Consider the following 60948-nt stretch of genomic DNA (forward strand, 5'->3'; position numbering starts at 1 on the left):
CAAGTGGTCCGAATTTATTTCCCAAGGTTACAATATCTAAGAGGCCGAGGTTTAAGATGACGTATAAAAAAATTAGCAGGGATTTTGAGAGGGAGTTTTTTATTACCTAGAGGGTGATGTTTGTCCTGAAAAGGCTGTGAAGGCATCTTGGAAAGTACTTGAATCACCAAAAGATCAAAGAATATGGACCAGATTAATGGGTTAGTGTAGATAGATACAGTAAGTAACATAGACACGATAGGTCAAAGGGCCTGTTTCTGTACTGATATCTTTATGTTATTCTGCTTTTCCCCATTATGGCTGCTTAGCTTTAAGTTTGCATGTTAAAGATATGTGCTCATTAGTATTGGTTTATTGTTGTCACATGTAGCAGGATACAGCGAAAGCTTGTCTTTCATATTGTTCATACAAATCAAATCATTATACAGTGCATTGATCTAGAATAAAGTGCAAAAGCTACCAAAGAGTGTAGAGCAGATGAAGCATTCAAGAGTCTGATAGAAGTTGCTCTGCTACGTGCTTTCAAGCTTTTGCGTCTTCTGCCTGATGGGAGAAGGGCGAAGGGAAAAGGTCCGCGGTAGGTGGGATCTTTGATGATGCTGGCTGCTTTACTGAGGCAGCGGGAAATAAAGACAGAGTCCATGAAGGGGAGGCTGCTTCCTCTGATGGGCTGAATTGTGTCCACAACTCTCTGTAATTTCTTGCAGTTATGGGGAGAGCAGTTGCCGTACCAAGCTGTGATGCGCCCAGACAGAATGCTTTCTACGGTGCATCGATGAACATTGATAAGAATCGACGGGGACTTGTCAAATTTCTTTACCTTCCTTCCTTCCTTCAAAAAAATATTTTGCTCTTTTGAAATGTCATGCGGTGGTGGATAGCTTCCATTACATTCACAGGAGCGTTACATACTAGCCCCACCCACCTCAGATATCATCCCTTGGCGTCATTCTGCAATTGTACCTGCACTTTCATCAGGTGGAATTCCTTGTCGCTATTCAGTACCATCTAAAGAGGTGCTGTAATTTTGAGGGAAAAACACCAGTGATCTTAAAATCTTCCATTGAATGTCTTCATTTATTAAACCACAAACCAGTTATGCAGAGAGCATTCAAAAAAGCCATCTAAATAGCAATATTGAAACAGAACCTTTAACAAGGCAAATCATTTCCCTGACAATCTCATCTGGCTTCTGTTTCCTGGTTTCACATTTGCAGCACTCTATACTTTCAGATGGTTTCAGCTAGAAATGATCCTGAAACTTGTTTTTACCACTTCACTATAGGAAGGATGTGACCGAACTGGAGAGGGTGCAGAGAAGGTTCATTAGGAGGTTGCCTGGGATGGACTGTTTCAGTTATGAGGACAGAGTAGATTTATTTTCCTTGGAATGATGGAGGCTGAGGGGAGACCTGATCGAGGTATGAGGGGCATCTGGTGGGAAATGTTTTCCAATAATAGCTAAAGGGCATTGATTGAGAGTAAGGGGGTTTACAGGGATCTGAAGAAGAACTTTTTCAGCTACAAGTTGGTTCTACGGTGGTGTAACCAAGAACAGACTGGGTGACTGCTTTGCTGATTATCTGTGCTCTGTCTGCAGTGGCCATCTAGAGGCCCCATAGCATCCCTATTCCAGCCTGTCTGTCCTTGCTGTCCTCCAATGCCAGACTGAGGCCAAAAACACACGGATTCTGATCAGATATTCTAAATCCAAACTGTATCAACACTAATTTCAGGTAGCCTGTGCAGTCTGTGTCTATTTCTCTCTCCTAATCTACCCTAGTCCTCCCACGCACACCCTGCTTTCCCAACCCACCGCTCCATTCCCTGATCTCACAGTTTCTTTCCCCTTCTCACATCTATTCCATCTGCCTATCAGTCACAACTCCTCCCACTGGCTTCCCTATCCCCTCCCCTGACTGTCAGCTTTTCTGCACCATCACGTCCCACCAGCAACAGTCCATTGAATATATCAGGGTACAAGTAAACCAGGAGAGATGGTCCCCTCTCTCCCACCCACTGTGATTGCTGGGCAGCTGCATAAACTTACTCCATACTAAATTCTGAAATATGTCTAACTATAACTGTTTGCATTCATCACCATTATAGCATCATGAAAGTCTGAGCCATCTTTTTTTAAAGAAGAATAATCAGAACATCATGTTTGTTTAAAATTCAGAAGGATTACTGGATATGGATCATCAATGTGACACAGTAAACTATTGCTCAAGACTTCCCGACAACAATGATACTCTTGCCAAAAGTCGTCATGCATATCCTTGCCAGATTTTGATCCAACAACACCTTTGCAAGATGATTATTTGATTTGCTATGTACCCTTGAAACGTTTATTGCAACATGCTGGCAGTTACATTGTGTAATTTGATACACTATTGAGGATGAACTATATTTTACTTTGTAGACTAGTGTAAGTTTATTTTTGAAGAATATTTGCCCTCCAAATATGCCTCCCACTTTATTCTTAGATTCCCTGTTGCTGAGTTGGGGACGGGTAATATGTTCCCTTATCACAACAGTCTTGTAGTCAGCAGGAGGTATACCGAGCAATAAGCAAAGTTGGATACTTTTTAAAAAATGTTATTTAGAGATACAGCACAGTAAGAGGTTCTTCTGGCTCAACGAGCCCCCGCCACCCAATTACACCCATGAGACCAATTAACCTACTAACCATTACGTCTCTGGACTGTGGGAGGAAACCGTAGCACCCAGAGGAAAGGGATGTGGTCGTGGGGAGAACGTACAAACTCCTTACAGACAGTGCCGGGAAATGAGCCCGGGTCACCGGTGTAACTTTAGATTAGCTTTATTTGTCACATGAACATCGAAACATCAAACTGTACGCTGAAATGCATCATTTATGTCATCGTTTGAGGCAGCCCAAGAGGGTTGCTATGCTTCAGGCACCAACAACTTACTGACCCTAACCTGGCCATCTTTTTGGAATGGTAGAAAACCAGAGCACCCAGAGGAAACCCACATGGTCACATGAACAAAGGACAAACTCATTCCGAAAAGCGGCAGGATTAAAACCTGGGCTGTTGCCGTGTCTGTTCAGATTATTCGGTTTTAGACTAAACCTTATATATGGGAGATTTCCATTATAAGCAAGTGTCCCATAAGGGAAGAAAGGATTGATGGGCTTGTGCTGAGAGCCTCTTGGACTCCGTTAACTGTATAGCTTCCTTCTATGTTTCAAGAAAATATAAGTAATATGTTTAGGATCATGTGTGGGCTCGGAGGCCTGATCTGCTCCTTGAACTTTGTCATGATGCACTGTCATCTGCTTCACATGGGGAATTCTTAAAAGCCCAAGGCCATGTACAGGGGGATTGAGGCCAAAGATAATGGGTCTCCTCCGAACTTTCTTGCAGACCTTTGCACACAGGGAATGTGTTTTTAGTCATTTGACCCACACAAGAGAATTGCAAGAGTCAGTCAGTTGAGACACTGAAAAATGCTTTTAAAAAACGGTTGGCAAGAAGACTGTCAACAATCTCAGGAAAATAACAGGAAGCAGTGACTTTATCATATGTTATGGCAGCAGTAGGAAACAGCAGGAACAAAGATTATTTATTTTCTTTTTTTTTGGTGGATCTCTTGAGATTATATTCAATCGCTTTTCATAACAGTCAATAGAATAGTATTACTGCATCTTAGAAAGTAATGTACCAGCCTTTTACATCTGAGTTCAACTTTTATATTTAGTTGGTTTGCGTCTTGTCAAGGAATCTTTGCAAAATAGCTTAAAGCATTTATTTTTCAGGATTTGAGCTCTGCAGGCAAGGTGGCAATTGTTATACAAGGAAGAACATAAGCTACATTGCCCTTATGTTTGCTCTGCCATTCGGCAAGGTTAGAACTACCTCAGTACCATCTTCCAGCAGTATTTCTGTATCGCCAGTTGGCAGTGAATCCTATGATCTGTTTCCAATAAATGCAGCTACCAAGTTTCCACAGGCTGTCCCTGAACGATGAAATTTCCCACCTTGGTTCTAAACGGCCTATTTCTTATTCCGAAACTGTGCCTTCTGATCATAGACTCCTCAGTCAAGGAGAATAGCTTTCCTCATCTAGTCTGCCAAGCCCTGTAACGATATTGCAAATTTTAGTAAGATCACTTCTCAATCTTCTTAACTGCAAAGAATAATCTCTCCTCAAAGAATAACCTGCAATCCCTACAACCAGTCTAATGAGCCTCCCTCAGTGGCAATTAGTCCTTTCTGAGGCAATGAAACCAAAACTATCCACAATAATCCAGGTGCAGTCTTACTTGGAGCCAAAACAATTGTAATAAGACGTCCTGTAGTCAAACCCTCTTGTAATAAGCAGAATCATACCAGTTGCTTTCCTAATTGCTGACAGTAGTTACATGTGTACAGTGCCTTGTATAAGTATTGCGCCTCCAACCCTTTGTTCACGTTACTACCAGGGATTTTGATTAATTTAACTGAGTTTTTATTTGTAATTCACAGTAGAGCCCAAAAAAGGGAAAATTCTAAAGCATGGAAAATTAAAAACTCAAAAACTGAAATGTCAGCAGTTCAAAAGTATTGCTTGAGTAAATAGTTGAACCACCTCTCGCAACTATTACAGCCAGTAGTCTTTTTGGATCAGTATCTATTAGCTTTGCACAATGTGATGGAGCAAGATTTGCCCATTCCTTCTTGCAAAATTGTTCAAGCTGTGCCAGGTTAGTTGGGGAGTGGTGGTGGACAGCAATCTTGAAGTCTTGCCAGAGATGCTCAATCTTGTGAAGGTCAGAACTCTGACTGGGCCACTCAAGGACATAAATTGTCTTATTTTGAACCCACTCCATGGTTACTCTGGCAGTGTGCTTTGGTCATTGTCCTGCTGAAAGACAACTTTCCTCCCCAGCTTAAGCTTTCTGGCAGAGGTTTTAATCCAAGATCTCTCTGTATTTAGCTGCATTCATCTTCCCATCAATCCTGATCAGATTTCCAGTCCCTGATACTGAAGAGCATCCCCATAGCATGATGCTACCTCCACCATACTTTACAGTAGGGATAGTGTTATCTGGCTGATGCGCAGTATTAGATTTACACCACATGTACCACTAAGAAAAAGTATATCTTTGCTTGTAAAGACTTTGCAAAGCATCACTTAGAAAATACTGTAAAACTGTGGAAGAAGGTCTTGTAGTCAGATGAGACCAAAATGAAACATTTTGGCCTCAACCCTTAGTGGTACATGTGGCATAAATCAAATACTGTGCGTCAGTCAGATAACATCATCCCTACTGTATAGTGGAGGTAGCATCATGAGGGATCACCAGGATCACCAGGTGCTGCAGGGATTCACACAGGTGTAGTTTTATTTTCCCTTTTAAAGCGTGCATAAAAGGCATTGAGCTCATCTGGGAGTGAAGCATCACAGCCTTTCATGATGTTAGATTTCGCCTTGTAGGAATTAATGATCTGCAAACCCTGCCAGAGTTGACATGCATCCGATTCCATCTACAACCTCAAGTGGAATTCTTTTTTTGCCCTTTAAATCACCTTCTGTAGGTTGTGTCTGGACTTCTTGTATAGTTCTGGATCACCGGTCTTGAATGCCACTTACCTAGCCCTCAGCAGACAATGGATCTCCTGGTTCATTCATGGCATTTGGTTTGGGTATGTCCAGTATGCTCTGGAAGGCACGCGCACATCCACACAGGTCTAGGTGAAGTCAGTGACCACTGTGGTATATTCATTCAGACTCAAAGATGAATCCTTGAGTATTGTCCAATCCACCGACTCAAAGCAGTCCCTTAATAGAAACCCTACAGCACAATACAGGCCCTTCGGCCCACAAAGCTGTGCCGAACATGTCACTCTTCTGCCTCCCTTGACCATACCTTCTTGGTCCTCACCACTGGTGCTGTGGTCTTTAGTCTCCACCTGTACGCTGGGAGTAGAAGTACAGCCAGTTGATCGGACTTTCCGAAGTGTGGGTGTGGGATGGCACGTTGTGTTCTTGATGGTGGTATAACAGTGGTCAAGTACGTTTGGCTCCTCTGGTTCCACAGGTGATATGTTGGTGGTTGTTGTTCAGAGGCTTCTTCAAGCTGGCCTGGTTGAAACCTCCCACAATGATTGGGAAGACATCTGGGTGAGCAATTTCATGCCTACTGATTATGTTGCTCAGCTCCTCCAGACATTGGCTACCAGGATGATGGTGGAAAACTCCCTCAGCAGGTAAAACGGATGACATTTGACCACTAGATGTTCCAGGTCAGGTGAGCAGGACTGAGATAGAACCCAACCATTAACTACAGCCACTACCTACTCTTGCTCACACTGCACCAGAATATGTGGACCCTGGATTGGCCTCTACAACCACCTCAGGACCCACCAATAGACAATCATACTGGATGAGTGATCACGCTACTACCAGTTCAGATGAGGAACTGGGGTGCATCTTGTAAGTGGTATTCATTGTAAACATTGTGCAATAGTGAAGAGAACGAACTTTTAAGCTGGGCTACCAACAGGAAGACAAATTTGTCCAGGCTGATGCTGCCCTTCCTGAGTGTCAACAGAGCTGAATTCAGAAGTAGAATCAGGTGTATTATCACTGATGTATGTCATGAAGTTTGGTGCTTTGCAAGAGCAGTTCAGTGCAACATGTGAAGAATTACTATCCAACTAAGCAGAGGGTATTTTGTGGGTGGCATGATAGCGTAACGCTTCATAGTGCCAGTGACCTGGGTTCAGTTCTGCGCTATGTGCAAGGAATTTGTATGTTTTCCTTATGACTGCGTGAGTTTCTTCCAGGTACTCTGGTTTTCTGCCACATTCCAAAGGAGTACAGGTTAGTAGGTTCATTGATCACATGGGTGTAATCGGGCACCATGGGCTCATTGGGCTGAGGAGTGGGTGGGGGCAGTGGGCCTGTTACCATGCTGTATCTCTAAATAATGCATTACATTCCTGACTTATGTCCTTTAGAAAGATTTGTGGGCGGCAGTAAAGAGACAATTTTCCACAGGGCATGAAGCTTCTGCTCTTGTAACCACAGTGCTTGTGTCAAATGTCTAGTCAGTGGCAACCGCCAGGATGCTTTTGTTGGGAACCAGCAATGCTAATATAATCGAATATTGTAGGTGGTTTGAAATGGTCACTCACTGGCAGTTTTGTTGCCTAATAGTTACTTGCCACTTAGTATTCTATGCCCAATTTTTTTGATGCACATGAACTAGTTCACAGGTTGAGGAGTTGCAAATGGAATTGTACATTATGCAATAATCAGCAAACAGCACAATCTCTAACCTAATCATAGAAGATGGAGTGTTGACGAAGCAGCCAAAGACAGACAGACAGACATACTTTATTGATCCCGAGGGAAATTGGGTTTCGTTACAGTCGCACCAACCAAGAATAGTGTAGAGATATAGCAATATAAAACCATAAATATAATAATAATAATAATAATAATAATAAGTAAATTATGACAAGTGGAAATAAGTCCAGGACCAGCCTATTGGCTCAGGGTGTTTGACCCTCCGAAGGAGGAGTTGTAAAGTTTGATGGCCACAGGCAGGAATGACTTCCTATGATGCTCAGTCATACTAATAGTAGTAGTAGTAATAATAATAATAAAGACTAATAGGCCTGGAACCCTGTCCTGAGGAATTTCTATAATGGCATCCCAGTGGTTGGGATAATTGAACTCCAACAACCACAACTATCTTCCTTCTTGTGAGGTTCTGTACATCTACAACTATTAGAATATTTTCCCTTGATGCTCATTGATCTCAGCATAAATGGACCTCCTTGGTCAAAAACTGCCTTGACAAACCTTGACAACTACCTAGTCACTTGCCCCTCACCAGTGGAATCTACTTCTTTGGTCTTTGGTTGCCACTTAATAGAAGTATTGAAAACGATCTTCATCACTTGACTGATGATTGAGGATTGGTTAATTGAGTAGGAAAGACCTAGATTAAGAATTGTCTTCCTTTTGTGAAGAAAAAAAGTGAAAAGTCAATGTCAGAGTAGAATTTACTGTCAAAGTACGTATAAATGACCATGTACTACTTTGAGATTCATTTTTGCAGGTATTTACAGGAAAATAAATACAATAGAATTGACAAAAAACTATACACAGACAAAGACTGATAAACAACAAATGTGCAAAAGAAGACAAGTTGTGCATATAAAAGAATTAATCTTGAGGACACGAGTTGGAATAGGACACACCTATGTAATCTTTTACATTGTTGATGTCAGTACCAATTTTGTAATATACAGCTCATCCTGGAGTGCTTGTCTTCGGTGCTACAGTTGAGGTGTTTGATTTATTTCAGAATCAGGTTTATTATCACTGTCTTATATGATGGAAAATGCATTGCTTTACAACAGCAGTACAGTGCAAAGACATATACAGTAATACACAATTAGTAAATAGTATAAAAAGGAGTGATAAGGTATTGTTCGTGTGTTCATGAGCCTTTCATAAATCTGACTGTGGAGGGGAAGGAGCTGTTTGTCAATCTTCCCTGTGAGTATGAGTCTTCCCTGATGGTATTAATAAGAAGAAGGCATGATTTAGATGGTGAATGTCATTAATGCTGGATACCACCTCTCGAAGCTGTTTCTTAATATGGGGTGCATTGAACTAACTGAAGGCTGGCTTCTGTAGCAGTGATGTCTGGGAGAAGCTGTTTGGGCTGAATATGTTTGCAAAGGTCTCAACCTGGTCTTTTGCACTCTTGTTGCGATCTACCATTATTAAAGACATAGATTCTTGAAGCCTCCTCCTCCCATTTTCTGTATAATTGCCCACTGTTATTCACAGCTAGATTATAGCCTGCAAAACGTTGATTTGATTGGTTGGTAACAAGATTCTTCAGTTCAGTCTATTATATTTCTGCAGTTTAGCACACCTTGTGTTGAAACATGTCCACACTTCATTTTTAGGTATGCCTTAGATAGATAGATAGATACTTTATTCATCCCCATGGGGAAATTCAACTTTTTTTCCAATGTCCCATACACTTGTAGCAAAACTAATTACATACAATACTTAACTCAGTAAAAAATATGATATGCATCTAAATCACTATCTTGTGCTGCTTTCAGCAGGCTTATCTCTCATGTTGGTTCATGTACTATTTGCTGCTGACCCCATGTGGGAACTATGTCCTGCAGACCTCAGCCAGCTCGGTCAATGATCTCACTCTTGGTCATAGATACTGTAATTTCTCACCCACAGTGCATTCTGTGTGCTTACGGTTTTCAATACTTCTTCTTTCATGAAACCCATAAGTGAACTGAAGGAGATGCTTTCCTCTTGGCTGATTGAGTGCAGTTGCAATATCAAACCAGTTGTCCTCAGTGACTCGTTAACTGGTTCCTACATCATTTGCATGACTACCTTGATTACTTCTGCACTTACAGCATCATTGAACTTGCCTTTGTTTATATCACAATAGTGGTTTCATTCTACTCAGCAAAATTCTCCACCTTGTGTTCTGTGTCCCTCCCTCCCTTAACAACATTTTAAAAAATTGATCTGCTTAGTCCTAAAAATCTTTGAGCCTTTCAGCTTTAACGGTTGAATGCTAAGGCTAACTACTATTTCCCAAGTGCATGGAATACCCAAGGCAGAATAAAATTGTAATACACTGTAGTTGCCTAGTTTGCATTTAAGGAAGTACTTTCTGACCAGGCAGAAGGCAGTCCCAAGAACATGACTGCAGACATATCTGTATACTACACCAAGTCAGTTTAGGTCAATGGTACAACCAAGTCCCTTCAATATTAACTTCCTGTTCTTCTTTACTCAGACAAAAATATGGATTGTTAACAATTAAAAATCATCACCAATTACAGTTTTACTAAAATTCAATATTTTATTAACATTCAATTTTACCCATTTCTTCATTTCCTACTTGGAGAAATAGGTGTAGATCAATTTTGTTGATGTTTATGCTGCTCAAAACTTGATAAAAAGGCAAGCAATCCATTTCTGTGGAAACATTTTTTAAAATGCATACTACCTACAGCATGAACATCCAACTCACTGACCTCCGTTGATACCCCTGCCCCCCACCATTACCCCCATCCCTATCTATTATTTTAGTCTGGTTCTCTTTCTCTCTCTTTTTCCCCCCTCACTATAATCTCTCCCCCCAGCCCTACTTTTCTTTCTCTTTTATTTCCCATAATTCTCCACCTTCCCTCCAGCCTATCACTTCCCAGCTCTCTACTTTATCCCTCCCCCACTTCTTATCCCCCCTCGACCATCCCATGTTACTTCACTCCTGATGAAGGGTTTCGGCCCGAAACGTCGTTATTACCTCCTCCCATAGATGCTGTCTGGCTTGCTGAGTTCTGCCAGCATTTTGTGTTTATTACTTTTTACGTTAAATGTCAATGATTCGGATGACAGAATTGATTATTTTGTGGCCAAGTTTGGGGATTATATGAAGTTAGGTGGAGGGGCAGAGAGTGTTGAGGAAGCAGGGAGTCTGCAGAATGACTTGGATTTGGGGATTAAGTAAAGAGGCAGATGGAATATAGTGCAGGGAAATGTATGGTCACGCACTTTGGTAGAAGGAATAAAGGTGTGGACTACTTTCTAAATGGGGAGAAAATTCAAGAATCAGAGGTGTCCTTGTGCAGGACTCCCCGAAGGTTAATTTGCAGGTTGAGTTGGTGGCAAGGAAGGCAAATGTAATGTTGGCATTTGTTTCGCGAGGACTATAATATAAAAGCAAGGATGTAACACTGAGCTTTATAAGGCATTGGTCAGACTACACCTGGATTACTGTAAGCAGAAAATGTGCTGGCATTGGAGAGGGTCCAGAGGAGGTTCACAAGAATTATTCTGAAATGAAAGGGCTAATGTTTGAGGAGTGTTTTATGGCTCTGGGCCTGTACTTGCTGGAGTTTATAAGAATGGGGGGGTGGGAATCTTATTGAAACCTATCAAATATTGAAAGGGCAATGCAAAATGGATGTGGAGAGGACGTTTCCTATAGTGGGTAAGTCTACGATCTTAGGGCACAGCCTCAGAATAGAGAGACTCTCATTTGGAACAGAGATGAGGAAGAATTTCTTTAGCCAGAGGGTAGTAAATCTGTGGAATTCATAGCTAGTATTTTGCACATGGTTAATCTTTTAATCAAAGCTGGACATCACCAGACAGATGCAGAATCAGAATTAGGCTTATAATCACTGACTTATAAGATGTGACTTTTGTGTTTTTTTTGTAGTACCAAGATAATGTAACCACAAAAAAATGCATCATTAATTACAAAAGTAAATAAAAAGTGTAGAGAAAAAAAAGTGTTCACGGGTCCATGGACTGTACATAAATCTCATGGTGAAGGGGAAGAACCTGCTCCAAAACACAGAGTGTGGGTCTTCAGGCTCTGGGACTTCTTCCCTGATGGTAGCAATGAGAAGTATGTCCTGAGTGGAGAGCCCTTAATGGTGGATGCCATCTTCTTAAAGCACTGCCTCCTGAAGATGGCCTTGATAGTGGGGAGGGTTGTTCCGATGGAGATGGCCGAGTCTACAACCCTCTCAAGCCTTTTTCAATTTTGTGCATTTTTACCTCCATTGCAGACTGTTTTGCAGCAGTCAGAATGCTCTTCCTTCAACATCTATAGAAATTTGTAAGTCTTTGTTGTCATACCGAATGTCCTCAAACTCCAAATGAAGTATAGCCAAATCAAATCCTTAGTTTTGTTGACATTGTGCTGTTGCGATACCATTCAATAAGCCAATCTATTTCATTCCTGTAAGCCTCTTTGTTGTCATCTGAATTTATGCCTCGCCACACAGTCACATGTATAGAGTGGGTAGAACAGTGGGCTAAGCATATATTTGTGAGGTGCACCTGTGTTGACCATCAGTGAGGAGGGTACATCATTACCTGTCTTCACTGACTGTGGCCTGATGATTAGGAAGTAAAGGATCCAGTTGCAAAGGGAGGTACACTTAATCACGGATAACTTCTGTGGTGTTACTGAAATGCTCCTTTAAATAAAAAAAAACAGGTACTGTAGAAATTTTATTCCATCCCAACTCTTGGCTTCTGAGGCCTCGTCTGACATCCTACAATTGTAGCTGAAATTAGTTTAATAATTCCAAAGAAGGGCATGTATATGGACGCCAAACATTAGTCGATCTTATTTTGAGCTTTTAAATTTGGAAGGATGGAGATTATTTTAGATGGCAATACTGTATATCTATCACATACCTCACTATGACTGGCTAACTATTCGTATTAAAATTACTGAGTTTGTTTAGGATCTGCAAAACTAGACATAAAACAGAACTGTGGCAAGCCTTCTGGTAAAAGTTAATTCTTAATCTACAAAAAGGAGTTGAGTCAAACATTGGCAGAATTTTTATTTTATACTGTATATAAATTATATAGGGGTTAAATTAAATATACATTACCTTTTAAGGCAAAAACATCAACCATGCAAGGCCCTAACATTAAAATCTCTCACATATTTAGATTGTGGACCTATGCCAGACTGCAAAGAAGCATTGCCAACAAACTCCATTTGTGGAGAGTGTTAGTCTAAGACTAATAAATTCCACTGAGCAAATACCCAAATGAAGATAAACAAGGAACACTTAATTTGAAAGAATCTTCTCACAGCCTACTTAACAAAGAAAGTTTATAGTGACTTCAACTTGCTATTAAATTCAAAGATGTCCATTGCCTGCAGAGTCACACAAAGATGGTGAAACTCTCCTCTTTAACTGTTGGATTATATTTTGGATTTGTAATAAAATTCAGCGTGACTGGACATGACTCATACTTCCCAAAGGCACATTAGGAAAAGAAAATGTTTATTAGATTAAAATTCTGCCATTGGTGTATTTGACTGAATTTGGATGAAAAAAATGTAAGGTATAAAATGCTTTCGCCTAACGTGCAAATATGTTCCTAAATCACATTGCAAATTAATGTAGTCTTGATTCAGATGTACTTATCACATGTACATCAAAAATTAAAGTGAAATGCATTATTTGCATTAACAACCACACAATGCCCTCAATGTTCTGTATGACAACAGTAAAACAAGCCATTTTCCCATCCTTTCCACTCACGCACAGACCACCTCGAAGTCCTCAGCCCTGGATTCAGACTTAGATCTCACCCCAGGAAGCTATGATTATGGGTTTGACTTCCAGACTCATATGGACCACCAGCCCCTTGTGCCTCAACCTTCAGTCTATGAAAATAAAGTAATAGAATTTAGAAATACATTTAGAATGGTAGTTCCAATGCTCACGTTTTGTCAAATAAGCCTTTGACAATTGTTAGTGACTAGAAATCTAGTAATATTAATTCACAACGTGAACTTGCTAATGTCTCATTATCATTTCCTAAACTGTGGCAAGCCATTATGCCTCAATAGTTTCACCATCCAATTCCTTTCAATATTCTCCAGCTTAGTCCTATCAAATCATAAACCCCACCCCCAACCACAAGACACTGATCTCTCTAGACCACACCTCTTGAGGCATCAATTGAGCCACTTGGGCCTCTGACAGGTAGCCCAGTGCATCTCTCCCACTTACCCCAATCCAGCCTTATTCCTGAATAACATTTTCCTTCATGTTCCCTAAAGTGTAGCAGGAAAATATGTAATGCTGCTTTAGTGCTTCCGACCCAACCAAAGTCTGCTGCAGTGGATCCACAGATTGAGTGAGATATTTGTCCTTCACAAAATATTCTTGGCCACTGCCATCATCAACTTGATTCCATGAATGTAGTTATTGCTGTTGAATTGTTCTGTTGCTTAAAGAAAAAAGGGTTAATCCTGGAAGCCATATTTGGAAAGCCACAGTCTAATTAGGGACTTTGTGCAGGGCAAGTCAATGACCAACTTGATTGGGTTTTTCAAAAAAAGGTGTAGGTAAATTTAAGGTAGAGCTGTGGAACGGTTTGACAACAGGTTGTTTTTATCAAGAACAGTGGGAGCTGAGGGGAGAACTGATATAAGTTTAAGATTATGCAAAGCATAGGTACACAGCCAGTATCCTATTCCCAGGGTTGAGAAGTCTAATTTTAGAGGACTTACATTTTAGGAGAGGGGGGATCTTCAAAGGAGATGTGCAACTTTCAGTAATTTTTCCCCCTCCCATTACCCTCTTCAAATCCTCCCTCCAACCTCTTCACTTCTTATCTGCCTATCACCTCTCCCTGGTGTCCCCTCCTTTTCTCCCACAGTTCACTCTCCTCTATCAGATTCCTTCTTCTCCAGTCCTTTACCACCTATCACCTCCCAGCTTCTTACTTCATCTCCGTCCATCCACCCCCCGGCTACACACCCATCACCTTCTATCCCCTCCTCCCACCTTATTCTGGCTTCTTCTCCTTTCCTTTCCAGCCCTGATGAAGGTCTCAGCCCAAAACTTTGATTGTTTATTCATTTACTAGATTAACTGGTTCAGCACAACACGCGTGGGCTGTACTGTTCTATGTTCTATTTAAGCAGTTTTATAATGATGTATTGAATTAGCTGAACAATACAAAAAGAAATCTTAAAACACCAAAAAAACTGACACCATAGGACAATTAAAGCTCAGCTTTTAATCAGTAAAAGGGGAAGGAAACATTTTTCAGTAGTACAGCAATAAAATTTACAGCAAATGAATGCTGCCTGTTTATACACTTTTCATATACACAGTCAAACCATACATTTCACAAATGAAATTAATCCATTGAGCATTTCTATTTGATGCACTGTCGTAGATTGTTTTATAGTTTAATGGTGGATTCTTAACCAGTTTTAGAATTAATTGTGTCGCATTATTTCTCTTTACCCAAGATTCAATGGAGGGGATTTAAAACATGCCTCTGCTTTTGAAATACACTTTAGAAGTTAATATTTGAGCTACACAGAACTGCCTTAGTACTGAACCATTTAGATTGGAAATGGTTTACTCCATTACAAAATGAGTCATAACTCCATTTGGACATCTTTGAAGCTCCCTGATATAAGGTTACTCTTTTCCCATGCCCTGTGATAAACTGAAATCTTTCTACCCAAAACCAGTTTTAAACATAGTATCCCCCACCCCCCCAATCTCTCTCACAAGGCTTTTGGAAAACTTCTAAAAATGTCACATAATACTGCTTCCCGATTGTGGACTTCTCAACTGAGCTGGTGAAATATTGTGATAATGCAGTCCAACTCAACTTTCCCCATATGTAGCATAATGTAGGCTCACTGATAGTAAAACGTCATATTAAATATCACTGATAGTAAAACGTCATTACTATGACCTTCTAAGGGTTTGCATGGGGATGAGAAATAAAACTTGTTAATAGACTACTTTTCAAATTGGATTTCTAGTTCTCTCCCCACTGACTTGAATAACAGAACTAAAAATGGCTCAGTAGATCTTTACTAAATTTGCAAGATGTTGGCTCGACATTTTACTTGCATATTCTGTTTATTTCAAGCAGCCTCAAGCATTTGGGCAGCATCAAAAAAATCTTAAAAATGCTTTGCCACTGTTTTTCTGTATATACTTTTGTCAACAATAAACAGCTTTACTGAAATAATGGTTTCAGACCTTAAATTCTTAGTTAAATGCAATTGCAAAATTTGAATCTGGCTCTGACCACGGCTGATACAAGCAGTTTCCATTGTTAATCTCTACCACACAAACAATATGCCTCAAAGTTCAAAAATCACTGACAACTCCCTGCAGCAAAATGCAATTTGTTTTCAAATATTTCCAAATTTTAGTAAACTTGGATTGTTTTCTCCTCAGTGGTAGCATACCACATGGATAGTTTTAACTTCTGAATCCCAAGAGGTGTTTAAAAAAAAGTGCTTTTAATATAAAAACAATTTTAAGGGCTTTACATGTACTTGACAATCAGCCTCATTAACATTTCATTGTACTGCTAAATTCAGCATTGCACAATATCCATTCAATCATAGCAGACTATTGTAATTATACACTGAACATGTCGTGGCCACCAATCTGTTTCTCCTTTAGGAGAAAGCCGAGCTAATCAGCAGAGACCAATATCATTTCCCTTTGGTCTATCTTTAGGAACAGTCAGAGCTCCAATCTGTATAAGTAAATAAGAGGCCTGGATTGATGATCCAAAGCATGCAAATTCAATTCCCATTATGCCAGCTTGAGAAACTAAAAAAAAGAAAAATCTTGAAATAATAAACAATTTTCATTTAAAATCCATCTTTGGTCTGTTATACAAACCAAATTATATATTGATATCCTTTGAAAAGAACCATCCGCAGACTGATCATTTTCTGACTTGTATGACGTGAAATTTGTTGTTTTGTGGCAGCAGCACAGTGCAAAGACATAAAAGTGGCTAACAGGCTACTCAGCTCAAAGTTCGGCAACAGCTTAAGAGAAAGTTCCCTACCGCCACCTTGGCAGTTACAACTACTTCCCACATCACCACATGCCCTGTATGAATAAAACATAATTCAAACACTGGTCATATATCAACAGCTTGTTTCTGCACAACCAAGATCTATTTTCTAAAGAAGGTGCACTGCAGCCAAAACATCTCAAAGTGCAACATCTCAGAATTTAAACCAAGAATTTACTTTTAACCCCAGATTGTGCTTGAAGCTGTTAATCCATTGATAAAGGGCCAAGAAAAGGCAACATTTCCCCCACAATGTACCAGAGCCTTCTAACATACCATGTAAAAGGGTTTTTTTTTAACCATCTGCAAAGGAATGATAGGACCCAAGTTGAAACATCAGACTGGTACGATACAAAGCCTTTCGTTAAGTTTAAATCAAGCAGTCAGAGAATGAGGTGACAATGCAGTAAAAGCATTATATGCAAAAGTAACTTAAGGTACTAGTTCTCAAAAGACAAATATAAACAATTACTTGTAAACCATTGTAATTAGTTGTTCATCATAATGAAATAATAACTGAGACAGGATCCTACATTGGCTAATGCGCACAGAATTTACATTGGAGAGGCAGCACACTCTGTGCCAAATTCCATGTCCAGAGTGATGGATTCTACAAAACCAAAGAGGAAAAGACAAGTAAATTTGATAGAATTTTTTCAGATCAGAGTATCACTCTTGGTATTTTTTTTAAAAATACACTTACCAAGGCCACCTGCTGCTCCTTGTTCATTTCCCTCATTGTTGCTCCCACAATGCATTAACGAGTCCAGCGTGCGAGGAGACATTGGAAACAAGTCACTGGTGTTACCAGAATTTGTTCTGTGCAGATTACATGCATGAAAACAGATTTTCAAATTACCCAATTTTCAGTGCATATGAAATTTACATAATAATTACCAATTGAATTCTTGATGCAACTCAGAAGACATTTCAATATATTCTAATACTGTTGGTATATAGTTATTCATACAACACAATTTAATTACAACTTTGGTACCAAAATATACTCAGCAAATTACTAGGACAAAATAATGCACCTAGCATTACTTACGGCGTCACACAAATGAATTTTCTCTTCAGGTATGCAAATGTTTCTACAACACAAAATAAGTCAAATATTAAGTAACATTAAACGAAGCAGATTTGGTCAATTATTATTAAAATTATATAGATCTAGCAGACAAGCTAAAAGGGAAATTAAAATAGAATACTCAGAACTAAAAGAATGCATGGTCTTCTGCTGTGATATTCAGCTTAGAAAGATCAGCAATTTTGCTAATTTGAGAAATTCTTTGGTTACCCAGTTGTTCTGTTGATTAGGAAAATATCAAATGGCAGTCCAGCCATTTCTTAGAACAAAGGAAGACCTGCAGCTCTGCCTGGCAGAGAACTCAGCGTGGGAAACAAAAGTGCTGCTAAATTAACTGATGGAGAACTCTCTGCGACTGACTGATCCAGGACATTCGGTTGGAGAATTTAGCTGTGCCGAAATAAATGATACACATGCAATTTCAAGTATCTGATGTTTCAGCTTAAAAAAAAATGTATGGTTATAATTTCTCTGGCTTGTCTCTTTAGAGTTTGAATAATGATGCCCTGAGTTTGGACTATTGAGCAAGCTCACAATAACAGCGCCTTCTCAAAATTCCAAACATAGCATTTCAAAATGAGTGATTAAAAATTCACCTGGATCATTGGGATCAATAGCTTCTGGAGGTTCACTGCAGCAATATTTTCCAAATGCCTCTTCTTTTGGAATGTCAGGATATAAATACACCAGCGGTGACACGAGAATGTTGGTGGCATCCATGATCTTGTAGCTTATGATAATGTCAGCAAAGGACATGTTGGTCAGCTGTTGCTTGGTATATGGCTCCACAGACTGGATTTGGGTTTTTCCTGACAGAAAGGTCAAAGGAGCAAAAAGTGACAGATAAGATATGAAAAGGCTTATTGTGCTGGAATATTTTCTTCAACATTTACATCATGGAGTTCTCAAATCTTGTGGTTTGGCAACATTTTGGCCCAATCCACATGCTGCACATCAGATCTTGGAAATAAAATAGTTGTACTTTATACACCAGGTGCAAGTGCCAATCAATTATTAAAGCTTCAAGAATGATTCCACTTTGTGTGTCATAATGTGCACCATTGCCAAGTTCAGAGTAGTATTTCTGGTGGAACCAGTTTGAATATTCGGTCATATTATGCCAATTATAACCGTGCCTTCAGATGTATTGGGAGTTGTAGCGCAAAATACAGTGGGGGGGGGGGGGAACCCACAATGCTTACTTGTTGAAACTGAGCAAAATGCTTTCACATAGCAAAAATTAATTTGCTATCTTGTGAGATGTGATCCATTTCCAACAGAGAAAACAGCTTTCATTTTATCTGACTGAACTCAAGGCCAACATCCTAGATTGGACACAATCCGCCAGAAGTACTGAAACAATGCTGCTTAAAAAGTAACGTAAACCACAGCACTTTTGGTCAGACTAGTAACTACATGAACTATGTTTTAACCTAGCATACCAACATTGACCGCATCCAAACACCATGTGGCGAATAGTTTGGCATAATTAAATCCAAATTAACTTTAGTGTGACTCTGCTCTGACTAAAATTAAACAGATTGGGTTCAATTCAATTTAAAAAAGGCTAGCAACACCCGCTGTGTAAGTCACTTATGGCTCCTACTCTAATTTCTCTAATAGATTCTTCACTTCAATTTTATTCAGAACATCAGGACTTTGCAACACTCCCAATTAAAATGAATAAAAGCTAACTGACATGTATTCTAAGATCTTTCCAAATATTTTTTTTCCTCTACTTAGTTTAAGAAAATTACACAACTAAATAGATTGCATATTACATGATTGGGAAACTTCATGGTGTATCTTAAGTGAATAATTTTTAAAACAGTGTGCAGACAAGGGCAAGTCCAGTATTTACTACCAATCCTTTCCTGGTCATAAAACAGTAATTGGAAGATCGGCTGGTTTCTTGAATAACAGCATGGATTGTAGACCGATTATAATAGGCATAACTTCAAATGGAACTCAGCTTAGTCAGATTAATGCGAAGCTAGAGTCACACATGGACTATACTGGGCAAAGCAAGCTTCCTCTGTTCTTGGAGGATACTCAGTTGAGTTCAACACTGTTTCACAGTAATGTCTGATATCAGCCCTTTATCAGAGCAGTTGTAACAAAGGATTCTGGATCTGAAATATTAACTACTTCTCTCTTGATAAATGTTGCCTGACCAGCTGAGTGTTTCATAATTTTTTGTTTTAAATTTTGTATTTCCCACAAATGTGGTTTTTAGTTTTCAAGTAGCAAGCTAGTGTTGAAAGCTTACATAATTTTCTTTGTACTGACAAGATGAATTTCTCCGGCTACTGAAATTATTTTGTAGTCAAAAGCAGCTACATACCATTGATATCCTTTTCCACCCAAGTAAATGTGATACCCCCTTCCTTGTTGCTCTCACTAAAACGAAGGAGGAATGTGCCTGGGGGTTTCACGTTCAGCAAGGCTCTCTCTCGCTCTTTACTTATGAAACCCATGATATATCTGAATGGATAAAAATACACACATCATACAAAATTTGTTAAAAGTTGGTTAAAATTTGGGCACAATGTTACATTCAGAACATTTCCAAGATCAATATAAAAGTACTATTAAATCTGCATTATCTGCATGAATCATCCTCAACATGGGTGCCCTCCACCCCACAGAGCTGTGTGCTGAGCCCACTGCTGTACACTGTACTCACACACAAGTGCACGGCCAAACACCTGAGTAATCACATTGTCAATTTCGCCAACGACATGACAGTGGTGGGGTTCATCATCACTGCTTAGTACAGAAAATGCACTGCAGCAGACAGGAAGGCTCTACAACAGGTAATCAAAACTGCCCAATGCGTCACCAGCACCCACCTACCAACCAAGACATATACACAGAAAGGTGGCACAAAAGGAAAAGTAAACATCATGAAGGATCCCACCTACCTTGCTCATGGATTGTTTGTCCCACTTCCACCCATGAGTAGGTTACATAGCATCCATGCCAGAACCACTACACTTAGAAACAGTTTATTTCCCCAAGCAGGAAGGCTCATCAACATGTTCACCCACTAACTCCCACTACTTTATTATTTCCTGTCAGTCACCTTATGCTCAGCCTAGTGTCCCTTTATGGACATACAATGTACACAAGCTATTTTATTTATATTTAATGTTTTCTTTTGTTATTGTGCTCTTTATATTTTATGTCTTTTCTGTGCTGCATTGGATCAGGATTAACAATTATTTCATTCTCCTTTACACTTGTGCAAGAAATGACATTAAACAATCCTGAATTTAAACAAAAATTGGTGTCTGTTGAATTATGGACTGATTGTGTTGCACAAAAAGCATGTAAAGAGTTAAATATACTATAGATGCATGTCAGAACACTTACCCATCATTCCAGAGAGAAAGAATGAATTTCTTCACCAAGTCTATAATGTTGTCCAGCCACACCCAGAATGAAAATGCTTTGCCAGGCATATTTTCCTTGATAAATTAGAATTCAGGGAAAAGGTTATGCAAGTCATTGAAAACAATTAGTTTCCTTATCAAAACTTTTTTAAAATTTGTATTACAAAAAAATTTTAGCCTGAAAATGCTCATTTACACTGTTAAAGTACCATATTAATCTGCCCGACAAAACATTACGCTGAACAACATTCACCAATAACACAAAAATTGTTGGTGACTTCAGAGAGCAAGTTGCAGCAAGGATTCTGCACAGTTACATTACAAGGCAGCAAGATGTTGCTTAATCCAAAACAAACCAAGTTATTTTCACTGAACAAATGAGGAGGTTTAAAGATTACATAGCATTTGGACTTTAAAAGAAAAACCCTGGAAAAAGAAAGGTTTACTCACTTTACAGAATTTTGCCCAGGTGATTTGGCACCCAGAATAGGTGACACCAGGACCTTGAAAACAAAACATATCATAATAAGAGATCAAGTGTATACAAGTAGAAATAAAAGACTTCAGATTTTCCAGTACGGCATGTATTCACCATTGTAGTATTTCTATTTCTCATATTGGTCAGAACAGTGTTTTAGGATAACTGGAAATGGCTATAAATGACAGATAATTGACAGTAACCAATTGCCAGAGAGAGTAAAGTCAATATTAATAATGAACTTCAAGTCTCATTGAAAGTTCTAGTTTTGAAAATAAAATTCAATTTTCTTTAGTAATAAATTTATTACTGTCCCTGAACATTTCCAACTGAATTATACTTTATATTATGGAGTTTCATTTTGTAGCCAAAAAGACAGTTTCCAACATTATGATCCTACATCACAATAAAGATAGAGAGGTATGTTATCTGAACAACAGAAAATCTTTTAGGCATTTAAGTTGTGTCTGAGGGACTTTATTATAACAGATAGGATTTGATTTCATATTTCATCAGAAGGATATTTCCAGCAAGAACAGAACTCCAGTAAGTTATAAATTATAGTGCTTGGTTGTACTGACTCATGGTATAACTTCCGTGACAAATTTTCTATGACTCACCAAGTAGCTTCTCAGCCAATGTTCCCAGCTGTTCCATATTGAGTCCTCTTTTTGTGGTGGAAGAGAATTGCCAGCTCAAAATCTCTGCTACTTGGTCCCATGTAGCAACTGGAGGTTTTGTGAAAAAGTTCACATTCTGCTTCAAAACAATAAATAATAAATAACTCCACAATACAAAACAGCAAATTGACTATCATTAATTAGCAATAATATTGGCTTAAATGTAAATTACTATTTCTTCAACACTAAAATTTATCACATCCAACTGCATTACCTTACTAAGGCTGGACTGAGTAATAATACTTATTTAATTCAACAATATGAAAATATACAGAGTAATGCAAAATTTAATTCAAACATTATCCTTTGAATTTGGAAAATTACATTACCATCATTGCATTTAGTCCATAATTTATTCTACCACAAACAAAATTACAGAAAAGAAAAATCAACATAAAATCTTCCATCCTTCTACTTCAGAAAGCTTGCTGAGAGATAACATCACAAGGATAATCAGATTTTACATGAATGCAGCCAAATTACATCTTCCTGAATTTTTTCTCATTAATTTAATTCTACATTTGGTATTCAAGTCTTTAGAATGTCACAAATTCTTTTTTTTTTTGCAGATTAACCTCGGTAACTGAACATATCCAAATAGCTCTGACTTTATCTTATCATATTAGAAAATGCATGAACATTGGACATTGTCCTAAATGGGCCATATTAGAAATTTCTACTTTATTACTCAATTAAACATTGCTCCAAATGTTCCTTTCCAGAAAAGATTGGATAACATTAAATTGAAGAACCAGGCAATTTCTTACCTTTGGATTATTGGTTAACATATTGTACCAAAGGATTGAGGCCCAAGCATTTGGCATCTGGCAGATGTTAGAGATTACAACAACTGGCAGTGAAGAGGTCTGTTGAAAACAAAATTAAAAGTTACAAAATATTGCACACTATAGGAAAAATGGCATTCTCATTTGTTCATTCAACATGACGCAATACCTCTAAAAACATTTTCAAAAATGCATGCAATAGTTTTCTTCTGCATTGCCTCTGTACCATTGACAATGCGCAGGAAATAATGTTGATACATCAATGCATGGTATCTAAAACAAGTAATCTATAAGTACAGATGAAAGTAATCTGAGTGTGAAGACTGCTTAATCCATCAGCACACAAAAGAGAATGCAAAGCATTTTTCACAAAATGATGGCATCAGTTACACAGTTGCTCGCACTGTTGCTCAACCTGGTACACTATTTTGCCATGAAAGTACATTATGATTTAGGTTTGCCAAATACACTTAAATGGCTGCAAGCAAAATGAAAGGTAAAAAGAAATGCCATGGAAGAAAAGTAGATGGCACAACACACCTCCAAATCAATTTTAAGTCCTTGATGGTAAACTTCTGTCTCAAAAGTTATCAGATGTAGCTCTTCAGTAACGATGAGGGAAGCCTAAAACAATATAGAACAGTATTATCTCAAATGAAGGTCGTTATGGGTGGATAAACTGCATAAACATGCATCTTCACCAAAGCACAGAAAGATAAATAAAACATCCCCTACATCTTCTTCTAAACCAATTCTACAAATTGTACTACTTCAATATGAAATGCCTGTTACTAAGGGGTGTAGTAACCATGACAGCTTTTATTCATGACTAGGAAAAGCTTTGACCAAGAATGCCAAAAATAATTCACTACACTTTGAAGTACACAAAGCAGCTCCGAGACAAATTTGGGATACTAGTAACTTTATAAAATCTGATGAACAAACCTCACTTGGATGCACTTGAGGAGAGTAATATTGAAAACGTTTCTTAAAAAAAGCTGATTTTAAATTTGTACCTACATCACTACTTGCTCTTCCTCCATTTCCACACCTCTGCTCTCTCAGTGTCTAAAATGAAAACAAAACTGATTAGCACAGTCATCATTTAGGAAAAAACACTGTACTGCAGTTTCAGTTTAAGAGCTCAATTAGAAGTAGTATGCATAAAATAGTTGAATATATTCCACAATGCCAAACACTGTTCAAGAAGATTTTTTAATTGTCGTGATTTATCACAAAATAAGAATGCAAGCAAGTGGAAATTCATTTACGAGTGATGAGTTTATCTGTACAACCATATCCATTCCAGCCATCTGGTATCCATCTAAATTAATACCCTTTACCAGCACTTGGTCCAAAGCCTTTTATTCTTTGGCAATTCAAGTGCTCATCAAGATAATTAATCATTGTGAGTACCTGCCTCCACTAACTTCTTAGTCATAACTTTCTAGACTGCAGTTGTTCGCTGGATGAAAAAAAATCTCAGATCCCTTCTTATTAAAATCTATACCCTCTGATTTCAGTTGTTTCCCTTATGGAAAAACATTTCTTACAGCATGCCTCTCAAATTTTGTAGGCCTCCCTCAGGCTTCTCTGTTGCAAGGAAAGCAAAGCAGCTTTTTAAACAAATTACAGACAACAAATTTCACGACACATGCCGATGATAATAAATCTGATGCTGAACTCTCTTCATAGTTAAGTGTCGCATCCGAGGCAGCATTCTAGTAAGTCTCCTCTGCATTCCCTCACATGCATTCACATTCTTTCTATATTGTGGCAACTAGAACTGCACACAATACTTGAGGTGTGGCCGAACCAAAGTTTTGTAAAGTCACACCTTCACGAAATATCTTTATTTCTTCAATGACCAAACTAATGAAGGCAAACATTTTGAATAGGTTCTTTAACCCTTTACCTATCCATGAACAACCTTTGAGGATCTATGGATGTGTACTTGGATCCCCTGTCCTTCTAAACCCCCTCAGGTCCTACCATTTATAAAACATATACTACTCTGAATCCATTACCTTAATTATCAAGATTTAATTCCATCTACCATTGCCCCACCCAATTTCCCATCTGATTAACACTGTCTGTAACTTAAAACTATGCGCTCTTTATGATTAACACAACCAATCTAACATTTATAATTTATTTCCTTTTAACTTAAGTTGTTGGATACTCTATAAACTGCATTTGAAGGGCAATACCAACAGCTGTATTTTATGTTAAGAAAATGTCAATAAGTTCATAATCTTTATTGAAGATTTTGTAGTGAATTAGAAGGCTACACAGAAAGCAAGCATGATGTACAAGCCTTACCTTGATACTATAGTAATGCATCAATTATAGTGAAAGACAGACTGCAGAAATGTATAGAGATCTAGGTTTATATTCACTAGCATAAATATCTCAATTTCAGATACTTAGCTAAAAATGCAAATCAAATACTTAAGTTTATATAGGCAGCCTGTAAATACATACCGATATCACAGAGAATAATGAGCAAGCATCTTAAATCAATTATAGAGTATTCAGCATATCTCCATAATACTAACCAAATGCTTAAATTCTGCTGAAAGGCTTCCATTGTTTGATTCTTCCATATTCATAACTTTTGTATTGGTTCCCAGTATGTTGAATTTCCGTGATCTAATTAGAAGAAACAATGAAACCATAACTGGCATTCAGGCTGGTATTCTACTAGGTCGTTCCTTACAACTAATTTCAATTCTCTAACAAATTACTTGTTCAGGCTTCTTCAGTTAATCCAGAATTTCACAAACAATTAATAATTAGTTTACAGTTATGATACAGCAGAGATGGTAATCCATATTATACTTGAATTTGTAGTTGTAGACCAAACAGGGAATTAAAATGAATTTATGCAGCATCTTTATAACTTGAAAGTTTACTAAAACTTCCAAACACAAGTTTTACTAATCCAACTAATCCTGCTGATCCAATTAGTTCAGAATGTGAGCTGGGAGCGCAGAGTGAAGAGGGCTAGAGCTGGGGGTCCACAACACTAATGGTCAAGAATGTGGGTAGCGTTGCAGTTGGCACTGGGGTCCAGAATGCCATTCCTTTTAATTTCTCCAGAAAATGTATTGTGCTACTTTGTAACAATGGGGGGGGGGGGGGGCAGAGGAGAAAATAAAATCAATATTTCAGTGTAGGGGCAACATCCAATAGACTGGAAGATCCACCAACCTGCACTACCAAATTTCCAAAGGTGCTCAGTTTTACTAGATTACAAACGCACAAATTCTGCATTAAAATTCAGAATTTTCCAAGCATTTAAAATGTTGGAAATGAAAATAGACATGTACTATTAATCCACAATTCATCTACACACCAAACAAGATTTATAGATGAATACATGATTCATACTGGATCTGGAAATAAATGCTTAATACACATTTGCCTAAAGTCTTTCTAAAAATTTAAAATTGAAGCCTACAATTTCTATACTTTATTTTCACTTTTTTTTGCTAAAGTAATACAAGCAATAATTTTAAACATAATTTACTTTGTAGGGCATCAAAATAAGATTTCTGCATCCTCAGAAGTGCATTTGGATTCAACGGACTGAAAACATAACTAACCATATTATTAAACACAAAGCTCATTGCATGATAACAATTTGAGATCTCTCATTCTAAAGTAGCCCACTAAACTGTACAGTTCCTGCACATTAGAGATAGGTATTAAGTGCAGCTCTCCGACCATAATCCACATCCCAAGAATAAATTTTAGTATAACTTTTGTAATGCAGAGGCTGGAAAGGCATTGACCTTATTCAAGCAGATTCACATTTGGTTATCAGACGATATTTTAAAGACTGATCTGTGCTAAAGTGGAGTCTCAGAGTTATAGAGTAATTACCTTGCATATACACAAGAGGCTGGACTGACACCAACACTGCCCTCTACTATGCCTATTGTCTTGTCTATTATTTACTGTAATGCCTGCACTGTTTTGTGCACTTTATGCAATCCTGGGTAGATCAGTAGTCTAGTGTAGTTTCTTTTTTTTCCTGTGTTGTTTTCACGTAGTTCAGTGTACTTTTTGTACTGTTTCATGTAGCACCATGGTCCTGAAAAACTGTGTCTTGTTTTTACTGTGTACTGTACCAGCAGTTATGGTCGAAATGACAATAAAAAGCGACTTGACTTGATATATCTTCAGTTTAATTACATCATAAGCAAATGGAAAGGCAATAACAATATTCATTGTACAAAGGAGTCTTCTAAAGTATTGAAGTGATTGAATTTAATTTTCTTGTGCATAAACAATGATTTATATTTTTAGCCTGAATAATATAGGTGGCCTATCCTGCACACCCCTTCCACTGTAAGATGGTCAGGTGTGCACGGTAGGCTGTCTAGTTAACTTACAATGTTACGTATTTTTGTAAAGGTTTCTAGTTCTATGACATGCTATTAAGTTGGTGCTTGGAAGTAGGTACAGAGGAGATGTCAGGGGTAAGTTTTTTTTTTAAAAACGCAGAGTGGTGAGTGCATGGAATGGGCTGCCAGCGGTGGTGGTGGAGGTGGAAACGAAAGGGTCTTTTAAGAGACTCTTGGATAGGTACATGGAGCTTAGAAAAATAGAGGGCTATGGGTAACCCTAGGTAGTTCTAAGTTAAGGACATGTTTGGCACAGCTTTGTGGGCCAAAGGGCCTGTACTGTGCTGTAGGTTTTCAATGTTTCTAAATTATAAGGATTAAAGTTACAGTTTGATAGAGAGTATAGAGAATGGTGTACAAACAAAAAAATTGTCAATATATCTTCCAGTATAAAGAGAAGAGCTGAAAAGGGTAAAACAAAAATCTCACCCCCTCAGTGCAGAACCGTCTCCAGAATCCCTGAAACAAGATTGACAGAAAACATTAGTACAAATTTTGTTAAGGTCTGTAGTCCTAGAAATTCAGAGGAAATTAACTGAAGCTAAAAGGATTTTCCTTCTGCAATTTTAATTAGGTGAAGATATTTTCTCCTTTTCTCTCCCCACCCCATAAAAGAATGGGGCACACCAGCCACACTTATGTAACTTGTTGTTTATCTTTACAATTTGCATTTTCTCGATTTTCACTCGTACTTTTTCTAGAACACAAAACAGCATTCTAGATACACCAAGGCTCTGTGAAAGTGAACTACAATTTGCTCCCCTTTGCTTTCCAGCCATGATAATTCTACTGCTATTCAACTGCTAAAAAATCTGGATCACCTATACTGTCTAAACAATAAACTCTGCCAACTTATTAGTGCCAATGATGTCTTCATGTACTGACTGCAGGAGGTTCTATCTATAGTCTCAATACAATTGCAAATACATTATAGCATATGGGAGGAACACTCTCAAATTACATCAATACACTGATCCTATACTACTGGCAAGATCAACTGAGTCATTTTTAGGTGCTATTGGGTAATAAGGTCTAATATTTCATTGTCTCTTGATAAATAAAACTAAAAACATAACATACATAAAAGTGAAACTCAAGAGTGAAGGAGAAGTGACACTCAAACATGCAGAATGGATAAAGGATGTCACTTAAAACATACGCATCATTATAAACACATGGACAAAGCATGTCATCATTTACTTGTTTAAAAAAGTTACGTACATTAATTGGAAACAGAGTGAAAGGAATTACATTTGTATAATGGAAAGGCACATTTGTTAGAAAATACAGCAGCAGCAAATATTCCTAGCAAAATAAAACATATCTATGATTAACAACAATATTAACAGTTTAGTCATTAATTTGTACTCACTTGTCAATGGCAACCTTTATCTTTAGCTGATAATTTAATTCAGGAAATTTAACCAGCAACCTGCAAATGGAAAGCATGTATTAGATACAATGCAAAAGGAATGGCAGACTGAAGCGCAAATGTCATTACTATATTACACATATGAAGAATACATTGTGGTTTAAATGCAGGAAATCTTTAAGACAAATAATGCTGCAAATAATTAGCAGCAGGAAGCTACTCAATGCTACAAGATCTTGAGGGAAATTACCTCAGTTTAGTACCAAATTAAGGTTGCTCAGTCTACTTGCACGATGATTAAATAATTCATGCTGTAATTTTCATTTCATTAAAGTGATTTAACTGCTTACAGAACGTAGTTGAGCATGACAATCTGACATGAACACAAGACACATATGTGAAATCCATCTAAAGGGAGCACTTCACTTTCTAGGGGTTTACATCAATTGACGAAAACTTCTCCTTTAGGATTGAGGGTGACATGCTTCCATTCCGGTTTTGTGGGTTCTGAGGGAGTTAATGAAGGTCACAATGAGAACCACAGACTCTTCCATACATGGGGAAGGAGGTGGCTGATGCAACAGGTGACAGGATGGTTTGTGAGGTGATACTCTTTTTGCTTACACAGGGCTGTATGCTCCCAACAGACAGCCTCGGAAGTTCTCAGTACAATCACAAATGCACCTTGGTTGATTGTGGGTCAGTTTGCTGCTAGGGCAAGTGGTACTCCATACTAGATAGGCCTCAAACTCAAATCAGCATGTAATACGAATTGGTAATTGCACTTTACTGGCCAAAACAGAATTGCAAATTCAGATTCCTGCTTTGCATTTTGAACCCAATCATTCAGCATTCAGTGCTCCAAAAATGCAGGAAGTCTGAGCAAGCACAATGATGCCTGGCAATTCCACTGAAAAAAAAATGTCCCCTACACAAGCATCTAACAACTTTGGGGGGGGGGGGGGGGGGGGGAGTTTTCCCCATAAATGAAGCCATTTCTGGCTTTCCTGTATCACACTCATTCCACCACACACTTGCATGATGTCTTTATTAGGGCAGCAAATGATTGTGCCATTATTAAAACATAAAGCTTGCTTTGCAGCACTGCCGGGGAACACTTGTCCTCGGCACCACTCATATGGCATTCCCAGGACACTAGAAGACCTACACATCAACTTAAATCCTTGCCTTCATTCTTTAGCCCCTTCCCCCTCTGATTCCCAAACCTCAGCCAAAACCGCTAACAGATAACCCATCACTTCAACCTCAATTCCATTCTAAAACCCCTTACCTATCAGGAATCTATCAATCGCTGCCTTAAATACACTCAATGACTTGGCCTCAACAGCCCTCCATGGCAACAAATACATCACTCCATCTGAGGAAATTCCTCATCTCAGTTCTAAAGGGATGTGAGGCTGAGCTCTCATGTCCTAGATTCTCCTACTAATAGAAACAGCATCTTGACATTGAAACCTAATGAATACTTGCCTGGATGGAGTCACTGAGATTCCCCCCTCATTCTTCTGAACTCAAAGTACAGGCCCAGAGCCATTAAACTTGGAGCCCTGTATACAACCCCCATCAGAGTCTTGTTACCTTACTGGCTCATTCTACATGTTCTGATCCATAATTACTTGTTATCAACTTATCTTTTTTATAATAAACAGAGCTACCACTCCCCCTCTGCCCACCTGTCTGTCTTTTCAATAGGATGCTCATCCTTGGATGTTTAGCTCCCTGCTCTGGCCCTCTTTTATCACCATGATGTCCATGACACTGTACTAATCAATTCTGATCTGAACTAAAACTTATTTATCTTGTTATGTATGCTGAGCAGTCAAGTGCAACAACTTCAGTCCTATATTCATGTCTTATGGTTGAATATTCAATGTACACAATACTTTTGAAGCAGTCTCACCAGACCTTTATGTAGATGGAGCAAGACATTTCTACCCCTGCAGTCAAACTAAAACCTCATGCAATAAACACCAACACACATTTGGCCCTTCTAATCACTTACTAAACCTGGGCATAAACTCCCAGTGCACAAGGACACCCAGGTCCTTCTGAACACAAAAATACCTTTCAGTCTCTTGTCATTTAAAAAGATGCTGTTACGAATGTGCCACAACTCTGAGGGGCCGAAGGGTACAAAGTAGCCCCCTCCTTTTCGAGAATCACAAGATCGCTATTAATTCAGGTCTGGGACCCAGGAAATGAGAGAGAGAGACATCCAGAATACACAGGTTTTGGAATGTGTGTCCTGGCCCCAGAAAGGCGGAGCCATTGATAACGGCCATTGTCTCTTGGAGACGGAATTGTGTATTGAGTACTGTACTATTCATTGAAGCCCTCAGGGAATGACCAGAGTGGGCTGGTTAAGGGATTGCATCATCCCAACCTGATTGACATCTGAGACCCCGTGAGTAAGGATAAAAGAGGGTCTGGGGAACAACCCCTTTAGACGCACCAGGAGAAGCGTATGAGACTGGTGGAGGCTTGTGTGTGTCCATCCTTGCCCGGATGACAAGTCTTCCACGGAATGGCCTCGCTAAAGGTCAAATACGGATCAAGATCGGATAAAGGAAAGCTGGCAAGTTTCTAAAAAATCTGTCTCTCTCTCCAACCAAAAAGCTGTAGCCTGAACGAACTGAGTGACTTTTATATTTCCATCGGACAATACATTATCCCCTAGACAACGATAGAGCTTATTTCTTATTGATTATTATTATACCTGCACTTTTAGATTTAGTATTGACGACGTATATTATCTGTATGTTTGCATTGATATTATTTTTGTGTATTTTTACCAATAAATACTGTTAAAAATAGTACCATCAGACTTCAATGGACCTCTCTATCTTTGCTGGTAAGTGACCCAGTTACGGGGTTCGTAACAATACACTGCCATTTGCTTAAATCTCAAATTCCAGAACATGAGATTGCTACAGATACATTTAATTGCACAGAGGAAATTAAACAAAACCTTTGAATATTCCATGATATTTAGTGGAGTTGGCAGTTAAAAAAAATATTTACAGTACAAATCCTACTAATGATTACTCTAAATATCAATTTTTAAATTTATGTAAACTAATCAATTAGCAACCAGCTACAATAGCAGAACCGATAACCAATAATTCAGGTGAGTATTTTGCCAATATAATCCGATTTTATTGTAGCAGTGCATTACCATGACTGCTCTGCTACCTACCTCACTTTAGTCGTGAATTGCACACCTGTCTTGATCACTAGGGGACGATCTGGATGCATTGGCATGCAAGGCTGTCTCTCCACAACAAAAGCACTAAGAAAGAATAGACACATTAGGTCAATCAGAAGCTCTATAAATGTTACAAATTAACTATATCTGATAGTATCTGTTGCCACAGTACGACTTTTTTAAATTAAAAAGTTGGCTTATGTTGATTAATTACTGCTAATCTGAAAATGGACAAGTGCACTATTGGGTGACTGCAATTGACTAATATATGTTAAAAAAACCTGCAAATACAAGTTTGCTGTATTGATATGTGGCACGTACTTCATAACCTGAGTTTACATTTATTTCAAGGTAATCAGATGGCACATGTTCTGAAATAGTTTTTTTTGCACCATATACAAAAAGAGGCAAAAAACTTGGCAGTAAAGGCTGCAGGTAAAGGAATGGGAGTTGTAACTCAATCATATGCATTAACAATCTTCATCTAACTACAACAAATGGCCTGATTAAAAAAATGCAGATGTACCATTGTCACCAAATTGTCCTCTCAATTTGCACTTGCACATTGCAAAGCTACACAAGAGGCACAAAGACACAAAAATTAAATGGGGCTTGTGTCATTCTATTTTAATCAAGTTCCATTGTGGAAAATTACTTTACTATTTTCTGTGAATAAACGTCATTCCTTTTAAGTTGTATGTACAAATAAATGGACTAGATTGCACGCACAAAATAACACAGAATAATGGTGGAGCAATGGTTACCAGATCAAAGGTTTGTATAAATACAAAGGATTAACATGCACAAACTCAAAGTACCTTTTAATTAAGCTCCTAAATAATTCAACAATCCTCTCTTCCAGCACAGGTCTGTGGTGAACAATAGGATCACCTTTGTACGAAACCTTTTGCTGCAGTTCTTCCAGCTTTTTAATCTGTTGTCGTGTCTGAAGCTGAGACTCGGCCAAAGATGTAATCCTGATACAGAGAAACAAAAAACCCATTATGCCAAATAGACATTTGATCTGCATCTTAGATTCTCCTGCCACAGTTTTTTTAAAATTTCAAACAAGATTTTTACTATGCCAGAGCAAAATCCTGCAGATGCTGGAAGTCTGAAATAACAGGAGGTATCTCGTATTGACCCAAAGCATTAATTTAGCTCCTTGCTCGATAGCTGCTCCTGAATTTATATTCTAGCTTTCTAGAATTTTATTGGGATTGGCTGAAGGTTGATCTGAAACTTTTACCAAGGCAGTGATATACAGACCACCACTACGTAAATAAGAAGATACTACTTTGTATTCAAAAATAGTTTAATACAGGCTGGTAATCTCTCAAAAATTCAGTGAAAGCTAACTGCATATTAATACAAACAACTGTTCCAGAAAATATGGCACCATTAACTAAGTTGTTTTTTTAACTAATACGAGTTACAGCCTGCCAACCCCAGAAAGACGTGCTTATTCCTATTGTTCTCTATTTGTTAGTTAAGTCCAGCAGAATGTGCACCCTTTCCATGCCCTGAAATTTACTTGTCAGTTTCCAATGTAATACCTTAGTGAAAGCCTTTCAGATATCCAAATACACATCCGCATTCTTGAAGAATTGCAAAAGATTAGCTAAACAATTTCAGTTTCATAAATCCATGCTGTCTCTGCTCTCATTCTATTAGAAAAGAATGATCTTTCAGTTATTATATGATTTTGTACCAGTTCTCAAGACGGTCAAGGCAGATGTTGGGGGGACCTCCTATACATGCTACTTGTTGCCGCCTTTTCCAGTCAGCCAGTTCTTCATCCATTAATGTCTTCTGCACAAACTCCACAGTAGACAGCAGGGCAGCTAAGTCAGTGACTATTTGCTGTTTAAAAGTAAAGGTTTATAGTTAAGAATAATCATTTTAAATTTTGAACAACAGGCAAACAATCTTTCTTTAAAGATCCTTACCCTTCTCATCTGATCTAAAGCAGTCAACATCTGCTCCAACTGTGCCATCTTCTGCCTTGTCGCCGCTTGTGAATTCCCATTTAAATCTTGCACATCTGTTAATATTTAGAATAAAAGTTAATCAAGCAAGATTGGGAGAGAGCTTAACATGACCCTGATAACAGACGATTGTTTGCAGATTTTGAAGTTGGTCAACTCTTCTTTGATCTGTGCCAATCACTCTCTAATTCAATTTAAAATTGTGCATAGTTATTATTTGACAAAGGAGAGACTGTCTAAAATGTTTTCTAATGTTGATAGTGTGACAGATGTAAAACCGAGACAGCCACATTGACACATATGTTTTGGTCGTGTTCTGTACTGAAATATTTTTTGGAAGTCTATTTTTTCTACAATTTCTAAAGTTTTAAAAATTAATTTACAACCCAATAAATTGACTTTTATTTGGTATAGTCCCTCAATATGTTCACGGTATTTTCTCCATCAGACCAACATGTAATTGCATTTGTTACATTATTGGCCAGAAGGGCTATTTTGTTGAAATGGAAAGATGTTTCTGCTCCTACTTTGATACAATGGTTTTCTCAGGTGATGTTATGCCTTAGTTTGGAGAAAATCAGAAGTTGAACTTTCGAGCCTCAATTTGATTTTGAGAAAAGGTGGGGTTTATTCGCCCGCTACTATCATTTGATTTGAGTTAATTAATATGGTTTCCTTCCAATTTTTTTTTTTTTAAGTGGATCTGAGCTGGCGGATTGATATTTTTTTTCTATGGAAGCTTGTATGATGTATAGCTCCGGGGTTGTGCTCCCAATGGGTTTTTTTTGTTTACTTTTTCAGTTAGTAGGGGTTCTTTTTTCTTTTCCTTCTTTCAAAAAAATATTCTTAACACTTTATTTTCTCTTATTATTTTTGATATATTGCTTAGCTCTGTTAATCAGTTATTTGCTAATTTAATTCTTTATTGTATATAATGACATTTACTTAATGTATCTTTTTTTGTTAATCTTCAATAATAATTAAAAAGATTCTCAAAATGAAAAAAAGTATAAAAGTTTCTTTTTCTTGAAAAAACATATGATGGTTAAATTAACTATTTTCAATTTATAATGCCTTGAGAAGTTACTTTGCTATCATCGATCTTTTCAAAATAGCGCATAGTACAATTCACCTCCTTGGCTCTTTAAGGTCTTGTAGTTGAAATCAAAATCATCCTGTAGGTTTTCCAAAACTTTAATCTTGTGTTCAAGATCCTGCAGGACAATTGAAAAGTATTGTTGTTGTGATATGATAATTTATAGTCAGGATGCTCCTCCCTCCCCATTATCCTCAACACGGGTGCACCCCCCACCAAGGGCTCTGTGCTGAGCCCACTGCTGTCCACTCTGCTCACACGACTGCATGACCAAACACCCGAGTAATCACATTGTCAAGCTTACCAATGACAAGACAGTGGTGGGGCTTGTCCCCAACAATGTGATGGCCTACACAGAAGAGGTGAAAAAGCTCAGGGCCTGCTACCAGGCAAATAATCTCTTCCTCAGTGTCAACAAAACAAGGATGGTTATTGACTTCAGGAGAACTCCTACCACTCACACCCCACCCTTACATCAGCAGTTTTAAGCTCCTGAGAGTGCAGATCACACAACCTCTTATGGTCTCAGAACACATCCTACACAGTGAAGAAAGCTCATCAACATCTCTACATTCTGAGGAGGCTGAAGAGAGCAGGACAATGCACATCCATACTTATGTCACTGTATAGATGTACAGTAGAGAGCATCCTCACAGGCTGCATCACTGCTTAGTACAGAAACTGCACTGCAATGGATAGTCAGAACTGCCCAACACACCACAGGTACCAGCCTACCTGCCATCAAGGACATATAGGTATCAGAAGAGGACCAGCAACATCATGAAGGATCCCACCCACCCTGCTCATGGACTCCCTTCAGGAAGGTTATGTAGCATCGATACCAGGGCCACCAGACTCAAAAACAGTTTCTTTCTCCAAGCTGATCAACATGTCTACCCACTAACTCAACCACTACTTTATAATTTCATGTCAGTCACCTTATGTACAGCCAAGCATCATTTTATGGATATACAATCAATGTATACAAGCTATCTTATTTATACTTAGTGCTTTCTTTTATTATTATTATTATTGTTCTTTATTTAGTGTTTTTGTGCTGCATTGGACCCATAGTAACAATTATTTCATTTACCTTTGCACTTGTGTACAGGAAATTACATTAAACAATTGAATCTTGAATTTGTAAATTTCACTTAAAGCAAAAATTATTTCAAGCTACATGTTTTTTAAAAACCATTTGTATTAAATTTATGCTATAAAGCTTCAAGATAAAATATACTTAAGAACCACTGAGTATCAGGTGGTTGAAGTAAATGAGGCTTGGGAACATGAATTTCAGCATGTTAAACAGAATGTGAACATACAGAGTAACAACAAAGCAACTTGAGTGGCTTAACTGTAAACCCAAATCTTAAATTTGACCTTAGCTGAGGATTCTCAGGTACACCTGTCTAGCCATACATTGGACAATTTTGCATTGCTAATCACCCTGTATCGCTTGGCTGTCCCTAGCAATCACAGCAATTATTCAGGTTTACAAAACTGATTTTAATCTACATAAGTAATTTAGTACGAGGAGTGATTGATAAGTTCGTGGCCTAAGGTAGAAGGAGTCAATTTTAGAAAACCTAGCACATTTATTTTTCAACATAGTCCCCTCCTACATTTACACACTTAGTCCAGCGGTCGTGGAGCATACGGATCTTGGACCTCCAGAAAGTGTCCACAGCATGGGTGATTGACAAGTTCATGGCCTAAGTAGAAGGAGATGAGTTATACAGCTCTCGTTACATGCAGTTCAACTTTTTGGGTGATTATGCAGAAAGTTTGAAGTTCATCTCCTTCTACCTTAGGCCATGAACTTATCAATCACCCCACGTAAAAATCTTCAATGAAGATATTTATTATATTTTTGCCAAATGCCAAGTACAAATGTCTAAATAAGAATTTTTACACCAAACTCCAACCTATGATACCATAATTTGATACATTTCTACATGACCAACCATCTTTGTCAGACCCTTATTTTTAACTAGAATATTTATAAGCAATAGTATTCAGAGGAAAGATATTACTTTACTTCCATGTAGCCAGTTCAAATAAATGCTAAGATACAATTTGTATTGTTTTGAAAATTCAAATGGACTCACCTGCACTCTTTTCCGCACATCCTGTAGATTATGCTCAAGAATCTGCTGCTTCTCAGTTACTACAGAACTGTGATGCGGTGACTGTCCAGGTTGCTTTAGAAACAAAATGCATATATTTTCAAAGCAATGAAAAGGTAAATGTGTGGAATATGTAGAATGCACAACTGAATCCCGGAATAAATGCGAAATAACAAGACCAAGCATAATTAAGGTTGTTAGTTCTTTAAGACAACTGAGAAAAACAATAGGGGTGAATGGACAGAATCCTGCTTTTCCTCCAATAGCAATTATGTCAAGTTTTGATAATGCCAATCACTCTTAAATAGCTGTGAATATATTTTACTTGCACCCTTCAGGACACATTTCTAGAAAATTAACAAATAGAAGCTCATTCTGCCATTCAAAATGACCACATGGCTGATCTTTCACTACAGCACCACTCCAAGTATGGTCAAACCAGAGTTCTGGAGAGCTGCAACATTACCTTGTATGATCCTCACACCATACACTTTCTTAACCACCCTGTCACATGGCAACTTTGAAGGATCTATGGACTTGAACTCCATGATCCCTCTGTTTCTCCACATCCCAAGAATCCTGCACTTTTACAAGTGCATCACATCATCCTTTTCCAGATTAAGTTCCATCTACCACTCTGTCCAGTTCTGCATCCTAATTATATCCCGTGTAACCTATGAAAAACTTCCACACTATCCACAACACCGCCAACCTTAGTGTCATCTGAAAACTTACTAATTCATCCTTCTGCTTCCTCATCCAAGTCATTTACGTTTTCCCCAATCTAATTTAATAACTTCCAAAGTTGCACCTTATCAAAAGCTGAAAGTCCAACTCACCAGGCCCACTGGTTCCTCTATCTAATGTTCACTACAATCACCCCCCAAAAAAACCAACCGATTCATCAAATAGATTTACCATTCATTAATCACTGCTACATCCTATTACTATCTTCCAAATGACCTGTTATGACTTCCACAATAAAAGACTACGTGATCTCTTCTTCTGACATCAGGCAAACTGGGCTACGGTTCCACATTTTTTCCCCGCCCACATATTTTTCTTTTTAAAATGTCACAGTGATACATTTGCTAATTTCCAATCTGTGGCATTGCAGCAAATTTATGAAGTCTTGGAGGATAATAATCAGTCCCCTCAAATTTTATCTCTTTCAAAGCCTTGGGATCAAGATAATCAGACACTAAGAATTATATATAATATTGGAGAAGTTATTTTTTCTTCTCCAATACTATTGTCATAATAATGCTAATTAACTTCTGTTCTTTCTTCAATCTCCATCTGTTGTTCTTAACTATTTCCAGGAGGGTTTCTGCAGTTTCTTTAATGAAGATAGAAAATATGCTTAATTTCTCCTCCTTTTTCTTAATACACTTTCTCCTACTTCAGTCTTAAAGGAGCCACATTAACTTTTGCTTCTCTTTCCATCTATAGAAGCTTTTGCTGCCTGATTTTACATCTTTGCTCTGGCTAGAATAGTCTCATATTCTACTTTACTTTCCCTATGAATTCCTTGAACCCCCTTTGATCATATCCTAGACTCTCTCAATCCTTAGCTGACTGATCTGCTTTCACAAACAAAACTTAACTTGTGCTTTTCCTTAGCTTCTCATTAGCTATGAATAAACCTCGGGTTGTGTGCTTTAGAAACAGGATAGTTATTTGCTATAAACAGTATAAACTCTTGAAATAATTTTAATGTGGTTAACTTGTGCTTCATGCATTTTTAAAATTTTCTCCTTTGCTTTCATCCCATCTACATTGGAGGTTCTGTCACAGACCACAATAAACTGTTCTTTCTCTTCCTACTCCATGGAGACTGAGCTGCAAATAACAGAGCACATCCTGCTAACTATAACATTCTCTATCACCAGTATATTCTGTTTCATTCATTCTTCCAGTTTCAGTTGAACACAGAAGTACATTGTATAAAATGTGAATGCTGCTGCTAAAGAATACATTCATATTACTATTTGAGGGCAAAATATTTCAACAACTTTATTTAGACAGTTTACCTGTGAGACAGATGCAGCAACTTGAAGGAGACGAGCTTCTTCCCATAGGCATCTTGCTATGATTCGTGCAATTTCCATTGGCCTCTCCAAATACCGATTCTGAAAAAAAAAGTAATGATTATTAGCAAGTTACACTGGACAACAAAGATATTGCATCCTGAATACTTTTGGGTGCATCTTACGGAATGTGGGCTGCCGATCATGAAAAAATCACCATGAAATTTCTCTATCATGCACCAGTTTTTTTTAAAATCACCGATATTTGTTATTTCAATTCATAATTCCGTCAATTGAAATGTTGCCCACAATGTAAGCTGAAAAGTTTTTTTTATCTTGTCCAGGCATGCCGGGGCAGGCTTAGGCAGGGTGGATTCTGCATGGCAGGACAAGTTTCAGAGAGGCTATAAAAGCATCACAACTACATTGTTCTATGCATTGCATTTACACGTATATCAGTTTGCGATCATATTGATGCGCATGCTCTATGCGCATAGCATACTGTGCGTATTTATTATAATAAAGTAATTGTATTTTCAGGAATATTTGTCACAGCAAGATGTTTTGCCAATGTTGCGACAGCCGCGATACCTTCTGGTATACTTGTGTTGAGTATACGCTTAAATCTCAAAGACGGAGCATGACTCTTATTAAGAAAACCTTAAAGCTCTACTTGCGTGTAAATTTGGCGACCAAGACAAAACCTAAGATCCTCACATTTGTTGCGCAACATGCGCTGTCAATCTTAGAGTTTGGCTCAAAGGTACTTGAGAAGCAATGCCATTTGCTGTTCTGATGATATGGCGAGAGTAAAAGGATCATGTGACAGACCACTACTTCTATCTGACTAGTGGTTTCTCTGCTAAAAACAAGAAATCCATTGAATCTTCCTTCAGCCATGAGACCTCTGCTGCACGACAATAGTCTTCCAGTGCCGAAGCCATGAAGTCTAGAGGAGGCAGACGAAGATGCCACGATGTACAAGCCCGGAATGGAAAAGCAACACTGATACAGATTTTGAACCCTTTATATTGAGGGAGCCTCATCTGATAACACAATCTGAGTTAAATGACCTGGTCAGAGACTTGTGTTTATCAAAAGCAAAAGCAGAATTACTGGGTTCACGACTGCAAGGATGGAATCTGCTGTCACCAGGCACAAAAACTTCCATGAAGGTTTTCGGTATTTGAGACAGACGTTTCCCAGGATAACTGATGCCAAGATTACGGAAGGCAATTTTGATGGCCCACAAATTAAACAGGTCATCACAGGTAATTCGAAGAACTTCTAGTGGGACCAGAGAAGGACGTTCAAGGACGCTGTTGAAAATTTTCTTGGCAACTACAGAGCACCAAGCTACGTGCAGCTGGTTGATAACATGCTTCAAGCATGCAAAACCATGAGATGCAACATGTCAGTAAAGCTTCATTTTCTGTGTTCCCATTTAGACTTCTTCCCTGCAAATCTTGGCATTGCCAGTGATGAGCATGGTGAAAGGTTTCACCAGGACATTACGGTGATGGAGAAAAGGTATCAGGGCAACTGGAATCCTTGCTTGGGTGATTATTTTTGGACACTGAAGCGAGAAGCCTCAGACATGGAGTACAAACAAAAATCATTAATAAGACATATTTAGCTTAGCTAGCAAAGCATCAGCACCATTATGCAATTAAGCACATTATGTTCAATAAAACTTAATTTCTTGTTTCTCCAAATTCCTACTGATACAAGTAGTCTGAAATTAAATTTGTGTTCAGCTTCTAGCAGTCTACCATAAACAAAAAAATTTTCAGAGGAAGCAACACTTTTGAAAAAAATTTGCTGTCCACTGTTATTTTCCACAAGGCAAGACAGTTCTTGTGAGGCTTTAGGGTTCTGACCTTTACTGCCCCTCATTCTTTGGGGAAACCTTCTGTTTTCATGGATGCTTGGAAACAGCAAGAAATGCAGATTGTTTATTGCATATATTCTCTGATATTAAATGGAACTATTGAAAAAATGAAGCAATCAAAATTTTGTTTTGGTGGTTTATTAAAGTGATTTTTAAAAACTGATGGTCACAATGCACATCCAATGAAAACTTAAAGACAGATGAAGAAAGTTATGTGACAAATTTCCAGATGACCAACTACAGCAGCGTCAGGAACCTCTTACTAGATTCTTTCCACTTTAACCTTGACAATTTACTAGTGTAACCCCATGAAAGTGTTAAAGCAATTGGATATTCTAAGCAGAAACCTTGAAAATTTTAATTACCAAAAGTTAGCGTCACTGTCTCAAATACACTTCATTTCCTCTACAAACTTCTACTACACTGGAGAAGTATAACATTAATCATAAATGGAAGCCATTCAAGGCAAGTATCAACGACGCTTGCAAATGGCATCATTCTAAGTTACATTTAAATAAAAAAAAACTTGTTAAATTTTAACCAAGCCTTTGCAGGGATTCATTGTTGAAGCTCAACATATGCTTAAGGAGATTAAATATGGGCTGTGTTATTCAGGCCATAAAGTACAGGCCTAATCAGCATCAGTTATTCACTGCAAAGAATATCAGCTATTATATTGAAACTATCCACACTCATCTTTAATTATATATTCATTCACCAACAGTAGATAAATACCTGGAGGTACTGCTTGATCTTCCGCAGATTATGCTGATACAAGACATTGGATTCTTGCAAAAATCTGCTGTACTGTTGGTCAATCTCACCCAACAGATTGTGGAATACCAGTGTAGCATGTGATTCCTTACTGGCAGCATATGCCCTAGAATGTTAAACAGTTATTTCAATGGCAAAATTAACTCGTTATCACCACATTGGTATCTTCATTATAAAATTAATATTCTGGATAATAGCAACCAAAATAAATTAAAACAAATTCAGAGAGATCTAAAACTAAAATCAAAACAAATTTATTGAAAGATGTGCAAAAGAAAATCAAAATATATGGCAAAATTTCAAAACTGCACGAAAAGGAGTTTTCCAGATATTTGACATTCTATAACATTCACATGCTTTTGATGATACAAAGGTGTTGCCTGTGATTTTCCATAGAACTGTTCCTGGTTTGTGCAGTATTTTGGTCTTCCCGCATTCCAGCCTTCACCACCACACCCCCAAACCATGCACACAAATTGAGTTTTTAAACAAGTTCCACAATGATTATGCACGTAGAATAAGAGATCTTAAAAAAAATCCTAGATTGCATTTTAGTAGCATAAACAATTAATCAAAGATCAACTTTATTTGCTATATACATTTACATGTATTAGGGTTTGCTAAAGAATTATATATAAACAATCTAAAAGTTAGAGTATGGACATGGAATAAAATGTGCATAAATACATAAATACTAGCATGTATTCACAATGTAAACAACATTATAAAAAGAGGTTTAAAGTGTTTACAATGCAGTGCCTGAGGTAATAGATAGAGGTGCTGGGGTGGGTGGGGGGAGGGCTAACTACATAGTTGATCAGAAAAACTGCTTGAGTGGAGAAGCTTTTAGATGGTGTGAAGTTTTTGTTTTAATACTCCTTTCCAGAAGGGAGCTTTTGGAAAAGGCAGTTCACTGGGTGGGTAGTGCCCACAATAATTTGTTCTGCTCACATATAAGTTCTGCAGTGATGGCAGACTGCTGTCCAGACAGGTCACTGTCGTTTTCACATACTGTAAGAGGATGCCGCACCAAACCAGACAGTAATGGCTGATGTGAGCATGCTCTGTATGACGGCAGTGTAGAATTGCACCAGTAAGTGCTGGGGAGGATGGAATTTTACCAACTGCCGCAAGAAGTACATCCTCTGCCAAGCCTTCTTTTAAATGAAGGAGATATGGATCTCCCAATGAGGTTTTGCAAAATAACGATGCCCAGGAACCTGAATGTTGAAACATGCTAACTTTATAGCTGTTGTTGATGAGAGGATTGAGTAGAGACATTTCTCCTGAGGTCGATATGCAATCTGCGCAGTTTTGAGGGCATTCAGCTCCAAGTTGTTGTGATTGCACCAGGACACGAGCTTGCTAATGGAAGCCGCAGTGGAGTATTAAAAACATTAATCTTTGAATAACAATAAATATTCAATCACTCAGTGGGCAATCACAGCATAAAGCATACTTGCAAAAGGCAGCAGGCCCTAGACCAAAGAACTGGCAGCACAGTCAATTGATCTGTGTTTATCTTTAAAATATTTTAACGCATTTGGTTTCATAACCTCAACCCATAACAGTCCTCAACAGAGTTGTCATACATACCAATCCTGAGTTTCAATCCAGGCTGCCAGAAACTGCCTCAGCTCCATAGGAAAGCTGTCACTATAAAGTTGGTGCAGTTGCTCCAGATACCTGGTATCCAACTGTTGTAACTGATTCCACTGTGCCATCGTATGAAGGTATTATAGAAAGCTGAAATAAAAGCAAGAAATTAGAAAAGGTGACAAGTAGCAAGATAACAAGTTTTCTCATAAATTCAACAAGTCCTGTCCCTAAAGTACATTTCACTCAGAACTTTCAGAATGCACATTGCAGTCCAAAGAAATACCTCTTTTAAGGTTTAAGGCGTCTTAATGCCTATATTTTCAATTTTCCTAGAATAGTGCAATAATCTCCTTCAGCAGGTTTTGCAAACCCAAAGATATATTTTAATTTATAAAATCCATGACATGGAATTACAGTAACACTGAACATCCTGGAAATGATGCAAACCTTCAAACAGAACTGTAGGCACTATGTATATTTCCAAACAACTGTCATTTTAGGGAAACGTTAAACTTAACTGATGGCTTCCCATCTTCATATACAGTCGTGTGTATTCTAAATAAAATTTCTACTACTTAGCAGAATTAAATTTATCACTGACATACAATGTGAAATCTGTTCTTTTGTAGCAGCAGTACAAAGTTGTAAACAATCTAAATTTCAAAGCTAAATAGTGAAAAGGAAAAATTAGTAGTTTTCATGGATTCATGGACCTTTTAGAAATTTGATGGCAAAAGTGAAGAAACTGTTCCTAAATCACTGATTGTATGTCTTCAGGCTCCTGTACATCCATCCTGATGGCAAAAATGAGGAGGGCATGTCCCGGGTGTCAAGGTTACTTAACAACGGATGTCGCCTTAAGGCGCCACCTCAAAAATGTCCTCAATGGTGGAGAGGGTTATGCCCATAATGGAGCTGATTGAGTCCACAATCCTCTGCTGCCTCTTACTATCCTACGCAATGAAACCTTCATATTAGAATGTGATGCAACCAAGCAGTATGCTTTCCATCTATAAAAAAATTTGCAAGAGTCTTTGGTGACATACTAAATCTCCTCAAATAACTTGATGCTGTACATCCTTTCTGTCACTGACCCTCAATGAGGATTGGTGCATGTTCTCCCAACTTCCCCTTCCTGAAGTTCAAGACCTCCCTTGGTCTTGCTAACATTGAGTGCAAAGTTGTTGTAACACAACTCAGCCAGCTGATCTATCTCACTCTTGTATGCCTCCTCAATGTCACCTGGAGATTTAAGTAATGCCAATTGTGTCGCCCACAAATTTAGAGGTGGTGTTTGAGCTCAGCCACAGTCATGGATGCAAAGTGACAGTAGGCCAAGTACACACCTTTGAGGTTTGCTTTTGTTGATCGTCAGCAAGGATATGTTATCATAGATCCATACTGACTGGTCTCCTGATTAGCAAGTCAATGACCCAGCTGAAGAAGGTACAGAGGCCCAGGTTTAGAAGATTCATAATTAATACTGAGGGGATGATGGTATTGAATGCTGAGCTATAATAAACAGCATTGTGACATGCTTTGCTATTGTTCAGATGCTCCAAAGCAGAATTGAGAGCCAGTCAGATTGTGTCCACTGTAGAATTGTGGCAGTAAGCTTATGATAACTTAATGACAATTAATTTCCAGATATTTCAATATCAAAATTTAAATTAAAATGTCAGAAATTGATACAATAGTGTAATTGTGGAGTTCAATGACTTGTTGCTTTTTGTTATTACAGAAAATTACTGAATAATTCTGCAATATTGTTACAGGAAATAAGTTTTTAAGTGAACTAATAAGAATTCTTTACAATTTATTTTTCAAAATGCAGGAGGTGGTAACAACCGAGTCTATTTCAAAGGCAAAGAACTGAGAAAGAAACTAGCAATTTTCAAATACTGCATAGTGTTCCCTACAAAATATTTGATAAATCACTAGTTTTTCCAAAATTCTAAGATACAGAAATTGTTTCAATTGTTAATGGTAGAAATATACAAGTCTTGTATGCTTCAACATACAATATATACATTTTCAAAATGAAACCCAAGTTATTTAAAGGACAATTTCTTTGTTTGTAATTTGTTCTATCTGGTATTATGCTTTTCACTTAGACTAGTTTTACACCTTTGTTTTAAGAAAAGTGTTCTCACCATTAAAAGTAATTGAGAAAGTAGAATGTTTTGGATTTTAGTGCCATTCTAAAGAAGTAAAAATATTTTGGCTGTACTAAGGGATCACTGATTTTCAGAAGGCTTGCTAAATTCAAGTTCCCTCCATATGGATACAAATGATTACGTGGCACTTAATCTTGGCCAATATTTCTCCTTCAGTAAAATTCTTCTGACTTGTACAAACTGCATCCAAAATGACTGAACTGTTCCCTATAACAGTATCACTTTGAAAAGTAATGCATTTTCTGTAAACACTTTTGCATATCCTGAAACTGCAAAATACCTGATAGAATTGCAATTCTTCATAAAAATTACCTACAAAAAGTTCACCTACTCCATCTTGTTTTAAATATTTAACTTCCTATGTTTTCACTCGTTTCCAGCACTAGTGACAATGAAAGAAAAACTGCTAACAACTAAACAAAATGTACAAAATTACTAAACCACAGATAGAAGTCTGGAAAAACCACACAAAAAAATCCTCACAATGGTGCTACACTATTCCATAGTTTCTTCAGAAGGTTTTAGTCACTCAAAAATTGGTCCTGAATAAAAAGGTATACCCACAATGATGTGACAAATGTTAAATAGTACTAGACCCAGATTCATTCTATTTATAAATAGGAAATAAGTCTGAAAACTTTTGATCTTGCAAAGCCACAGGAAAATAACCCGTGAATCACAAAGTACAGTGATGTGTCACTAATTAAAACCAAAACCAAGGGCAGTCTTCAGCTCCATAACAGAGAATTTTTTTTATTTAACAAGATGCACAATTATGAATTCTTATTTTAAAACTGTGCAATCTCCTATTCCCCCAGGTAGGGGGGAAGATATTTAGGGTGAGAAGGGCAAGGGACACAAAGGGAAAGTTTCTTCCCATTTGGAGGGTGGTGAGAATATGGAATGAGACAGATACAATAGCATAATCTGAATAGGTACTTGGAGAGGGAAGGCAGGGCTTAGAGGGATATAGGCAAAATGCAGAAAATTGGACTAGCTGGTTGGTCATCGTGGTCAGCATGGACTCCGAGCTGAAGGACCTGTATCCATGCTGTAATGCTCTATGACTCTAGAGAAGAAATCAAATTTACAGCAAAATGTTCATCCCACAGTACAGATATATACTGCTTAGTAAGTTGATTGGTCAGTGTAAATTGCCCTGTGATTAGGCTAGTCTAAATTGTCGGCATGTGGGTGGCGTGGCTCATTTGGGCCGGAAAGGACTGTTTTATGCTGATCTCTAAATAGATAAATACATTTAAAGTAACACATGCAAAAGAACTTGCGCAGCATTAGCCAAAGGACAGGAGACTCCAATGAAGAGTTGAACTGCACCATTAAAACAGGAAAGTATAAGGTAACTTTACACAAATCCCATTGTCAGAAATTCATTTAGACTGCAAGTATTCAGATGCAGGGCATAAGCACAGCTTCTCTGAGAAATTGATATCAAAGCATTTTTTTTCTACCCCGGTTGTTGGGGATGGAGAGTGGACTTCATGTCTAAACTCAGATGAAACTGATAATCAAGTAACTGAATAATGTCCGTTTCAAATGCCAACTAAAAATAGCACAAAGTAAAAGTTTGACACGAAAAACCAAAATAAAACACTGCCCAGTGAAACATAAGCTTTTTCTAAATGTTCTTGTTATGCTGTACAAATGCTTATAAAATTTCATATGAAAACAAAACAGTTTAATAGGTCAGAATCGACTGCAACTTCCTGTTAGAAAGGTAAATTCCCCAGCTAACGTATGTTTACAGCTATTTTCCATGATATTTACATCACTCTGAGTAGGCAAATAAGTTTCTTAAACGTTCAGTCCTTTGAAAAATACCTACACCCAAAGACAATCGAAATTCCCAAATCAGCAATGTGAACATTTTAAAATAATTTACTACCCAAGATGTAGGGTTTTGGGGAAAACCCCCACTAAAGCTAATGAAACCAACAGCAGGTTGTGTTTTCCCAGTGGGTGACATTAAAATCACATAATTCATAGTCATGTAACAAAAAGATACATAATGTGTATGTTCTAGAGTCAAATTAATGTATTCCTGGAAATTTGCAATATTAGAAATTCATTCGTGGAATGCAGATGTTATTAGCAAAGCCAGATCTTACTGCCCATCTTTAACTGATCCTTGAATTTAGCTACTTACCAAACCAACTTGGAGGGCAATACTGAGTTGGTCACATTTATGCCCCCAGACCCATCAAATAGCCAGACTAGTTAAATGGTGTATTTCCTTCAAAAGAAAGTAGCGAGTCTGGCTGTTTTAAAAATATATTAAGTTTATGATCGCCACTATACCAGCTTCTTTTTTTAAAAAACTATCCTAAATTTAAACTACTTGAATTTAACTTGTTTTTCTGATTTTGAGAGATTCAAATACATCCTTTATCAATGGCCCAGGCCTCTGAATACTAATACAGTAGCTAACCAAAATGCTACTGTCAATGATACCCAATATGAACTGTCCAAAATTTGATCTACAAAAGGGATGCAGGCCAAGTCAGAATATTGCCCCATTTACAGGGATCATGAACAAAAGCAATATATATGCCAGGCTACTGCTCATCGATTACAGGTAAACAAACATTATCCTCAGTACTAATTAGTAAACTTCAAAACCTAGGTCTCTTTACTTCCCTATGCATCTAGATCCTCGACTTCAAGTATAGATTGTTATCATCTCCTCCAATGGCAATCGACACAGGCGCACCTCAAGGATGTGTGCTTAGCCCACTACTTTACTCTCTCGACACATAATTGTGTGGTTAGGGACAGCTCAAACTGCACCCAATACATTTGTTGATGACATCACTGTTGTTAGCAGAATCCCAGTTGACAACCAGGTGGCATACAGGAGTGAGATTGATCAGCTGGTTGAGTAGTGTCACAACAACATCAGCAAGACCAAAGAATTAATTGTAGACTTCAGAAAGGGGAAGTTGGGAGAACACCCACAAGCCCTAATTGAGGTGTCAGTAGCAGCAAGGGTGAGCAGCTTCAAGTTCCTGAGCATCAACATCAAGATCTATCCTAGGTCCAACACACTAATGCAATCACAAAGGAGGCATCCAGCAGGTCTACTTCATGAGGAGATTTGGTATGTTACCAAAAACTCTAGCAAACTTCTACAGATGTACGATGAAAAGCATTCTGACTGGTTGTATCAAAGCCTAGTATGAAGTCCCCCACGTGCAGGATTGAAGGAAGCTACAAGTAATTGTAGACTCAGCCAGCTCCATCAAGGACATCTTCAAAAGGTGGAGCCTCAAGGTGGCAGCATTCATCTTTAAGGACTCACCATCTGGGACATGCCCTCTTCTCATTACTATCATTTACACTCCACATTTTACATTCTCCTTTGCCATCAGATTTCTGAACAGTCCATGCACACTTGCTACTCCTCTTTTGCATTATTTATTTATTGTACTTGAGTAATTTTATGTCCTGCACTGTGCTGCTCCACAAAACAACAAAGCAATAAAAAACACGCAACCATGAAACAGACAATGACATTGCCCCAATCTACATTGATTACATCATTTTATTTTTAATTGTGAACTCCAATTCATGCATCATGTGCCATTAAGAGATTTGTTGATTTCTTGTATACAGTAGATCCCAAATTAAATTACACAACATTTTAAAAAGGTAATTTGCCAGGCTTCTATCAGTTAACTCAACTTTAAGACCCAAAATTGAAATATCGATTTTTCTCGTTTGTTATGAGCAATTTGATGTGACCTTCAGTTTCAATTTTGACATACAAAACTAAGTCAAGAGTAATTCAGTGAGGGCAATACCTACTTACTTTCTGTGAATTAAAGGAAGAAAACCTTAAAATTACTCAGCTGTGATTCACCAATGACAAAGATACCTACAGTCTAAAAGCAGCAATACTATTGCACTATTTGAAGTGGGATTTTTTTTTAAAAAGGGAAATTCTAAAACGATTCAAACTTTTGAAGAACTATTTAATATTCACATAAGACATCCTATAAAAGCACACCAAGTGCAAGGTCACCAAACATCAAAATACAATACATCTTGCAATAAAAGCCATAAACAAAATGCACTAATGCATAATGAAGCTATGAGGGGTGATTGATAAGTTCATGGCCTAAGGTAGAACGAGTCAATTTTAGAAAACCTAGCAAATTTACTTTTCACCATCGTCCCCTCCTACATTTACACACTTAGTCCAGCAGTCGTGGAGCATACGGATCTTGGACCTCCAGAAAGTGCCCACAGCAGGGGTGATTGATAAGTTCGTGACCCAAGGTGGAAGCAGATGAGTTATACTGCTCTTGTTGCATGCACATGCTGGTCAATTATGAGTGAATATGCAGAAAGTTTGAAGTTAATAACTCATCTCCTACTTAGGCCACGAACTTTTCAATCACCCCGATGAGTTATTAACTGATGAGTTATTCACATACTCTTACTCCCTTTCCCCAAAATCACCAACACATCTTTTTTAAAACAGTACTTCACAACTTAAATTTTAATTTCTACAAGATAAAAAGCATTCACCAAAATTAACATATGCAGACTAATTTACAATGTATTCGTTATTTTCACTTGTGCTGAAGCAGTTAAGAAATGAAAGTTTACATCTGAAAATACTACTCAAAACTATTTCATATTAAGCATGAACAAGATTGGATTTAGAGTCTGCAGAGAAAGTGACCAATAGTCAGTGACAATTTTAAATGCAAGCACAGCTGAAACAATTGATCAATGACAATTTGATTGAAATTGAGAAACACAAATTGGTGCCTCCAACAAAGGTACAGACATAAGACTCAAGTGCTAGGTTCCTTTGTTACTCCTGTTATCTGATGATCAACAAGTTTTTTTTGTGTGTAAGGACAGACAAGCCTTGGTAGACTGGCAATCTACAAACATGATTGTCAAACTGAAAGTGAATAGGTGTCAATGGTACACATGAAAGCAGATAAAAAGCAGTAGGCTTACTCCAACTGGCATTGTGGCAACACATCTCTAAATTATTTCCCTAATGAGACACACAAGCAACCCAAAAGAAACATTGTGCAACAACGTTTCTATACATTACTTTTGCTGACACTATACAATCAGTTGAACTAAATGGAGAAATAAAACAAACTAAGCTGTAACCCTACAGGAAATCAGTACTTTGAAATGCAAACTATGTTAGAGAGAACAGAATTTCACAGAGAAAAAGAATCAAAGACAAATATAATAGGCTGAAAATGTATAAATTTGAAAACTTTCATCCATTTAACACTTTAACATTAGCAAAAACACAGTTGCAAAGATTTTCCTTTATTTACTGCGGGACTAGACATTGCCAACAGTGATGAACATATTTTGATTTACTTCTGTAATTACAGAGAGGAATGCAAGTTTAGACATTAAGCTTTAGGAGTGTAGGTGATGAGAGGAAAAGGGGATTAGGACAAAAAAAGGGAAGTAATTGAACTGAAGACAGAGGTCGGAGGTATGAATTTGATATGGTGCTTACGAAATGAGTACTAAAAAATGTCAGCCTAGATTGCATTTTAATATAATGAAATAAAAAAGTAAATGTAACAAGACCCACACCAATGAAGGAAGTATAAAAATATACGAAGGCAAGTGGAATCACCTTCATATTTGTAGATTTTGTTGAATGACGTGTTTAAGAGTGAGTAAAGTCATCAACTCAAAAGATATGCTTCTCCACAGAACATGCACAACTCAGTTATTTCCAAAATATTGTTTATATTTCATAATTTCACTGCCTACAATATACTTTGCATTCCAAAAAGGTACTAGACACAGACAATCATCAAAGGGGCTTTGGATGCTTCAACCTGAGATGCACTAGGCTGTGGTAAAACCTTTGAACACACACACCCTCAAGAAGTCACATGTAATAATTATTCAGAAACTGGGAGCACTTCCTTAAACACAAATTTAGATATCTGTGCGGATAATCCAAGACATTCTATATACCAAAAGAAATCAACGGTCTTTGGCTTGATAGGGCCTCATTCTTTGCTTGGTTTCCTTTTTTGTTTATCTCTGGGCTTTCCAGAACTAGAAATTCTAGCCAAACCAATTTCTTTATCTTCTGACCCATATTCATTTCACACACATTTAATGGTGAGGGCAAAAAAAAGGAAATGAAAATAAGTTTATACATTGCATTTGCAAAGAACAACATCAAGCTGATAAGTTTTAATTATGTTTGTTTTGTTAAAAATAAACTAGAGAAAAAAGTATTTTCCCCCAGGGTAAGAGTGCTAAAATGGATCAATGCCCTTTAGCAGAGCCCCAATATACATTCTCTATTCCACAACAGCAGTGAAAACAAACCTGCTGCCATGTCTAGAACAATTATCTTCCATAAAGAAAATTTGACTTGGCCATTAATTACTTTATCCTTAAAAAATTTCAAAAAGTTTGTTCAAACCATTCTGGTTAACACCATCACAGTACCAAAAGCACCCTTCTCAAAAATAACAAATGACAAAACTGTTTACGCCTTCCTTGCCTTTTGGGTCATCTGCAGCTTGACACAATTAACCACCCCATCCTCTAAAACTTATAAGCTCAGGGGTTCCCAAACTTTTTTTTTTAATGCCATGGAAGTTTACCATTAACTGAGAGGTTTGTGGACCCCAGGTTGGGAACCCCCACTCTAACTGTTCAGGAATACTTTGGTTCCATTCTAATCCATAAAGTCATGTGCGGGGGGGGGGGGGGGGGGGAATCACCAGAAATTACTTCTTTATCACTGGTGCTCCTCAACAACTTTTCTTCAGCCCCCTTCAATTTCGCATTCGCATCCACTTTAACATCAGGAAACATGAAATCAGTTTCAATACACATTCTCTTCACCCCTCCAGCTTGAACTTGCTAAACTTGTTAACTCAATATTCTGGTCTGTGAGAACTTGGACAAGGAAAGTTTGGAGGGGCGAGGGCCAAATGAAGGCATATGGGATTACCTCAGTAAGGAATCTTGATCAGCATGGACAAATTAGGTCAAAGGACCTGCTTACAAGCCTTGAGAGACACCATGCAAATGGCAGTAGTTTTAATCTCCAAGAGTTTATAATGGTCTATGTGCTCCTGAAGAGGCCATGAAGAACCATCTATTTGCTACCTTACATTAATCCAAGTGCAAATTTTATGGGGTATTAAAGGAAATCCACTGAGAATGAAGTGAAACTTTCAAAACTCACCCTCTTTTCCTACTTCATTTTCTCCAAATTACTTCAGACATTTGAATTTCAAAGGGGGAAAAAAAAACTGTCTTTCACTGCCATGGAAGGCAAAACAAATGACTTAGCTATAGTATGAATAATTTTAATAAAACAGTACCAAAAAAAAATCAGGTGTCAATAGAATCATTTCCACATTTAGAAGAAATGCAAATAGGGCAAAGTTCATATTTAGCATCAACAGCCAAAAGCGTGCAAATATAGTTGCAAATAGCGATCAATACTATATACCTCAACAGGCAGTGTTGTGTTAATAATCGGCGATTTAATTCTCCTCTGTAATCACATCTTTAAGAATATAATTCATGCTTTACTGGTATACATTTAGAAAGGATCTCCAAGTTTACTGGTTGATCTAATGAGATCTTATCAGCACCCTCTCTGAATTTAACACACTTGTTTCAGTCTTTTCCAGTTTTCACAAATAGTCTTCAACATGAAACATTAACATTTACCACAGATGCTGCCTGAAATGCTGAACGCTTAAAGTGTTTTGCTTTTTTTTCATATTTCCAGCATCTATAGTTTTTGATTGTCATAACGAAACCTGTATTGTGTGTAACCATATTCTTTCATACTTGACTCTTTACCAAAGGGTCATATGGGCCACTCAATTTGAAAGTGGATTAGTTCAACTCTAAGCTCTTGCAATTAATTCTATGCCCAATACAATGGTGAATATCTAATCAGTTCACTCTTCACCCCTCCCCCATTTCCATGACCAGATACATAAAGCACAAGACCTTTCCCCTCTATATCAATAGACTACAGAATAACTAGGTAAAATAAAGCACCAGATTTACAAAATACATTGAAATCAATCCTACTTTTCTCTTATTCTCTAAAGGGTGTAGAATTAAGTTTAAGCAGTCAATAATCACAAGATAGAAAGATCAAAAACTGAACAATCTAGTGGTATATAAGGTTTATAATATGATGTATAATTGGATCAGTAACACGATCTCTAAATAATTTTATTTGCAACTGGGTTTGTTACTGTGCTAATTTTAATGACATTGCCAGTGAATTGGTTGATGGTTAAGGCCATTTTTTGTGCATTGACTTTTGGAGTTGCAGATTTTGTAATAATGCCACTTTCTTATTCTGGTTTCTGTCCCCTTCCCCTTCCTTCCAGTTCCAATTGTTTATTCCCCTCCATAGATGCTGCCTGATTTGTTGAGTTCCTCTAGCATTTCTGTGATACTCAAGATTTTCAAAATCTGCAGAACCTCTTGTGTTGATGTCTAATGGATCTCCTTAATACCTGCAATTCATGCTATAATCTGGGTAAAGCCCCCTTAACAGTGGAAGGAACGTTACCTCACAAGCCACTCACTTGTCTGCATCTTCTGCCCCATTTGTGGAAGAGAATGTGGTTTCCATATTGGCCTAGTTAGCCACCTCAGAAGCCACAAAGCTAGAGTAGAAATTATCCTTGATTCTGAGGTCAAGGATTTAGATGCAAAAGTCACTTCATGAAGCAAGATGTTTAATAGTTGAACAAGTCATTTTTAGAAGTTATAGAATTGTTTTTGAACATAGACCAGTACACACAATGTTGTGTCAACCTTATAACCTACTTTTAGATGTGCTACGTTCTAATTATTTTTGGATTAGTAGATGAGTGAAAAGAAAGAAATCCAGGATCAATCTTATTTGTCTTTCTGCAGAGAAGGTATCTAATGTATTATTTGCAGCATAAAATAACACAATTCTTAAAATTATGTTAAACAAATCTCTGCTGCTGTCAACCTTTTGCTCAATATTACTCTAGTTAAGAAGTGTAATTAAAAACCTCAAAAGGATGAAGTTAAATTATGTGCTTTTTATTTTTAAATCATTATGAAATCTTTTCATTCCACAAGAGTAATGACAATGCAAAACTCAGAATCAAGTTTAATATCACTGGTAAGTGTCATGAAATTTGTTGTTTTGCGGCAACAGTACATTGCAAGACATAATAAAACTAAAATATAATAATAAAAATATATATATATATACACACACATATATAAATTAAGTAGTGCAAAAAGAGAGCAAAAAATATTGAGGTAGTGTTCATTGTCCACTCAGAAATCTGATGGCAGGGGAAAAAGAAGCTGTTCCTGAAACAGCCAGTTTGTCTCTTCAAGCTCTTGTACCACCTTGTTAATTGTAGTAATGAGAAGAGGACGTGTCCTGGGTTGTAGGGGTCCTTAATGATGGATGCCATCTTTTTGAGACATCACCTATTGAAGGTGTCCTTGATGTTGTGGAGGCTAGTGTCCATGATAGAGCTGGTTGAGTTTACAACTTACTACAGCTTTTTCCAATCCTGTGCAGAGGCCTCTCCATACCAGAGAGTGGTGCAACCAATAATGATCTCTGCAGTATATCTGTAGAAATTTGCAAGAGTCTTTGGAGTCAAAACAAGTCTCCTCAAACTCCAAATGAAATATAGCCTCTGCTGTGCTTCTTTCTAATTGCATCAATATGTTGGGCCCAATGTGATGTTGACACCCAGGAACTTGAAACTATTCACCCTTTCCACTGCTGATCCCTTGATAAGGACTGGTGTTTTCCTTTGACTTCCCCTTCCTGAAGTCTACAATCAATTCCTTAATCTTACTGACACTGAGTGCAAGGTTGTTGTTGCAACATCACTCAACCAGCTAATCAGTCTCACTCCTGTACACCTCTTCATCACCATCTGGAATTCTGCCCAATACAGTTGTGGCTTCAGCAAATTTATAGATGGTGTTTAAGTGGTGCCTAGCCACACAGCCATGGGTGTGGAGGAGTGGGTTAAGCACGCACTCTTGAGGTGCACTGGTGTTGATTGTCAGCGAGATGTTATTTCCCATCTGTAGTGACTGTGGTCTCTCGATGAGGAAGTTAAGGATCCAGTTGCAGGAGCCTAGGTTTTCGAGCTTGTTGATTAGAACTGAGGGAATGTTAAACTGTATTTACATTTCAAAGCATGGAATGATTCTAGTTTCCACATTTGTTTCCCCCCCTCCACTCACCTGTACCCACACATACAAGATGGGAACAAAATGCCATTAATGTTCACAAAACTTGATCGTGCCACTAGCGTATCCAAGGGAACTGATTAGTTACTTACTAGTTTAAAAGCTCTGAATATAATCGTATGAACTCATCCCCACACCACTCCCCTTAACAGGTACCTGTAGCAAATGATACCTTTCCAAAAATTATTCAAAACTGAAGCAATACATTAAGTGAATACAAGACCTTAATTTCAGCAGGAGTAAAGTGTTTACCAATTCAAATTCTATGGCTTAAAAATAGGACTTTAAATAGGACTGTAAGTATAATTACAGGGTGTGGAAACATGACATAAGAGCACAAGGAGAGCAAATTAAAAACAAAATACTCAGCAGGCCAGGCAACATCTGAAAGGACGGAAATGGGAGATAATGCTTCTGGTCAAAGATCTTTCATCAAAACCAAGAAAATAGTTAGAAATCCAGTAAGTTTAACATTTCATAAACAGAGCTGTCTGTGATAGGGAAGAAGACAGAACAAGTGACAAATGCTGAAGGGCTGTTAAAATTGTTGAGATTAAGTCCAGTGAGCTATAACAGTTGGCAGCAGAATGGCTAGTTCTGATGAAAGGCTTACTGCCTGCATATGTCACAATTTTTCTCCTCTCCACCATACTGCCAGTCTGCTCAGCATTCACATAGTTCACATTTCCAGCAAATGCAATGTTTCATATTGCACCATTCCAGTGTTGTACCCCCACTTTTCTACTTGTCTCATCTAAATAAAGGAGCTGAAATTCACCAGCCATCACACCAGCATCACAATTTCTGCCAACTCTGTCTCCTCACACATGCTGCATGATCTGCTGAGTATTTCCAGAACATTTCATTTTAATTTCAGATTTTCAGCATCTGCTGATTTCTTGAGTTTTGATGGTAAAATTGAGCAGCTAAACGTCTATTCTAGAGACCATAACCACCTTATTATACAAGTTCAATATGAAATCAACAAATACCATTTGATACACCATCTTTAATGAAAAAGAAAAAAACTAGCTGCAGAATTTAAAATAATTTTGGGCAATGCATCTCACTTTAGCTTAAGTGTTATGAAGAAACTTGTAATATACTCAAATTCCCAGGACTTTTGCAATTTGATGAACAGGGAATGCTGTGGTATTCCTACCCACGAGAAAGTGAACTTGTGGCACTACCAGCAAATGACTGCTAAAAGCAGAATATCCTTCCTCATTCTTGTAAACTGAAGCAAAATACTACACTTCACGTTTTTTGTTTTAGTTTCAAAATCATTTTACAATATTCAGCTTCAATTGTGGACTAAATGAAATTATATTCGACTTGCATTATCCAAATAGCTTGTTTGAAGTGTCAAATTCTGAATTGCACTTCCTCTGACTGACATGTGATACTTCTTCCACACTGAGTTTGTTGCTCTGAGATTAATTAGCATGAGAATACCATACAAACCTGTTCATCTATTAGCAATAGATTTAATACAAAAGTTAACCACAGAAACGTGGTGGTGGGGGTGCATCACTGTAATAGTTTGGGCCCACGTGTAATAATCATTTTTAAGAACAGAACCAACCCCATGTGAAATGGAGATGGAGAAAAATTACTCACTGATTTAAAGAAATGTTATTTCACTTGATCTCCTCAAATGACTAATCAAAATGATCTCTCCACAGCTTTCTCGAGAGACAGGATGTCTTTTCGGTACTCTAATACTGAAAAACAAAATGATTAACAGGGAATCAGATAACAGGAATGAAAATTGATTGGCAGGGGGAAGAGAGGGAGGTGGGAAATGTAATGGCTTAGATTAAGGGGAAATCACTAAAGATCTTGGAAATTCCAAAGACATCTAAATCAACTGAAAAGCAAATAAAAAACTGACAAAAAAGTCATTTTCAAAGCATTTAGTAAGAATTTTTTAAAACCAGCTGACTTATGCACAAAATTCCTTTAACAAACTACAGCAAGTGTTTCATCAGTTATTCTGCAAGATGGACACAGGCTTTTTTTTAAAATCAAGATCATTGAGGGATTACAATGCTAATAAATTTCTCAGATGCACATAAAACACAGTAGGATTTTGCTTGGTATTCAACTATTTCCTGACTTTAATAACTTAGTTATTTTGTGAGAAGCCATTTTCAGTCAGCTGTGTATAACACTCTTTGGTTAGATGGCACTTATTTACAGAAATAAAAACGTTATGGAAAACACAACCAATAAAATCGTAGATTTGTTTAACAATGAAGTTACAAAACTAATTCATCTTTGATTACTTCCAGTTAAATCTCTAGATCACACTATCAAAATAGGTTATTTCTGCATTAAAATGCCAACACTTGTTGAAGCAGCTGTTTATATCATGAAAGTACACAAATACCGCAACAGTTCCATCCTTGCTGTATTACTTTTAACACACACAAACATTACTGAAATATTTATGTAATAGATTAAGAACAGACCAATAAATTAAATATCAAACATGCACTTTCACAACACGCTGGATTCTCAGAAATTCTGCAGCGTTTACTATGCAGTTAAGATAGCCGACCTTCATCACGGAAGTAAACTACCTCCGGGGTTTCTTTTCGTATCTAAGATAATTCAAAAATAACCCAAATTGGATTTGCAAATCTAAAAATATTTTACATGATATAGTAAAGGCAAGTAATCTACTGAACAGGAACACAGTTGTATTGACTTAGAATGCATAAAGCCTCCAACAAATTTCAGATTAACCCTCCACAACCTGCTCCAAGCATCAGAAGCTACTTACTGGAGACAAACAGAACTTACATTTAATTGCGCTCGTCTGTATTATGTTACATTTGTATTTTTTTAAAAAGCTATTATTCATCAAAAAGTTAGTCCAACAGAACTAAACTATAAATGATAAATTGCAGCTCGCATAAATCAACTTCCTTTCACATAAAAGTAGCCACTACTCTTCCTGTAACCGATGGCTGAATGAAAACTTTCAATTAATGTTATCTATAATAAAAAACTTTCCTTTCAATTAATGTTATCTATAATAAAAGTGCAGCGATTTTCACAAGCAAGTAGCCTATTGTTTGTACATAAGACAGTTGATTTGAACATGATTAATTGCGATTTTTTGGGGGTTAGAATTTTCTATATGCCAAATTCCAAGTATCAAAACATAAATACATCCTCACAAAATAAATTATACTTCTCATGCAATTAACACCTCATACCCCTTCCAGAACCATCTTTCGTGGTGACAAGGGAACATCAGGTCTCGGGCCTGTACCAGCACCTACCGGTAGCTCCCGACAAGAGCAACAAAAGTTTCCAGCCTGTCAATCCCAACTTTCTGACACCTCGCACTAGGGCTGAAACATCTTTGCCTCGGTCCACTCGCCGACCAGCTAATATTTTGTCACACAATTGATCCTTTTCGACTTCAAAAAATTCCTGGAAAACCGTTGAATCACAGGTTTCAATGAATATTTTTTGACGCAGTTTCCCTCCCCCCTTTACAAACTTCACTCACAACCTAGCCTGCTCACCTTGATTGACAGTCGAACCGACCGTTTGAAAGCAAATATCTGCATCCTCCCACGAAGTATGACGTAGAATGATAACCAATCGGCGAAGGGCAGAGGCGGGACCAAGGTTGGTTGAGAGGTGCCGAGCATGGGCCCCGCCCCCGCGGCTGTTCCTTTGTGCCTGCTCCCTCCCTCAACAAGTTGCAGAAAGACGTATACGCTGGCGCTTTTGAAAAGGAACTCGAACGGAGGGAGGAACGAAAGGTTTCTGTAATCACCTCAACTGCGAAATCATCTGAGTTCCTGGCAGCGATGACGTATTCGCCTGATCGCCAGTGCCAGAGAACAAATTGATGGGAGTTTTGCTGTCAATCAAATGAATAACCTTTTTCATCTGACGAAAAGAGAAAGTTAATTGCATGTGCCTTTATACAGCATAATGAATGTTTATTAAAGCTAAATTTTAAGCTTCTGACTCGAACTGAGAAAATTGGAAATCTTTTTGAGACAAACTTTGACTATTTCTAATGCAGATAGTATTATTTTATTCTGATAAATTTTGCAAAGCAAAAGAAGAATAAGGCTACATTAATAACAAAGTACGTGAAAATACTAAATTATGTGATAAACTATACCCTATTAATGATTACTCGGCAAATAAAACAATAACGTGGGTCTATTACCACGTTTCTGCAATTATTTCTATAAGGGAATTAAATTAAACTTTTATACACGGTACACTAGTCAATTAATCATCATTTCTAAAAAGCAAGTAAAACTCTTAAATTGAAAATATGTTGATTTTCTGCAGAAAAAACATTTTATAATAGGTTGTCTTTAACGTATTTTCATTTTAACAGATATTAAATATCTGGTTTGTCAGGTTTGGGAGATAATTATAGAGCTGGTAGTCTCATATCAGATCTTAATCACATGTGAAATTATGTATTATATAAGCTTATGTCTGCAGCACATCCTGCAGTATTTGAGCTGAATTCTCAAAATAGGGTCATAACCTACCTAAAGACAATCCTCATGGCTAATATCTCTTTACAAACATACCTATGACACAAAACAGAAAAAAAAACACAAAAACAAATCATTCCCCGATTGCTGAAAGTGACTGAGTAAATTGACAAACCCCACCCTGCCTTTGCATTGTTTCTGAACCAGCTGCCTTTATCCCACTCATTTTGGGATGTATCTGCTGATAAACTCATCTGGCTTTAATCCCTGCATTGCTTGGAATTTGAAAGCCAGTTACAGTACTGCAGCTTGCTGCCTCTTCAGCAGAATGGTGGCTGTGTTTATAGAGACTGCCAACTAGTTGTGCAATCAACAACCTATATTTAGGTTTAGAGATATTTTATTGAGGGAAATTGATGGTGCAACAATATGAATAAACAAATATGTACTCAAATTTAATTACTTAATGGAACATGGTCAGTCAAGCATAATATGCTTAAGTTGACAGGCTTCTCCAAAAATTTCAAATCAGCTTTATTATGTACTGAGACAAATATATCTTTCCCACAATTTTCTTTCCTGGAAGCAGTTTGTGGAGTATGGCCTTGGAGGATCACGCTGGTTCAGTGTCACTAACCACACAAA

General features: G+C 37.6%; 1 protein-coding gene across 3 annotated transcripts; it reads right to left on the bottom strand.

The window, feature by feature from the left end:
- Positions 1 to 14569: 14569 nt before the first annotated feature.
- On the bottom strand, positions 14570 to 59358 carry stat3 (signal transducer and activator of transcription 3 (acute-phase response factor)). Of its 3 annotated transcripts, none has more exons than XM_073071501.1 (25): positions 59110 to 59358; positions 57437 to 57540; positions 43359 to 43508; positions 41724 to 41868; positions 39101 to 39199; positions 37050 to 37142; positions 34975 to 35056; positions 33804 to 33898; positions 33566 to 33717; positions 32673 to 32831; positions 31846 to 31938; positions 28629 to 28688; positions 27686 to 27715; positions 25403 to 25496; positions 23865 to 23912; positions 23385 to 23468; positions 22827 to 22925; positions 22000 to 22135; positions 21352 to 21404; positions 20882 to 20976; positions 19851 to 19990; positions 18103 to 18315; positions 17468 to 17510; positions 17120 to 17235; positions 14570 to 17026 (listed from the first exon to the last, which is right to left on the bottom strand). In XM_073071501.1, the coding sequence occupies exons 3-25, from the start codon at positions 43484 to 43486 to the stop codon at positions 16971 to 16973; spliced, it is 2313 nt and encodes a 770-aa protein (XP_072927602.1). In that variant the 5' UTR covers positions 43487 to 43508; positions 57437 to 57540; positions 59110 to 59358; the 3' UTR covers positions 14570 to 16970. The 3 variants fall into 3 exon arrangements, with proteins under 3 accessions (XP_072927602.1, XP_072927601.1, XP_072927603.1); XM_073071500.1 differs by having other exon boundaries at positions 22000 to 22138; XM_073071502.1 differs by lacking the exons at positions 41724 to 41868; positions 57437 to 57540; positions 59110 to 59358 and having other exon boundaries at positions 22000 to 22138; positions 43359 to 43496.
- Positions 59359 to 60948: the final 1590 nt, after the last annotated feature.

Source organism: Hemitrygon akajei, chromosome 18, assembly GCF_048418815.1.
Source record: "Hemitrygon akajei chromosome 18, sHemAka1.3, whole genome shotgun sequence".
Classification (NCBI taxonomy): Eukaryota; Metazoa; Chordata; class Chondrichthyes; order Myliobatiformes; family Dasyatidae; genus Hemitrygon; species Hemitrygon akajei.

Excerpts from the sequence above, each read along its gene's own strand:
- stat3 (XM_073071500.1), bottom strand. The coding sequence starts at position 43,486 with ATGGCACAGTGGAATCAGTTACAACAGTTGGATACCAGGTATCTGGAG. Across the intron at positions 17,511-18,102 it reads TATTGATCCCAATGATCCAG|AAACATTTGCATACCTGAAG; the intron begins GTGAATTTTTAA and ends TTTGTGTTGTAG. Across the intron at positions 17,236-17,467 it reads AAATTCATTTGTGTGACGCC|AACAAATTCTGGTAACACCA; the intron begins GTAAGTAATGCT and ends TAATCTGCACAG.